This window comes from Crocodylus siamensis, chromosome 2 (assembly GCF_052110815.1).
Source record: "Crocodylus siamensis isolate JL-2025a chromosome 2, ASM5211081v1, whole genome shotgun sequence".
Lineage (NCBI taxonomy): Eukaryota > Metazoa > Chordata > Crocodylia > Crocodylidae > Crocodylus > Crocodylus siamensis.
The window spans coordinates 71,777,268-71,849,356 of record NC_143396.1 but is presented as its reverse complement, the minus strand read 5'-3'; positions in this window follow the sequence as shown (position 1 = coordinate 71,849,356).

The following is a 72,089-nucleotide window of genomic DNA, read 5'->3' as shown; positions in this document are numbered from 1 at the left end:
TGGCTCTTCCACTTTCTCGGGCCCACTGCTTGCTACTGCAACCCCACCAATTGCCAGGACCTGCAACGGTTCTGCTGCCCGCTGTGGCTCTGCTGCCTCCCAGGGCCCACTGCAGCCCTGCCACCCGCTGGGGCCCAGCTGCAGCTCTGCCATTCATCAGGGCCCACTGTGCTGCATACTGGGGCCTGCTGCAGCCCAGCTACCTGCCAGGGACCACCATGGCTCTGCTGCCTACTGTGGTTCCACTGCCTGTTGCACACCAAGTGGGTCCTGACACTCCCCACAGCTGCCACTTCCTGTACTGCTCCCCACGGGTACCCCTGTCACTTCGCTCCTCCATGCAGCCCCCACCACTTCCTGCAACTGCCACTTCCAGCCACTCCCTCCATCCAATCTTACCTTATTTTCCACTCAGACGGAGGGAGGGGGAACAGGTCCAGGGGCATGGGGCCGGAAGCCACAGAGGTTTCTGGTTGGGGGCTGAGGGCAGGAAGGGGGTGGGGGGCTGGGTGGAGCTGAGCTACACTTGTTGCTCAGCCACAGGCTCCCACTGGGTCCTGCTGCTGCTCGTTGCCTGTCATCTTTGACAGACGGCTACAGGCATATATAAATTAATTTTCTAAAATTTTTAAAGGCCCTGCAGGCCAGATAGAAGGGGCTGGTGGGCCAGATCTGGCCCGCAGGCCGTATTTTGCCCACCCTGGTATACAGGCCCAGGAGGTATTCTCATTGATTCTTATAGTCAAGTGTAAAGGTCCAGTGAGAGGCAGATATCTTAGAGATTAACACATGGTTGCATAGTTTGTGTCACCAACAGGACTTTGGCTTCTTTGACCATGAGGTGGTATTCCAGGAAATCAGATTTCTATGAAGAGATGGGATGTGTTAGACCCCAACTCCATGCAGTGCCCAATAACTAGGAAGACAACAGTCCAATTACTCATGGATCCTTGTACTCATTAGCCAGAGCAGAGCAGGGAGCAAACAGCAGCACACATTGCTCGCAACAGCTTTATCCAGAATTGAGACAGCTTCAGGTGAGCTCCCTCACCGACAGAATACAGGGAGTACAATACAGAATGTATATTCAGAATACAGGCTGAACAATAGTTTTTCCCATATTTATACACTTCGGTTTATACTCATTAACATTCACTTTACCCTTGCCCCTCCTGTGTTCTACCCATTTGTTCTCCCATCTCAAACTTCGCCTCTGTTTAGTGTTTGCTTCATTAACATGGCCTTGCCTATGCATTTCATTTATTTACATGCCTTTATACTATGAGTGCATGTCTAAGGCCTTGACTTCTGCTCTTTGGTCAATGGGCAGACTTTGACCAAAACCTAGAAGCTTCTGGAGGTTTCTTCACCAATCACCATTCACCTTTTTGCATATGTTCATCTCAGATTCTGTTACCAATTACGTGTTCTTTTCTACATTCCAGTCTGTTTTTCCATCTCATACTGTACCATCTTCCACCTTTTTTGGGTCCCTGTATCTTACCTCGTTCCTTGCAGTAGCTGGCTCACAGCACACAGACTCACACAGATTCACTTGCTGCTTTTTTCTCAGAAAATGGTTGACATAGTTAAGATGGTTACTTAGCATTAGCTGGCTTAGCTATCATTCTGCCTTGTGGTCAGCAGCTTTGCTAGGCCACAGCTCATGCTTTTGTATTCAGCTGCAAATCCAGTGCTCTCTAATAATCCAAATTATTGTCACCCTAACAGGATTTGCCTGATGAAGAGAAGGAAGAGTTTCTTTGTGTACAGGCTTGCTAACCTAGTGAGGAGAGCTTTAAACTAGGTTCACCATGGGGATGGAGACAAAAGACCAGAGGGTAGTCAAAGAGTCTGGAGACCTGGTTAAAAACTGAGCAATAATGGAAACCTTAGTGTTATTCTCAGGGAGTGGACAGAATGATCAGTTAGACACCTGAAATGTTTATACACTCATGTGAGAAGTATGGGGAAAAAATCGTAAGCATTAGCGGCCCTAGACAGTAACAGAATTATGATGTAATTGGGATTATGGGGATGTGATGGGATACTTCACATGACTGGAACATAGTCATAGATGAGTATAGCTTGTTCAGGATAGAGGCAGGGAAAAAAGGGGCAGGTGTTTCCCTAGTTTCATAGTTTCATAGTAGCTAGAGTCGGAAGGGACCTAGGTAGATCATCTAGTCCGACCCCCTGCCTTAGCAGGAAAGAGCACCGGGGTCAGATGACCCCGGCAAGGTGCTCATCTAACTTCCTTTTAAAAATCCCCAGGCTCGGAGCCTGCACCACTTCCCCTGGAAGCTGGTTCCAGGCCCTAGCCACCCTGACTGTGAAGTAGCGCCTCCTAATATCTAATCTAAACTTACCCTCCGCCAGTTTGTGACCGTTATTCCTGGTCACTCCTGGCAGCGCACGGGGGAACAGGGACTCCCCCAATACCTGCTGATCCCCCCTGACCAGTTTGTAGCAGGCCACAAGGTCCCCCCTTAGCCTTCTCTTGTGGAGGCTAAACAGGTTCAGGTCCCGTAGCCTCTCCTCATAAGGCCTGCCCTGCTGACCCCTGATCATACGAGTGGCCCTCCTCTGAACTCTTTCCATATTGTCCACGTCCCTCTTGAAGTGTGGCGCCCAGAACTGGACGCAGTACTCCAGCTGCGGCCTGACCAGTGCCGCATAGAGGGGGAGGATCACCTCCCTGGACCTGCTCGAGATGCATCTGTGGATGCATGATAGGGTACGATTGGCCTTCTTGACTGCCTCCCCACACTGCCGGCCCATGTTCATCGTGGAGTCAATGACGACTCCAAGATCCTTTTCCGTCTCCGTGCTGGCAAGAGGAGAGTTCCCCAACCTGTAAGTGTGGTGCCGGTTCTTCCTCCCCATGTGCAACACCTTGCACTTATCAGTGTTAAACCCCATCCTATTCTCATCCGCCCACCGTTGCAACCTGTCAAGGTCAGCTTGTAGCCTATTGCACCCTTCTAGTGCACCCACATCCCCCCACATCTTAGTGTCATCAGCAAACTTGAACAGGGTGCTTTCTACCCCCTCATCCAAGTCACTGATGAAGATGTTGAACAGTGCAGGCCCGAGGACCGAGCCCTGCGGAACCCCACTGCCCACATCCTTCCAGGTCGAGAAGAACCCATCCACTACCACCCTCTGGGTGCGGCCCTCCAACCAGTTGGCGACCCATTTGACCGTGTGGGCATCGACACCACAGTCTCCCAGCTTTTTGATGAGGACAGGGTGAGAGACAGTGTCGAAAGCCTTCCGGAAGTCCAAAAAGACTACATCCACAGCAACCCCTGCGTCTAATGATTTGGTGACCTGATCGTAAAAGGCCACCAGGTTGGTCTGACAAGACCTGCCACTGATAAACCCATGTTGGTTGCCCCTGAGCATGCATTTCCCCGCAAGGCCCTCCTGGATGTGTGCCAGGATAATTTTTTCAAAGAGCTTACCCGGGATTGAGGTCAGACTAACTGGCCTGTAATTTCCCGGGTCCTCTTTTTTTCCCTTTTTGAAGATAGGGACCACATTGGCCCTCTTCCAGTCCTCCGGCACCTCGCCAGAGCACCACGAGTGCTCATAGAGCCGTGCCAGGGGTCCCGCAATGACCTCAGCCAGTTCCTGTAGAACCCTAGGGTGAAGATCGTCCGGACCAGCGGACTTGAACACGTCCAGCTTCTCCAGAAGTACCCTAACTAACTCCTCGCTAACCCTTGGCCCAGGCGTGTCTCTCTCGGGGCCCGAGGGGGGCCCAGCAGGGAGGTGGCTGAACTGGTCCCTACTTAGGAAGACAGAGGCAAAGAAATCGTTAAATATGTTAGCTTTGTCATCTGGCGTGATGACTAAGTTGCCCATCGTGTCCTGCAGGGGCCCCACATTACCCGGGACCCTCTTTTTACCCCCTATGTATTTGAAGAAGGACTTCTTATTGTCCTTAATCCGGGAAGCTAGTCCTATCTCCAACTCTGCCTTGGCCCTCCTGACTGCCCCCCTACATCCTCGGGCGACTATAACATAGTCCTTCTTGGCGATGACCCCATCTCTCCATTGGGTATATGCCTCCCTTTTAGCAAGGAGACATTCCCGGATGCTCTTAGTGAGCCATGGGGGTTTATGTGCCCTCCTGCTCCCTTTGACCCTTGTTGGGATTACCTCCCTTTGGGCATGGAGGATCGTCTCCTTAAGGAGCAACCACTCACCTTCGACATCTGATTCCCTTCCCCTCTGGGTCCTCAGCGCTCCCCCAACTATCCTCCTTAGCTTGTTGAAGTCAGCCCTCCTAAAGTCTAGGGCTGTTGCCTTGCTGCAGCCCTTTGCCACCTTACGCTGGATGGTGAATTCCAGCAAGCGATGATCACTGTCTCCCAGGTGGCCCATCACCCGCAGCCCCCTCACCAGGTCATCACCCGTGGCCAGCACTAGGTCCAACAAGGCGTCTCCCCTGGTGGGGCTGTGCACCTCCTGGGTTAGATGGAGGTCCTGCAGTCTGGCTAAGAACCGACGTGAGCGATCAGACTTGGCTGACTGCTCCTCCCAGCAGATGTCTGGGAAGTTTAGGTCCCCCATGATGACCACATCCTTAGCCCTCACTGCCTCTGTAAGCTGACCTAAGAATTCCAGGTCGAGCTCTTCTCCCTGGTTGGGAGGTCTATAGTAGACTCCCACCGTTAAGTCTCTCTCCCCTGGACTGCCTTTTACTCTAACCCAGAGCACCTCAGAGTGCCCCCCCTCTACCCCCATGCTAATTAACGAGGAAGTATATTCCTCCTTGATGTAGAGTGCTACTCCTCCACCTTTCCTTCCTATCCTGTCCTTCCTGTATAGCCTATAGCCCTTGACACTCACCGCCCAGTCATGCGATGAGTCCCACCACGTTTCTGTGATCCCTACTATGTCAGGGCTGGTGACAGCTAGGAGGAGGGCGAGTTCCTCCTGCTTCTTCCCCATACTTCGAGCATTCGTGTAGAGGCATTTGAGGCCTTCAGCGGTTGTGCCCACTGACCCCCTAGTCTCAGCAATGCCCCGTCCCCTATCGCTTACCTGTTTCTCCGTTTTGACCATTGGTCTGGGCTCGCTGGCTGTTGCTGGGCCTGGTATGTCATCGTCTCCTCCGCCCTCATCTTCCCCCTCCCCCGACGAGCCTAGTTTAAAGCCCGCCGAAGGAGGTTCACCAACCTGGAAGAGAACACACGCTTACCTTTAGGGGAAAGGTGGAGCCCATCCCATCCCAGCATGTCTCTCATCACGATGTGCCGGTCATGGCTGAGGAAGCCAAAGCCCGCCTCGAAGCACCATTCCTGTAGCCTCCAGTTGGTCTCCGCAATGCACATCTCGTGACGTCTGCCGCGTCCGCTCACTGGCAGGATGGAAGAGAAGACCGCCTGTGCGCCCATCTCCCTCAGCACGCCTCCCAGAGCATGGTAGTCCTCCATCAGGCGATCAGGGGCTCTCCTGGCCGCATCGTTAGTACCCACATGGACAAGGACCATGGGGTAATAATCGGAGGGCTGGATGATGGACTGGAGCATCCCCTTCACATCCTGAATCTTCGCTCCGGGCAGGCAGTATACCTCACGTGCTGAGGGATCCTGGCGACAGATGGGGCCCTCCGTACCTCTCAGGATGGAGTCACCAATCACGATGACGCGACGCTTCCTCCTCTTAGGCCTCTTGACTCCCGCCGCCTGCACAGGACATTGTGTGCACAAAGTCTCCTCCCTGGAATCTTCCACTGCTCCCTCCTCCTCCAGGGCTGCCAGGACCTCATATCTGTTCTCCAGATGGACAGGAGGAACTGGTGCCGCAACATGGTTAATAGCTCTGGCGCGGGAGACTGTCTGCCACTCAGCGGTGGAGGGCTCATCCCGGTCTGCCCTCTCCTCTGTTGTATCACCCTGCAGAGAAAGAAAATACCTATCAATTTCCTCCTCTGCCTCACGGATTCCCCTCAGCCTGCTAACCTCCTCCAGGAGCTCCTGCACCCGCTCCTCCAGGGTCCTAAGGCGGATACCTACAGGACAGGTGCAGGAGTCCCCAGTCCCTGCCCCCCCAGACCTTGCCAGGCAGTTCCCGCAGGCCAGGGGGTTGGAGGACGGCAGCCCCCCCGAGGGCTCTGTCTGGGTGGAGGCCTCGGACAAGCCCCGGGAAGGCCGCGCCCCCCGGGCAGGGGCCCTGGCAGAACTCCGTGTCGACACCATCGCAGGAGTTGCTGCCCTTACTAGCAGAGCAGGGGTCAGCCTCTGGGCCCCGCCTGTTCGCCCGCCGGCGCGAACGCCGCCGCAAACGCCGGCGCGCTCTTACAGACCGCGCCTGTTTGCGCGCTCTGTTCGCGCGGCTCGGGAGCGCGGCTCCCTACCGGCTCAGCTAAGAGGGACCCGGGGGGCTTCCCCTCCGGATCCGGCTCAGCTGCGCCGGCCCCTCAGTCCCTCAGCCCCACTTACCTTAGGGGGATCAGCTGCTGCTGGCCCCTCAGCTGCTCCGCTCGCCGCCGCCGCTTCTACTACTGCACTCTCCTCCGCTCCGGGTCCAGAAAGGAGGCACACGTGTGGGAAGGACACACGTGCGCCTGAGTCCCTCTTCTCCCCGCTGCCCCTGACCTCCAAGTGGCGGAAGCTACGTCAAACCGCCGTTTATATATATATATAAAGGTGATGTATATGTGCTTGGAGGTGCAGTACAAATTGGAAAACAGGCCTCTTGAAAGCCTCTGGGTAAATGTAAGAGGGGAGAACAATAGAGGGTGTCATCAAAGAATCATAGAATTATAGACAATTAGGATCGGAAAGGACCTCAGGAGGTCATCTAGTCCAACCCCCTACTCAAGGCAGGTCCATCCCCAACTAGATCATCCCAGCCAAAGCTTTGTCTAGCTCGGTCTTGAAAACCTCCAAGGATGGATCTTCCACCACCTCTTTGGGTAAGCTATTGCAGTGTTTTACTACCCTTCTAGTAAAAAGATTCTTCCTCATATCTAACCTAAACCTCCCTTACTGCAACTTGAGACTGCTACTCCTTGTTCTATCATCTGCCACCACTGAAAGCAGTCTAGCTGCGTCCTATTTGGAAAACCCCTTCAGGTAGTTGAAGGCTGTTATCAAATTTCCTCTCAGTCTCATCTTCTCTATTCTAAATACGTCTGCACAGTAGCATCCCAACATGGTTGCCTAGTGGTGCTTACTGTACAGTAGCTTATTGCTACTGCACAGTAGCATCACATCATGGTTTGTGCCTGCTGACACTACTGTGCAGTAGTAATGAGTTCCTCTGAAGTAGGTGTCACATGTAGATGCAGCCAGTGACCATGAAATAATACAGTTGAAGATCCTAAAGGGAAGAAGGAAGGAGAGCACCAGGACAAGCACACTGGATTTCAGAAAAGAAAGCTTTAATAAATTCAGGGAATTTGGGAAAAGTCCCCTTGAGAGGTAAGTGTGAGGGAAAAGGGAATCCAAGAGAGCTGGCTGTATTTTAAGAAGGCTTTCTTAAGCGCACAGAAGTGAGCTATCCTGATAGAAGAATGGGAAATGCAACATAAGATCAACCTAGCTAGATAATGAGATAAACTCTTCAAGGAGTTTAAATTAAAAGAATCCTATAAAAAGTCAGAACTTGGTCAAAGTACTAAGCAAGAGTATATCTAGCTGAGTTCTCTCTAGTGAAAAAATGACAAAATAAGATAGAATATTCTTTCTCCCAATCACTTTCCATCTCTTTCCACTCTTCTTCCTACAATTCTGTCTTTTCCCTGGCACAAAATAGAGGTCTAATCTCCACTACTTGCCCTAATCCTATCCTAACCTCTGTTCTTTCCACCTATTCTCATTTCTCAACCCCTTTCTTACTCTACTTCCTAACCACTCGATCTCCAATGGGTTTTTTTTCTTCATAACACAGCCAGGTGTCTCTCATATTTTTAAAGAACCCTTGGGTCCACATACTTCTCAAAATATTGCCCCATATCTTTTTCCCCTTTCATCTCAAAATTCACTTAACACTCTGTGGACATGTCTACATGAGACACTTAATTTGAGCAGTAGTATACTTTGCTGTAAGTAAGCGTGTGCATCTACATGTGCACATGTTTACTATACAGTAAACCTTGCTAATCACAAGGAAATTTGGTACTGACAAATGCAAGTAGTGAATTTACTTTTGATTAGTAATGGCCCAGTAGTGCTTGGGAGATGCCTGTCTGGGACATAAGAGATAAGGGTCTCCCAGCACAGGCACCATGACTGCAAAGCTGGTGATGAGGATCTCCCCACAGTCATGGAGCTGGTATTGGAAGTTCCCTGTTGGTAGGAGCTGTGGAGCCTGTTCCCTACCCAGCTATGTGAGCAAGGAGTTAAGTGGGGAACAGGCCTGGGAGCTTGCTCCCTGCCCAGCTCTGTACTCACAGAGGTGTTCAGCTTCTAATGTACTTAAAGAAATGTTTATTATTACCTTTTGCATCTTTAGTAAGTTTCTCCTCAAATTTTTTCTTAGTTTGTCTTATTCCAGTTTTGCATTTCATTTGCAAGAGTTTATGCTCATTTTATTTTCCTCATAAGGAACTTACTTCCACTTTAAAAAGAAGGCTCTTTTCTGATTATTGCCTCTGCAACTCTGCCATTAAACCATGCTGGCTTTCTTTTAATCCACTTTCCCTTTTTTTGTGGTATGCATTTGCTTTGTATCTCAAAAATAGTGTTCTTAAGCAATTCCCATGCTGCTTGCAAGTTCTTCACCCCTTCAATTTCTAACTAGCTTCCTCATTTTGGTATAAGGAACTTTTTAAAATTAAAGGCTACTGTGATAAATTTTATTCTTGTCTCCCTCCTACATAGGTGTCAAACCCAATTGCATTCTGACAACTTTGTCAGAGCACCTCAGTAACTCTTGTCCTTTTCACCAAGTCCAAGAGTTCAAAAGGTTTGACTGAAACTCATTTTAGAGTCTTCGTTACTTCTTGACAAGTAAATGTAATGAAATCTAGTAATGCAGGTAATCTGTTTGTTAACTGGCAGAAGGGGATAACAGGCAGTTCAGGATGATCTTTGACAGTGTCAGTGAAAGTGATATCAAGGTTTGCAGGCTAATAATTTAACCTAACCAAACCTTTCATGAATTCTTTGCATTTCCTTGTGTTTGTATCAGCCTTCATTCTCTGCCATCTTGACTTTAACTATAATCTTGCTTTTCCCCAGATGGCAGGATGGGTTCTTGCACAGAAAGCTGCAGTATACAGAAAGCAGAATTGTAGCTCCATATACTGCTATCACTTCTTGAAGTTCAGCAACCTTGTAAAATTGGTCATTAATTATAGATTGCACAGTTTGTTGTTTTGCCCAGGGCTGGAGCTACCTCATTCAAGATGAGGCTCACTCTTTCTATTCCTGATTATCTTTGAAGGTATAGAAACATCCAGAAATGAACCAGAAAGACCAATGGTATTATGTTATTGTATAATACTGTGATTTTTATTACATACTGCACAAAGGAAGATACTACACAAAAGGGATAGAAAGTGAGTATGTGTGTCTTTGTGGTCAAAGTGTGTGTGTGTGTGTGTGTGTGTGTGTGTCAGAGAGTCAGAGAGAGAGAGAGAGAGAATATTGATGGATAAATTATAATACACCTGGAAAGATTTTTTTTTTCAATTTTCAATAACAAAAAGTAATACACATTCATTTAATATGAATTATACAGAACAACACACATCGGCTTAAGGAGGTTAGAATCATGTAATGAATTTATGTCTGGGATACAAAATGGATCAAAAGTGACATCTTGATACACTGTTAATGAGATTGTCTTATGTAAAACTATCTAGTAATTTGATGATCTCAAATGAGATTATATTTTAAAATAATCTCATTACAAATTAAATTAATGAATAATATATATTCATGCTTAATGGATATGGAACTAAAAGGCTGTGGACTTGGAGAAACAAATAATGGTCAATGGCACAAATGTGGCTGGCCCTTGAAGGAAAGGAATGATTCAGTCCTGCCTTTTGACTGGTTGTTTAAATCCCATGAACAAGAAACTAGTAAAAAGGGAGGTGGCAGGGGAAAGGAGGAGGAGGGAAGAGAATATAAAACCTCCCATAGAAAACAATGCAGAAGCTAATAGTTTTCTGGGAAATACCTGAAGTGGCTGGTATAGTTTACTCTTCCTGTACTGAACCTAGAACCAAAGGTAATACTGGGGTAGAATAGACCAAGACAGAATGGGTTGTCAGTCTGCAGACAGAGACACAGAATTGGGGAAAGAGTAAAAAATCGTGCACTGCAGCAAGAAATTTCTCCCCTAGCCAGAGGTGGAGGTAGGTAAACTGAATGAAAGTTAAAATTAAGGTGTAGATCAGGAGAAATAAGTTTTAACTTTTTATTCTGTATTCTGTGTGTCCTTGTATTGTATGACACACACACAAGGCACATCTACACATGCAATTAATGCGAAGCAGTACACTTTGCAGTTTATTACTCTGCAGTTTATTGCTTCTGGGAATGCTATTTGAATGGGACCCTGGGAACAATAAACTCTGGAGTTTATTACTCTTTGAACTTTCACCCAGGAGTACAGCATGCTGAGCCAGGTTGGAGCAGCTCCACCTGGCAGGGAGCCTGGAGGATTAGTCTGCCAGACCTGTTTCCCCCAGCTGAATGCTCTGTAGAAGCAATAGCTTGGGCACAAGGGTGCTCCAGCTTGGGGCTAGCTGGCAGGCAGCCCCCACATTGAAGCACCTTCATGCCCCAGTTAGCCAGGGAAGTGTCTATATATGTACTCCTGCAGAGGTTTTTACTCCAAAGCAGGATAGTACTTGTATTTAAGATCATACTTGAGGAGTAAATTAGTTTACTCCAGCCTAACAGGGGTGCACGTGTAGATGCTGAGACATTTACTGTGCAGCTAATTAGGCTACTGTACAGTAAATGTCTCATATAGATATGCCTAGAGTGCTGAAGCCTTGGTCTTTCTAACTTCCCAGCAAAGCATTCTAACTACCATGCCTTTTGAATCTGAGCCACTGCTATAGTCTATAGGGAAAATATGGATGGAGACTCATTTGGAACAAGGGTCTTATCTAGAACGGAGGACACGTTCACAGCCAAGCCAGCAGCCACCTTACTGTGCCACACACCCTTTGGCTTTTGTTTTACCTCCTGGCCTCACATGTCTCACAGTTTCAAAAGGGATGACAGAAGGAACTAGATGAAGCCTGATATATGGTGTGGTAGTAGAGATGTGTTGGAAAGTCAGAGAACCTATTTTCAAGCCCCCTTTGGTTATGGGAGTCTGTAGCACATTGAGGTCTGTGATGCCCTTTGGTGGCTCCATGCCCATGCCCATACCAACTGTAGGGCGCCCTCCCTTCTATCTTGCCTGCTACTCCCAGATGTTTCTTATGTTTCTAAAAGGGAGGCTGTCACTGGGCTTTCACATGTTCCCAGTTTGACCGAACTCCCACTAGGGTTCCCTACTGCTCCTCATGAATCCCCAGGCCCTTCACTGGGCCTCACTCATTCTGTTGGGACCCAGAAGCCTCTGGACCTTGGATTTTAACACTGGTGCTTAGCACAAAGCTGAATATATGTTGTGCTACAGATTTAACCTTGGCTGTAACCAGCTGCAACTTAGGAAAGAGATCTGGCATGCAGATCACCACCTTGACCATGATCCATTCTTGGTGAAGAGGAGGAGAAAGTCTGGAAATACCCTGTCTGGATGACCAAAGTCCAAACAAGAAGTAAGCATCCAGAATAAGGAATTTGGCTTGGGAAAGAGGGCAAGAGTAAGTAGCAAAACTAATTCCCACCTAAGAATGAGAAAAGGTACTAACAACTGGAAAATTCCAGTAATGAATAATCATATATGGCAAGCAGAAATAAGCTTATTAATATGCATTTTAAGGAAGGGTTTTTGATAATTATATGATGATAATGCAGTAATTATAAGATATATAAGAAAAGAATTGGAACTCCTCCATGGAATGCTTCTGAAGAAAGCCTGAAGAGATCCCATCATTGATCCAAGATCCTGCATCAACATCAGATATGGGAGCCAGGAGCCCCCAGACAAGACCTCATGCCCCCATCAATCACTGAAGTCGAGTTTGCAATATCTTGGGGTGATAAACATCTGCTTTGACTAGCTACAGTTCTAAAATTATAACTACTGAGAATGCTTTATTTTTAATTTAGAGTTGTATCTAATAGGGTTCAAAATAACTTTGCTTATAGTTAAGGACAACTGTGTCTTAATCTCCATACTTGGTACAAGACCCATAATGTTGTTACTAGATGCAATAGTCCTCAAGCCCATTGCTGGGCCTCACTGGTCCTCAGGCTATTCACTGGACCTCACTCTATAGCTGTGCCCCTGCAGGGCACCTCAAGCCTTAGGGGCTAATTGGATGGCTTCAATCCTCTCCTAGACCATGCCCCAAGTCTTCTGGGTGTTACTGTACTGTTGTACGCCTGTCAGAGCTTTGGCCTCTGCCCCTTACCCTAGCTAGATCTTCTAGCCCAAGCCCACTGTATTGTCCCCAGCTCTGAGGCACTACCTCTAGTCTAGCCTTTTTGGGCACCAGGCCATTGGCCCCTGTCTAGTTGTGCCCTTCTCAGGTGGTAGGCCTCTGGCACCTGTCTGGCTTTGTGGCCTCACACTCTGCTGACTCTGGGATCAACAGTTCCCCAAGCCTTAAGCCTTCCCTTGGCAGGGTTCAAGGCGATTGTGTGCTCCTTCGACACTAGTGGAACCGCCATATACCACCACTACAGTCCCAAACCAAACCACCGTATAACTGGAACATAAACATAAACCTTTGGGCTATAACATAAACAATGCCAGTGGAAGCAGCCCTCTGCCCTCTTAAGAGGATACACCTTCCCTCACCCCTTGTGCAAGCATACCTTCCAGCCTGGGCTCCTTGTGAGGTCCCTGAGCCTCACTGTTCCTGCACGCAGAAAAGCAGTCAGTCTAGCATCCCTGGGTAGCTCTCCTGGTTCGGATCTCCTAACCCTATAGCTAGCAGGGCTAGACAAGCTTGCCAGCTGAGGCTCTGGGCTTATATCTTCCCAGGACCCTGCCTGAAGGTGCCTACTAATTGGCCTCATTGGCCTGTTGCCCCAGCAACCTGCAGCTGCTGCACCCTGTCTAGCCTGCAGTGGTCCCTTGCTGGGCTGTTTCTTCTCTTAAAAGAACAGGGAGCCTCAGGCTGTCTGTTACGGAGTCCTAGATTCTAGGTCCCTTGGCTTTGCTAGTTTCTCTAACTACTGAGTTTTTGGGAGGGAGGGAGATTGGAGCTTGTCCTCTTTCTCTGTTGCTAGTGCACGTGCCCAGTCTTGGTGTGTACATCCACACTCACAGAACTATGCAGACAAGAAAATAATTCCAATTTGTAAGTGTCATTCTTAGTTCTTAGAAGGCCATGTAGAAACAAGGCTGTCCAGCTTCTAGGCAGTCTAGGCCGCAGTAGCAGGGGCCACATCAGTGGTGACCATTGGCCCTGCACTGCACTGGATGCCCAGGCACCCTGCATCATCCTATACTCTCCAGCCACAGGCTTCCATGCTACATTGTGCCTCTCAGGCACCCCAGGCCATAGACTCCCCCACATTGCTTTGGGCTTTACCACCCTGCTCTTAGGGAAGGGGAAAATGGAGAGAGAGAGAGCCTGGAGATCCCTGCTGCATCTCCAGCCAAAGTACCGGAAGAAGCAGGGACCAGGTGATAGCTGGTGACCTCAACTGAATCCCTTATGAGTCTCGTGAGTTCCATAGACTATGAGGACAGCCCTCATGTAGAAGACCAAATCTGCATCTAAATGACAGAGAGAATAAAATTCAACCATAAGTGATCACTGCCCCCCTACCTTACCCCACTTCCCAAGAACCAGGAGTAAGCAGAAATATTAAATATTTTCTGGATGTAAGAATGGAACAGTTGACAAAAGCAATCTCAGAGCTGGAGCTCTTTGAAACTATGAAAGGCCACAAGGTGAAATCCAAATTGTATTTCTCTCTGCATTGACAAGCAAAGGGTGCTAGTAAGAAGAAAGATATTTAAGAGGAAACATTTTGATAGTGGTAGCTTATATAGCACTTAATGCATTCAATAGTTTTCAGTTAACTGAGGCAGAAGCACTTAATTATAAAACTGCAGAATACTGAACTATACATAAAAATGAAATCTATGGAAAGAAAATACCTTTAAAATTAAAGTGTACAGAAGAAAGGTAAAGCTAAAGAAAAGTTTGCCTCATTTGGCGCTGAAGAGCCAACTTATGATACAAACCTAAAACAAAAGTAAGTAAACAAAAACCCTTCAAGGCTACTAGAGAATTCAAAACTAACCTTTGACAAAACATTTAAAATTTGCAAAGTAATATACATGCATTGCTCATAGAAGCTGATAGCAGGTAGACTCTGTAGAAATGACTGATGTTCCAAATATTACAAAGAAAAAAAGACCTGAGGCATACAAGCATGCAGAGGTTGAAAGTTAGAGGCACAACAAGATTTAATATGAACTTGGGTCTACTACTTCATGAAAAGGAAGCTATGTATATATATGACGGGAAAATAATGGTTGCAAATAGCACTGGTGTCACAGGAAGTTGTTCCATGGATGCCAATGGTTGTTACTCCAGATAAAAATATTCTAAGAAAAGAAAGAACAGGTAATGTCTTCTTCATTTCCCACATAGAAAGATGATAAGGACTCCTGAGTGTACTGTTTTACCCTTTATGGCAGCAAGCGAAGCATATAGTGAAGAGAGTCCTAGAACAACATCAACAAATGGACTTGCTGCCTCCTAACAGCAGAAGTGCTCAAAAGGAGACTTTGAGGTCCATATGACAATTCACAGTATCATGCAAAAATGACTTAAGTATATTTAGTAGTGATTATTTTTTTAAACTGATTATGAGTATCTGTAATTGTATGCTATTTAATATTGTTGGGGTTGAGTTTTAATAGGAAAGTGAAGTCATGCCTTTGGAAATGTCCTGTCTTCCTGAAAGGCCATTCTGGATGGGATTTTGTGAAGCTTTTGTTGTTATATACAGTCAGTTGGAATCAAATTAAAGTGACCAGCAAGCGTAAATTTCTTGGGCAAAAAATCCCAGTTTTGGAATAGGTTGAATAATGGGACTGTTTTCCCAGTTTTGAAAAATTATTCCCAAATTGGCCAACCCCTTTCCTAAGATTCCCTAAGCAGTAAGCAGGACACAGCCTGGTACCACATGAATGCTGCTATACAACTTCTGGTTTGGGAGGTAACAGCTATTCCCAAACCATAAGCAGTATACCTGCATTTCACACTGTGCTGTGCCCAGGCTAATTAATTCTATCTCTCAGAAGAATCATTAGTGTACTGTAGAGCCATGCTTAAGTGCCTACGATAATCAAAACCAGAACTGATGTTTTTAGTTGCTTTAAAAGTGGATATAGAAAAAACAGACCTTTGCAAGTTCTTTAAGCACTGACTGGTCAGTGAACCCACTGTGTGCTGAGTGAAAGAGCTTACTTTTGCCAAACCCAATTATTTCTGTTGTGTTTCTTAAAATCCCAATTTGCCCCACAGTAGTAACATTGTTTATGTGAATGAAAAATTATTACATGAGCAAACACAATGTAAAGGTAATACTAATACTTTTTCATACTTCCAAGATTGGATTGTAATCTTGAAGTAAGCATGATTTCCTTTGGAAACCGAGATAGACAGAGCACTGGAAAATACACTGTTCAAGAACTCCCCTCCACCTCTCACCCCTTTTTCTTTCATTTTTAATCCATTATTTTAAACCCAGTTTTTATTTTTAGGGCTATTTTGTGTCTGGAGACACAGCCTCCTTCTAGGAACAATGCAGATTTTTGCTAATTCACTGGGAATTCTGCACAAACAGCACTACAGGCCCTTCTAACGTTAACACATTAGTACAGAGAGAAAAGCCACAACCTGTCATCCTTTAAAGGCAAATCATGGATTCTGATCTCCAAAATAATTAGTGGCTTGCTTCCTGTTTGAACCGAGTTATGTCTAATTTTGCTCTAAAATCATTTTCAGTCCATTAAAGCAGACTGGTTGACAAATAGGTTGAAAAACATTTCCTGTAGGGAAATTAGAAATATTGTATTATTTTACTGAAAACATTGGACTGTAGAGCAGAAGGGTGAGCCAGATATCTTTGAGAGGGTTTGTAACAGGCAAACACCCCAAGAGTGGCCATGAAGCCCCCTAGTGGTCACCCTGCTCCTGTTGTGCTTCACTCCCTTAAAGCACTCTGTCCTTCTGCTTGCCTGCCACTTCTTGGTGTAACTAAGTACTCAGAAAGAAAGGCTGCCCTGAGCTTCAGTCTCATTACTCAGCTCCCTGAAGACTCTAATTGCCATCAATTATATCCCACATACTGGTTCTGTTGCACGTTGTTTCGGCAGTTTGAAGATTCACCTCCACTTTATCCTAGACAAGAAGCAACCAGAATTTTTGATTCCATAGCACGTAGTAGGAATTTACATGGTCTACCAAGTCATTTCCTCATTTAGCATATACTCTGTATGCAATGAAATACTCTATACAGTTATAGCAGGATCCAGGACATCGTATTAATCAAGGGCTTCTCTGTTTACAATACAACTTTCCTTTTAATAGTTAATTACCTTAGTTTAGTTTCAATATTGTAGTAAATGCATTTTTAAACTATAAAGCAATAAATATGGAAAAGTTCCAAATTATTATTTGAGAATCATGTTGTTGTCTAACTGACCATGGGGCTGTCTAAACTTCTGAGGGGTGACTGCATCTTATGAAGCACAAATCCAAGCTATGTTTATGCTAACTAGCTTGGGTATTGATAGCAGTGATAGACATGGCTACATTCTTATTTGTATCAAAATTAAATAATTTATATATTTATGTCGATATGTGCTGCAGTCAATTTTTTGCTGTGTAGACCACATCCCAAAGACTTCCATTTCAGATGATTTAGGTCAGCTCCTTGCATTGTTTAGAATAATAGGAAAATAATGAGTTTGGAGAGCTTTCCTTAAGCTTTTATCTTCTTAGCAGCTGATCTTTTAATTAAAGGATAGGTGATTGCACAAAGAGGAACAGCTTCCCCCTCACAGAAATAAATTTCCCCACTTCATTGCAAATACAGTAGAGCATGCAAATATAAACTCACATTCCCTCTACACTACAAACTTCATTCATTTCTGTGGACCTGATCCAAAGACAATTTAAATCAATGGGGCTCCTAATGATTTCATTGGGCTTTAATTGAATCTGATGTTGATATACAAAAGTGGAAAGGATCACACCTATGATGTCTACAAATTTCATTGTATCTGAATATCCCCACTTCAGCCAGAATGTGTAGCTTATTTTATTGTGATGCTTATCTAATCTGAAATTATGTTTTTCCAGGATACATTTGAATAGGAATTTCATATCTTACAAATACACACTCTTGCTAAATAATTATTCTCTACACTACCTCTTTCAACCAAAGTCTGTCTTACAAATATTGTTCTCTTACAGTGAAAATTTTAGCCAGTATGGAAAATATTTCTAGAAACATTTTTAGTCCAAGTTTTTACTTAAAGGAGGAAAAGCTTTACAAGCATACAGTAGTAGTATAGCTTTTGGATATTTGAGAACGATATTGTAATAAGGTAAAACACTATTCTATGGCATAGTGTGCTTTAGTCTATGTTAAATTATTCATTTTGTCTATGAGTTTTTGTGCATATTGCTATATATACGTTATCTCATTGTTTTAAAATAGCTGATTTATAAAATATCATCAGCTTAGACCAAATTAATGATTCCAGCAAAATACATTTGCAATACCTTCTGAATAAGGAAGGCAATTTTAAAAAGTTGTATTGATTTGTCTAAAGTGTTAAATGACATAATGGCCATACACTAAAGTATTGAATAATTTAAGTAAATCAATGTTTTCTGAATTTTGTAAGAGTACAAACTGTCTTGGGTGCTAAGGTAAATCAATATAATAAAATAAAAATGAAGCGGTTTATAATGATGAATGTATGGGCCGCTAATAACAAGAGGTAAAATCTCATTTTACCATTGTAACAAACAACTTCCAGTCATCTTTTCTATATTATTCCCATCAGAAAACACAGTATTATATAGCCAATTGATTTTAGCACTTAAATAGCTTTTCATTTGCAAGACACCTACCCAAAGTATAAGCTCAACCTTGCTTAAACTGTCATCACTTATAGCTTCATATGGAGTGATACTGCATATTTACTGCTATTAAAGTTATTTCACATCTTTTATGGTTTTAAAATTATAATATATTTATTATTGTATCAGAATAAAGGGACTATCACTTGTGATAGTCTGGCTTTGACTATAAATAAGGTTGTACTTTAAGAGTAAGGCATGGCATTTTTCCCACCTGCTATTTTACACATTTTTCTTTAATTCAGATCTCAGGAGAAGAAAACTGTATAGGCTGGCCATCCTATTTAAAAATAAATGTTTTCCCATTGATGGTAATTTACTTCTGCTTATCATTTCTCAGTATCAAATATTTCCAGGTAGTTTGAATCCTTTGAAAAGCTGAAAAAAAATGTGTGTTCTAAACTTGTCCATAGAGTTTAATATATAAAAATCCACTAATTCATTTCACAAGTTACCTGAGATTGTAAATCCTTTAAAAGATGGCTGACAATGCATCTTACAGTCATATTTATGAAAGCTATTAAATCCCCGCTCAATGCAATAAAGACTTAAAAGGAATTTTCCAATTACAAATTACACAATGCTGTACTTCATTCAGATATTTGCAGACCTAAAAATCTTGTGGAATATGGTTAACTTCAGAGACTTCTGAATAGAGCAAAATATGCACCCATAAAAAATAGCATACCTTGCCTTTCACACCAACCTCTGAAATACCGGCTAACAGTGATCACCTGCTACTATGACATAATTGCTAGCAGTGGCATTTTATGATTTTGATAAGAAAGAAAAAAAGGAAGCGAGCTCCAAATAGTAACTCAAGGTAAAAACAGTACAAAACTATAATTTATGAAGGTATATATGAATCTCAAAATCACTTACTACTACAATTCCATGAGAGGAATGGGCTTATGCATAAATCACATTTGAATTTTAAATGGATTCTCTGAAAGAGAATGATTCAGAAAAAGATTACTATTGTTATGAAACCAAAATTACTCATTTGTAGGCAAAGGCCTACTTCGACCACACTTTTAGTATTTGATAATAGCCAGTCTGAATACTGAGACTATTTAATCTCAACAAACAAATGCAGTGTATCAAAGGAAGCTTTCCTTTGATTTTCACTCTAATTCCAAGGTCATTGCTTCATACAAGCAGTTCCAAGTGCATCAACTTAGACCAGCAGCAGGCAAAGTTTTTGGCCAGAGTGGCAAAAAACCACAATATCTACCTTGTAAGGTGCCAGAGTGCTAGAAAAACAAAACTGTGGCCGGGGGGCACATAACAGAATGCACTGTATATTAATATAGTTAATAATAAAAAATTGGGGGGAGGGGGTTACAGTAAATACCCGGTTTCCCAAAAATTCTAAACCTGGTGACAATAAATAAAACTTCATTTGCTACCATTGTTGTTGTGCATTCTTTTTTTTGTTAAGCATGTTGTAATGAGAAAGAGATAAAAAGAGGAGAGAAAGAAGAGAAAATAGGAGAGAGAGAGAAAAGAGGAGAGGAGTGACAGACAAAAGAAAGAAAAAAAGAAAGAAGTAAGAGAGAAAAAAGGGAAGGGGAGGGAAGGAGGAAAAGAAAAAAGGAAAGAAAAAAGAAAAGGGAAAAAGATATGAGAAAGAAGTGGGGAGAGAGAAAAAAGAGAGAAAAGAGTGAAAGGAAAAAGAAGAGAAAAAAGAGAAAAAGAAGAAAGAGAGAGAAAGAAAGAGAAGGGAAAAAGAAAGGAAAAAGAGAAAGAGAGGGCAGGGAAAGAGGAGGAAGAACCTATGAGGACCAGCTGCCAGAATCCCCCCCAGCAGTGCAGGTGTGATGGCAAGCTGCTGCTGGTTTCCCTTCCCCACCCTTCCCCCCAACAATGCAGCCAGGTGGGTGGGGACACAGGCAGCACTGGAAGCGATGCCAGGGGAGGCTTGCTATGCAGTATGGTGCCTGGACTTAGGCCACTTGCTACAGCCCCAGCCCCAGCTCCAGACCTGGCCAGCAGCATGACACAAGCTGCTTGGGCCCCTGCTGACAGCCTTGGTGGAAATTATTGGGGCACGTGCCCCACCATGCACCCCTATGAGTCACCTGTGATTAGGGACAGGGATAGCAGCAGCCTCTTCCCAGTGGCGCTGCACTGCAGGCAGAAGTGGGGTGGGATCAGCTGTATAGGGTGGATGGCAGTGGCCTGGGGGAAGGAGGGAGGGGAGGGGCAGCTGTGAGAGGGGTGGCTATGGGGGGGGCTAAGGCAAATTCTGGGGTGCTATAGCCACCCCAAGCCCCACCCCCCAACACCATCCCAGATTAGGTACGTACCAAATTAACAGTGGGAGTAGGCTGTGCTGTACAGCACACAAAGTTCCCCTATGTTCCAGAAGATCCACACTGACTGGTGGAGGGGCTCTGCTACTTACCATTCACTCCTGATTGGCAGGGTGGCAAAAACTGCAGCTTTAAATATGGCACTGTTTTTGCCACTTGCTACTGATTGGCTGAGGGGTCCTGGCAGCCCTGTTATACGTTGCTGACTGGCCAGGAGGCAAAAACTACAACGTATTTAAAACCACAGTTTTCTCCTCCCCACTGATCAGGAGTGAGCAGCCAGTGGTGGGGGATATGTGGGGGAACCTGCAAAATCAGTGCATGCGGGGTTCACGGTGGCTCCTTTGATTTTGATTTTGCAGGTTTCCCTGCATACCATCACAGACATGTGTTCTCCTGCCCCTACCCCAGTGCCTGCCATAGTGCTGGGAGCTGTGACTGCTCTGGAGAACCCAGAGCAGCAATTTAAAAAGAAAAAAAAATACATTTTTCTTGGCATGCCACAGAAAATGTCTCCATGTGCCACTAATTAGCATGTGTTCTTGGGGTTGCCTATCCCTGATTTAGACAATATTTAGGAGACTGTGGGCACATCTAAATGTGTGCTTTAATGTGCAGTAACCTATTTTATTTCACATTAAAATGCTGTGTAAAAAAAGTGCTATTATGCTAATGCACCCTAAAATTGGCTAATGCGCATTAAGCATCACCTTAAAAGCCTGCATTTTCACTACTGCACATTAGGGCAGCCTAATGCACATTAATTTAGTACCTCAGATTGGAGGTACTAAATTTAACATGCATTAGGAAAAGCACATTAATATACAAAAAGATGCACCCTGTATCATTCATAATTTTAATGTGTATTATTTTTTCAATTGTTCTAGGTATGTGATATGATGATATCGAGCTATGCTGGACTAAAATGAAAACATGAGTAAAGACTTCTTATTCTACAAGATAAAAATACCTTTAACCTACAGTTTACTTCTGCAAGTTATTGCTTAATATTTGTATATTCTATTCAGCAAGAACTTGTGCAATGGCAGAGAAATTAAGGTGCCTCATTACAGATATACAAGCACAGGTATGAATCTCTCTCTGGACTTGAAGCAAATCCCCCCCCTTCACTTGATTCAGCTGTAAATGACTACTAGCTCATTTGGGCTTGGGAGTTAAGGAGGCCACATATTCCATTTTAACCAGGGCAGTCCCAGATTTCAGAGGCTTGTCTCAGCCAGCTATTGGGAATTACAGTGGGCATCCTGGAAACTCAAGGGCATGGGGCACAATCTGGCTGGGAGTTGGAGCAATGCAGAACACCTTGCAGAGAAGTACGCAGGCACCACTGCCTGCCTGGCACACAGACCTACCCCCATCAGCTTGTGAGAGTGCCATGGGGATAGGAAGCACAGTATCCCAGATTTCCTGGCTGATGTCCTGGATTTCCAGAATTTCTATATGGTTAGCCTAGTTATGCTAGCTCTGTATGCTATTATGTTTTAACCACACCAACCCAATGGGTCAGGCCATTTTAAACTCAGGAAAGAAGTGACTCTCCCTTTAGTCTTGGCTAAAAAGCCTCATGTATAAAGCTACCATTGAAATAGATGGACTAAGCATTATGTCACTGAGTACCTTATGTTAGGATAGAAATCTTGCAGATGCTCGAAACATTAAACTATGTGTAATTGGGAAAGGTAGGACAGTCTTTTTCTATAAATGTATAATTGCACAGTTCCTGCTGGATGATCCTATTCTTTCTTTCCCTTGGCTTTGAATGTCATGATATTCACTTGCTTCTTTATGATATGTTAAATTCTGCAATGCATTTTTTCAAATTTATATTAGAATTGGATTCTTGCCAATGTTCTACTATTTTTCCATTTTCTTAACGACTTCTGTACCCAGGGTTCATGCAATTACATGATACATTTCATCTACTTATCTCCCAGAGATTTTATATATGTATGCAAATGTAAACCTTTGTTTAAAACAAAGGGAAAATGTGTCAGTGCAGCCCAACAACCATGCAGAAACACTACGACTTCCCCACCAAAGCTCTATATTTTTGAAAATCTCTATATTATTGACATGAGGATGCCTGGAAATGAAAAATTAATTGATCAGTTTAGCCCTCGCTATCATACACTTCATCATTCACTCTCATGGAAACAAACTTACATTGTCCATCCAAACTTTATTTTCCTCCCTAAAATATACTAGAATATAGGCAAAAATCAAAATAATAATTTGAATGAGTGAAGGATATTTCTCTTTTGAATATGAAATTGGATTTTATAATTGTATCATTCAACCCTTTGCATAATGCTGTTGCTTAAATTTGTATGTAGTGAAAGTGTAAATGAGACGGTGAATATTCGTGTGACAAAAGGTAAGATACTGGAAAACAAGGCTGGATTCCTTGTTCATTGCCAGACATTCTAACATCTATATTTTTGTAAGTTGTATATTTTTTCTAGAGGATACAATATTTATTTTGTGAGTTAGCACTGACACATGACTTCAAACTTAATTGTGTTTGTCCTTATGAATTGCCCAGCTTTAAATGTACACAAATAACGGGAGAGTTTGACCAAATCTTCAATATGGAAAAGAAAGGAGGGATCTATGAGAAAGGACGCTACCTTAAATTAATTTATTGGGCTATCCCCTGTCCAATTAAAAATATTCTGCTTCTTGTAGTATATCACCTTTATATGTAAATTGTTCTGTAAAACATTATGTAAAATGTGTACATAACATGCACAACTATGATATCCATTTGAAATATGTTCAGTTATGTTGAAAAGAGTTAACTTTTCAAATAGTTGTAATCAACAAAACACATTTAGCAGCAATGGGGTAGTTTTCAACCGTTAGAACAATTATGTGTAGATTTACTCCATTCATCAGGATTTTGTTGTTCTGAATTCAATCCTATCCCATAAACAAAAATTTACAGCTTCTACTTTTATTCAATATTCACTTTGTCTCTCAGCAGATCCTCTTTGTTTTTATAGTCCAGGCTTTTCTGCACTTACGTTGCTAAAAATACATAATATATATTGGCCAAAAGAATAGAAAAACACTCTGGCAAAGCTCTACTTCCTGAGAATCTCAGCTTCCTCCTTTACTCTAAACTAGAATAAAATTACCATCATGTCTTTCTCCCTTCCCAATATACCTACAGATTTTACGAGATACAAGCCTATTCTGTCAAATACTTTTCATAAAAATGGAACAGAAATTAAAACAGACTGAATTATTTTAAAACTCAGCAAATCCTCTGGATTTAGAAAGTAAAATTCTCATTGCCCTTAATAATAGAAGAGCCACATGAATTGCATAGGCACCTTAAAGTAAGAAAACGTCCTCATTACTGTGCATAAATCCAGTACCTGTATATACAAAGTAGTGTTTAGGTGGCCATATAATCAGTTGTGGTCATATAACTGCCTCTTTTCATGAACAAGCATAACTGTTTGCCCATATAACAGGTTAGCTAGTCCACTGCTCTGCAGATAATCTGTTGTGCAGGGACTGCAAATTAGTGTACAAAGTACTTATTCCCACTTCTTTACTATGCATGTACAGCAATTGGCTAGTGCTACAGTTCAACCTGATGATAACGTATAACACTCCCAGGGTAGTTCTAATCAGTCTTAGACTCCATCTATGAAAAGGATAAAATGTCTAGGACAAAATTAGCAGATTCTAAAGGCTTAACTTAAAAATGTCTAGAAGTATACAACGAACTTCTAATTAAGGGCACACATAAAAGTTTTACAATAGGAGTTAAATTTTATAAAAATTCTGGTAGGAATTTATCAGCATATCCAGGTAGTGGCCCATAATCTAATTTTCACCAAAAGCCAATGTAGGTTTTGCTCCAAAGTGTCTGTGTGCTTTGGAAGAGGGGACGTTAGTGCTTATGGAAAATTGTAGCCCTCGTCAAATTTTTACTTGTTTAGCTTCAGTGCAAACACTGAAAATTTAAGTCTTCTGCCCTTAATAACAACATATTTTTGTTACTGACAAAATAAGGTACACCTTCTCTGATACTAAAAGGATGAAAATGAATTGGTCCATTTGCAACACTATTCATTCGAAGATGGAAATTTTCTTCTTGATGATGATATTTTGGACAACAATTTGACTTCCTTATGCCAGGTAATATCTCAGAGTCCTGAAGAATTCAAAAAAAACTTCCCAGGTATAAAATGTGCAGATGCTACATAGCTTATGAAGATAATTAATTAAGTAATCTTTACTGCTAAGTATGAAAAGGATTTTTTTTCTCAAATTCCTGTTTTGTTTTGAGATTTGATATAAAGGCCCTATAATGAGTGTGTATTTTGGTCTTGCCATGTCACAGCCAAGAACTATCTGTGGAAGAATCCTTCTTATGTAGTACACATTATATATAGTGTGCCTGACAGAGCTTGTCTCTAAACCAGTGTTCAGATATCTGGGCCCTGATACAGGAAAAAAATTGGTGGACTTGTCAGAATTTTAGTTAAATAGTGAAGTAAATGGTTCTTAAAAATTATCAAGCTGGAGAGGAGATTTTTGGATACTAACCAAATTTAATCTATATATAAATCCATTAAAAATGCTGCAATGATGCAGTTTGGCTCTCATCATACTCTCATCATAATATTATTGATGAAAATCAATCTGATTAGAAGGGATCCTGGTTTTCTCTGTGTAAAAATTGCAAATTCTCTTGAAAAAAAAAAAATAGCAAATTTTTTTATTTAAAAACCCAAATCTGTGATTACAATGAAATGTCACCATATACAAAGGTATTAATTGAACAACTTTTATTATTGACATATTTACAATTTTAAAGCAATTTGAAAGCCTACCAGAGCCTCAATCAGTATAGTACAATAAATTCTAAGTGCCTATAAAGTTGTTATTTCATTGTGGGTTATTTTTCATGGAAAATCAGAGCTCCCCCCGACTCCTTAGCTCACCAGGATGCAGGGCCAGGCCCTTCATTCCTCACCCATAGGCCCCTGGCCCCCCGCCGGCCCCTCACCCTCACTCACAGCCCCGCCATCCCTGCTGGTGCCCCTCACTTCCTACCCACAGCCCCCTGGGCCCTGCTGGTGCCACTCGCTCCTCAGCCACAACCCCCAGCCCTGCTGGAGGAGGACCGCAGCTCCTAGGGCTACAGAACCTGGGTCTGCAGACCCCTGCCCCCTGCAGCAGTGCCTGAGCCCCAGCTGCTGCCCTCAGAAGGCAATGGCTGCTGCAGTCCCCACCGGGTGGAGTGAGGAGCCCAGCTTCCCCTCTCCTGTAGGCAGCATGGCCAGAATGGAGCTCATGGAGGGGGAGAGTACAGTTTTCCAGCTGCAGGCTCAGGGCTCCCAGCCCTGCTGCCCTCCCCCAGGGTCTCCACAGTCCAGCAGGCAGGACTTGGTGCAGCAGGGCAGAGCAGGGCAGGGTTGGGAAGCTCCTTGTCCCTGCAAACCCCACACCACCCTGGGTGAGGTGCCCCCTGCCCACCTGGCAGCAATGGGGGCAGTGGTGTGGAGCTGTGCTCCTTGCTGCTGCTAGGTGGGCAGGGGGAACTCCACCAGGGCAGCGCAGGGCTTGCAGCAGCAAAGAGCTTCCCTGCTCAGCCCTATTCTGCCCTGCCATGCCAGGTCCCACTCACTGCACTGTGTAGGCCCTGGGGGAGGGCAGCAGGGCCTGAGCCTGCAGCTGGCAGCCCTCCCCCACCTCCACCCCCACCCATGAGCTCCACACTGGCCATGCTGCCTGCAAGGGAGGTGGAGCTAGGCTCCGCGCTCCACTCCCTACTGGGGCCGCAGCACCTGCCCCCACCCCCCCCCCACAAATCTGGGAGGCATGTGCCCCCCAACCCTCCCAAGAGTGCATGCAGTGGTGGGAAGCCAGCCCCCACCCCCCCGGATGAGTTACCTGTGGCCATGTCCCACTCTGTGCCAGGGCCTGTGGCCACATATTATGACCCCAAGCCCCATGCATCACCCCAGCTAAGCAGCCGCTCCAGCCCTGAGTCAGCCTTGCCCAACTCCCTCCCTCCCTCCCTCTGGGGGTCTCAATCCCCCCTCCATTCCTGCCAGACTGACCTATTTTCCAGGCTGCAAGACAACTATGTGAATGTGTACTGTGTGCACATGGAGCCCCCTGTCAAACTGCCCTCCTCTCACTCCCCACAGCCCCTTGCAGGCTGAAACTCTGCCAGCCTGCAGAGAGCTCTTCGGAAAAGCGTAAAATACACGTATTTCTTCATGAAAATGAAAAATCCACATTTTTCTCAGTTAAAAGGGAAAATCTGTGTTTTTTCCCTTTTTTCTGTGGGAGACAGAAAACCCCAAACCCTGCTGATTAGGCTCTCACAAGAACCTTTATTGACCAAGTACTCAGATGAAACAAACTTGGCAGAGTACAAAGTTTTTAGTATTTGTAGTTTTCTCTTTGCTTTGCAACTCAGATTAACTATGTTTTGAGTTGGGTGAGAGGGGTAGAGGGTGACATTTTGAATCAATTCACTCATCCAAGCTCTCACAAATTACACGTTGGAAATTAAGCCTCATGTTGTAAGAAGGTGATGAAAATAATGGTATTAATGTGTATTAATTTGTCTTCAGGCTGTAGGAGAAGCTATTTAGGATTCAGCCTAAAATGAACTAACTTTCAAAAGGCAGAGCACACAAGCACTGAAGTAAAACTGTAATGAAATATTTGCAATGACAAGTGTCTAACTCAGGCACTGACCATTTGCATTTGCAAATTAATTCCCTTTTTTAAGACCTGAATGTAGTTCTGATGGTGGTTGCAAGTCACACACAATATTTGAAAAATCTGGTCCCTGAATTTGGAGAGATAAAAAGAATTTATGGGATGATATGGTTAAAGAGGTGGCATGAGAATGGGATATTAATACATATGGTATTTTAAATATTTTTGTTGAAATGCTTAAAAGAAGAATGATAAAGGGGAAAAGGTGGATATTAAATCACCCTGGAAAAGACACATGATTAAATTTAAGGAGAACTGTAATGAGTCCACAATGCATATAGAGGGAAATGAATACTTGCATCACTATATTTCTATGAATAAAATTTTCCTTGTCCCTGCCTTTTACAGGAAATGCATTCTTCAATTAAATATTAGAACTATAATGTAAAAAACTGAATGATCCATTCAAAGGGAAAGTTTATTGTTTACCGTGGCTTGCTTGGATGGCCTTTATGAGTTAATGTCAAATCCTTTTAATGTATGTTATTTAATCCCTTTGTAATAAAATGTGGAAAATGGCAGTAAGACATTATCTCTCATTAAGATATTTTCTGAGGACAGTCTCAGAAAAATCTCAATCTCATTTTATAGCCCCCATAATTTTCAGTTACTAAAACAAAAGGTCTTCTTAGTTATTTTCCTTTGATTATAAAGGTCACAAATTATAACAAAGCTACAGAATGTTCAGACAAATTTCTTAACAATATCAAAAGCTGGTAAAAAAGTTAAAACAGTAAAAATTAGGTAAATGCAAATTATCTGAATTACCTGAGGATCATTGAACTGTGTTCAATATGTTCTACAGTTCTTATACAGAAAGAATAATTCAAATTTTGAGCCAAAACGTGGTGTTGCAGTTTTAAGATTTGCTAGAAATAATGTACCTGGTTGTCTATGCTCAGCTTTTACATTCTATTTATATGACAGTGGAAGAGAGAAACGGTTGTCTAGGAATCAGTTATGACTTCCTGATTTTCTTTCTATTTTGAGTTTTGAGTGTAGATTGCAGTAGCCTATGGCAATGGTTCTCAAACTTTTTAGATTCAAGGCTACCCTAAGACTCAAGGCACACCTTGGATATGCCAGATATTAGCTTTTCCTCATTTTTGACTATGAAAAATTGCAAAGAATGTAAGAAAACTACAACAAGTCAATGCTTATGACCTTGTGGATTCCTATATGACATCTGTGGGTTTATCTTGTATATCATATGTAGGTGTTTACACTCGTAACAATGCTAATGTTGAGCAGCACCACATACTTAGTAAAGAATTTCATGAGAACCCAGGATGCTGCATCACCCTGGTTGAGAATCCCTGGCCTAAATACTGCTCTTCATAGATATGACAAAGTGGGGTCTAATTTTATATATCTGTGAGATTCTTGTCCCAAAAAGATCACAGATGAAAAACCAGGGGAACCATCTTTATTAACAACTAACTTTCTAATAGTATTTTGGTAAAGCAGAACAACATGAGTATTAGGGATGTGCAAAATTTTGCAGGCAGTTTCATTTTGACACTTTTTCAACTCATTTTAAGTGCAAACCAGTGAAATTGAAACAGAGATCTTCGAAACAGCCTCGAAATGAAATGAGGCAAGTCGAAATGTTTTGAAATGTTCAAAACGTTTCAAGTTTTGAAGCTCAAGCTGGGCTTGCCTGCAGGGAAACAGAAACTAAAGTAAGGAAAGAGAGGGGGAAGAGGGGGGAAGGGAGGGGGGAAGGAGTGCTCTCATTATTGGCTGTGTAGCTGTGACTGTCATCCTTTCATGAGGTCTCTTCCAATCCCAGTGCTCTGGGGGAGGGATGGAAAAGTGCATAAAAGGCAGCATTGTTTGACTGCCCTGCTTTCTGCCTTGGTGTCAGTTGAGTGAGGGCGTACCTTAACATACACACAGTGTCACCCACCCATGTCATGAGTTTTGCTTGTCAGCAGCTAGAGGTGCAGGGCCCCAGAACCCAGACTCCCCCTGCACCTATGTCCTTTACAGCTGGTAGACTTCGAGGCCACAGCAGGGCCTAGCAGGCCTGCAGTCTTCAACCTGCTGCACCTTAACACACACAGTGTCACCCATGTCACGAGTTCTGCTTGTCCCCAGCTTCAGGGGTGGTTTCCCCCAAACTCCTACACCTATCTCCTTGAACCTGGTAGGATTTGTTGCCTCAGTAGGGGCTAGCATGCCTGCAGTTGTGACCCCACTGTGGCTTAACACATACATATGACATATGAACTTCTTCACTGTCTGAGCCCCCAAGGTTTGGAATAGACTGCCGCCAGGGGTGGTTCAAGCACCTACTTTGAACACCTTCAAGAGCCATTTGGATGTTTGTCTTCCTGGCATCCTATGACTTCTTCTGACTTCCTGCCCCTGAGGCGGGGGGCTGGACTCGAACTTCCAAGGTCCCTTCCAGCCCTGATGTCTATAACATCTATGAAATAATAGTTTAGTAAGCTGTCAGATGACAATAATTGCTTCACATCAATATGAGTGGCTCGTGTCAGATTTAAATTTGTTTCTAAAACACCTTGTTCCACAAGTCAGTCAATTTCTACATTAATTTTTGGGTGAAGGTTAAAGGCAACATGAAGAGGCTTTTTTTGAATCCTCAGTTGTATGCAACATAAATGACACAGGATGGCCCTTATTGGAACTAATCTGTCCATTGAAGACCCTGCAGAAATCCCTTAGGACATCTTGGGTTCATCCAGATGAGTACAGTCATGTGGTATATGGTGCTGCAAACACATTTGCAGTATGACATGCCACACAGTTTTCCGCACTGATAGGGCATGCTGCCCAAGTGTGTGCTGCTCCATTTTTTTTCTGTGTTTTTTCTGCCTTGATGTCAGTTGAGTGAGGGCGTACCTTAACATACACACAGTGTCACCCACCCATGTGGAAAAAAACTTGAAGCAGTGCACACTTGGGCAGCATGCACTGCTAAAGAGCAGAGCTGGGCCACTCAGAGCCATGCTGCAGCTGCCAGCCAGGCTTTGCCCAGCATGATCACCATGGCTGCAGCTCTCAGAAGGCACCAGGTAAGGCTTCTGAGGCCAGCACAGGGCTGGCCCCAGCCTCCCCTATCCCACCTGGCAGAACTTGCTGCACACAAAGGCACTAGTGGCACGGGCATTCCCCAGGGACAAGAAACAACTATGCAACGTGTGTCACCACAACTTGTCCCCAGGGAACCAAATGTCCATGTACATCTGGACATGCCCCTTGTATGGTGTCCATTGTGAGGCTGTACACTCCTGTTAATTTGATATCCAATGGCTTGAACCATTCTCCTCCTTGTAAGCTTGCTCTCTGACCCTTGGCAATTATGAGGTAGAGGAAGCCTAGGTTCTGTCCATAGTGGACATTGCCAAAACATGCAACCTTCAAGCCTACTGTTTGCTTGTTATACTCTACAAGCTTGGCTTTGAATTTCTAGTCTAGTGGATTTCTAGTGAGTTGTATGACTCTTCTGAAATTAAGGTAAACTTGGATCCTGAATCTACCGCCAGAGCTCAGGAAGCATGTCAGAGAATCACTGTTGTGTATATTTTTTCTATGGGGTTGTTTTTTCTATATTACTAACATGTGGTAGCATCAAAGGACCACTTAAGTGCTGAAATTGTATTAAAAAAGGCAACAGTACTAGTGATGACTGGAGGTGCACTTCCCTTGGTTTCCTTGTTGCTGGATGTTTTGAACTTCTGATGATGCAAGCATTCAATGTGATCTTTGCACTAGTAATGCTGGCAGTAAGCGTTACAAAAACAGCATATATCACAGAGCTATAGCAGCTTATTTGGGAAGAAGGAATTGTATTCTTGTTCACAGGTTGTGACTTCTAGGGCTGTGCAAAGCACCATTGTTTTGTTTAGACGTCCTTTTCACCATTTCAAAGGGACAGTGTTTTATTTCATTGTTTTGTTTTGTTTCAAAGCACTGTTCTGCTTCATTTTGTTGAAACTGTTTGGTGTTTCAATGCGTTTTGATGTTTTGCCCATAGGCTATAATGGGAAATCATAAAAATGCCTAAAACTTTGTCATGTCATACCTGGTTTGGATGAAAATTGCAGGGATGCTAGCCCCTTCTTAGGTCATGAATCTTGCCCAGTTTCAAGGAGATAGGTGCAGAGGTTTCTGGTAAACTCCACCTCAGACAGTTCAACGGAAAATTCCTTACACTTGCTAGAAGCAACAGCCTCAACTCATTCAGGATGCCAGGGGTTCACTACCTAGGAGGGCTTCAGGGCTGTTCTGGACTCCTCCCAGGGGTACTAGGCCTCAGGTCTGTATGCTAGATGATGAGAGGCTGCCCTGCCGTCTACGGCCAGGGCTAAACACAGCCTGCACCCAGTGCTGGGGAAGATTCATGCTGCTGGCGGTCCTACGTGGCAGAGACAGTTTTGTCTCATCTGGTGGCAGATCCAGTGGCTCACACCCGTGGGAGCACTGCCTGGAAGTGCCAGACTCCTTCTGGGGGTGCGGGACCCCAGATCTGTGTGCCAGATGACAGGAGGCTGCCCCGCCACCTGGGACTGGTGTTGAGCACAGCCCATACCCAGCACGGGGGCAAATTCATGCTGTAAGGGCTGTGCTCTGCCTCCTACCACCAGGCTGAGCTCTATGGGCTCTGCAGCCCCATGGAGCTCAGCCGGCAGTGGGAGGCAGGCAGAAGCAGGACTGCACTCCAATTGACTCCACCAGCCTCATGGAGTACAGCCCAGTGGCAGGAGGTGGGCAGAGCAAGGGCTGTGCTCCACCTCCCACCACAGGGTGAGCTCTATGGGGCTGTGGAGTTCCTCAGAGTGCAGCCTTGGCTATCCCCTGCTTCCTGCCACTGGGCTGCTTCAAAGCTCAAATCTGTTTGAGTGCCCTCATTTCATTTTGTAGCTGCTTCAAAGCTTTTTTTTTTCATTTTGATTTCACTGTTTCAAGCTCAAAACTGAAACACTGAGCACAATTTTTCACAGCTTTAGTGACTTCCTTGGATAGTTCTCCCTTAACTGCACTTGGTAAGTCTCAGCTGATGTCAGTTTTTCTCAGAATGCTAGGATTTCCCTTGAGTGGAGTGAGGCAGCTTCATATGCAAGGTCAACTTGGTAAGGCATGGCAAATGTTATATTTTGCTTTGCAAAAGGTCTGTATGATAGGGCTCCATCTCAAAATCTACACACAAGACAATACCTAAGAAGAGATTCAAAACTGGTCCTGAAATTACAGTTCTCAGAGAATTGATACAAGTCTGCTAAATATGAAGTAATTCCTTTCTCTGATTGTTGATTGAAATGGAACTGGTGAATGATTTCAGATGGGACAGGCAAAAAGTGATTGCAGTTCAAGGATCTTGTGGTCTGACTTGCTACAGGGTTTGGCCAAGGATACAAATGAGCAAATTATCTCAAAAGTCTTTTAGACTTACTAGCACTATATGTTTCTTATTATTATCAATTGTTATCATCAACTGATGTAGATCAAGTGAGGGAACACCTCAAGAGGCTAGACATCCATAAGTCCATGGGACCGGATGGAATGCACCCGGGAGTCTTGAAGGAACTGGCAGACATCATTATACACCTTGTGGCAAAGATATTTGAGAATTCATGGTGCTTGGTTGAGGTACCGGAAGACTGGAAAAGAGCCAAAATTGTCCCAATCTTCAAGAAAGGAAGGAAGATCCAGGGAATTACAGGCCTGTAAGTTTGACGTCCACCCCTGGAAAGATCTTGAAGAAAATCATCAAGGGATCCATCAGCAACAGACTAATGAAAGGCAACCCTCTGAATGGCAGCCAACAAGGCTTTGTTACTGTAAGGTGTTGCCTGAACAACCTTGTCTCCTTCTAAGGTTGGATTCATTGCCTGGATAAGGGAGATGAGGTTGATGTCATATACTTGGATTTCAAGAAAGCCTTAGATTTGGTCTCCCATGATGTCCTCATGGTTAAGCTGGGGAATTGTGGCCTCAACCATCTCATGGTCCAATGGCTGGGGAACTGACTTTGGGGTCAGACCCAAAGAGTACTAGTTGATGGGAGCAAGTCAGCATGGTGCAAGGTGACCAGTGGAGTCCCTCAGGGCTCAGTACTCAGGCCAGTACTATTTAACATCTTCATTTATGGTTTGGATTCAGGTGTCAGATGTGAACTGGCAAAGTTTGCAGACAACACTAAACTATGGGGGAAGGCAGCCACAGTGGAAGACAGGCTGGAGATACAGGCCAACCTGGACATGCTCACAAGATGGTTGGACCAAAACCTGATGGCATTCAACATAGAGAAGCACAGGGTACTCCACCTCGAGATAAAAAAACCCAGCATCATACTTACAGGCTCAGTAGTGCTATGCTTGACCAAGAGAGACGTGGGGGTCTTGACTGATTGCAGGATCAACATGAGCCACCAATGCAATGCCACGGCCAGCAAAGAAAATGAAACTCTGGTATGCATTCGCTGATGCATCACAACCAAAACCAGGGACATCATCCACCCACTTTACTCAACCTGAACAAGGCTGAAGTTGGAGTACTGCATCCAGTTTTGGTCGTGTCGTCCCCCCCCCGCACTTCAAGAGGGACATGGATAAGCTTGAGAGAGTCCAAAGGAGAGCCACCCATATGATCAAAGGCCAAGAGAGCAAGCCTTATGAGAAGAGGCTGAGGGACATGGGACTTTTCAGCTTGGAGATGAGAAGGCTCAGGGGTGAATTGGTGGCAGCCTATTCTAAGATTACAAAAGCCACCATAATGGCTGGGACACAGGGGATGGAGTGGGAGAGGGGTGAGGCCAGCTTAGCTTAGCTGGCCTCACCTCCCCCTGCCCTGTCCCCTGGATGTGGTGATGGAGTGGAGGTGACGGTGGCAACGGCAGTGCAGGGGATGATTGGGGTTCGAATGCCTTCTGTTGTCACTGCTGGCAGGGCAAACGCAGCAGTGGTAGGGTGAGGAACAGGCCTGACATTTGGTCAGGGGAGGAGCAGGCACACCGTGGCAGTGGTGGCAGTAGTGGCATTGGGGATGGAAGGAGTGGGCCCAGGCCTGATTTGCAGGGGGAGGAGGAGTGAGCCTGAGCTGGGGGAGAAACTGGCTTGCCATAGCTGTGGGGGGTGGAGTAGTGGGCCCAGCCTGGCCTGGCCGAATACAGCAGCAGTGGGGGGAGGGGAGGAGTGAGCATCCTCCCCGCCTCAGGCCTGGGCCCACTCCTCCCATTCCCCCATTGCTGCTGGGTTGGCTTGGGCTCACTGCTCCCCCACTCCCACCGTGGCATCCTGGCTTCTTCCCACCTTCAGGCCCAATTCTGTCCCCTATCAAGCCCAGGCCTGCTCCTCCCCTCCCCACACCACTGCAGTGGGGAGTGGTGGAGAAGGCCCAGACTCCAAGCAGCAGAACAGAAGCAGGGAGTGGTTCCAAAGATGATAGAGCTAGACTGTTCTTAGTGGTAGCAGTTGACAAAACAAGGAGCAATGGTCTCAAGTTGCAGCACAGAAAGTTTAGGTTAGATATTAGGAAAAACTTTCTCACTAGGAGTGTAGTAAAGCAGTGGAACAGATTACCCAGAGACATTGTGGAATCTCAGTCCTTGCAGGTTTTTAAGACCCAGATAGACAAAGCTTTGTCTGGGATGATATTGTTGGGATGGTCCTGCTTTGAGCAGAGGGTTGGATTAGATGACCTCCTGAGGTCTCTTCCAACCCTAATTTTCTATGATTCTATGAACAACAGCTAATTTAATAATGTTTGGGTAAAATAGAACAACATGATAAAAATGCAATTTGGGTACCACACCCTGCTGATAGAGTGCAGAAAATACAAATAGAGGCTCAATGCACAACGATCTCCAAGAAATCTTCTTCAGATGGATTTGCTGGGGTATAATATGCCTCACTCACTGCCACTACTATCTCCTTCTCACCTTCCACAAGCACTGATATACTATATGCACTCCCTCACTTCTTATACAGCTTTACAAAGGAAAGTGCAGTCTCCAGCTACACTTGTTCACACAACTTGGATTTTCCCATATTGGTTGATATTTCACCAACAAGGAAGTTACAAGGAATTTCTTCTCTCTTTGTGCTACCTGTCTGCACCAAGATACTTGAATGGTACAGATTCATCACCTGAACTGTACCACCTCAAAAAATAAACAAAGGTTTCTTTTAGATTCACTTAAAGACACCGCTTTAGATGGATAGTGGGATGTGTTCTGATGGTTTCTTTTTTATTTGTAGAATATATACTTCTTGCAGCCCAACTTTTCTTTTTGCTGTGCCTATCAGAACTGCTTATTGTTCACTGCAAAGTTCCTATAGTGTTTCCATTAGTGCTTCTGCACATGCTCAGAAGTGAACCAGTGGACAGCACAGGCTCTCAAGACCCATCAATATCCATGGTATAGGATTTTCTTGAATTGAAAAATTACTAATAACAGGCACTCTACCAAATACAACTCCTTTGTAAGCTCTGGTGGAATTCAAAATCTTGTTGGACAGCATGGAAAATAAGCTCTCAAACTATAGGTGGATAAAAACCATGACTAACTCTTATTAACAGTATTAAGTTCAACTATTACCCTTACTACCTCCTCCAGTTATTCTCAGTTGGTCTAGTGAGCAAGACAAAGTATTTCAAAGCGCCTCTTTTAGAAATCTATTATGTGGCTACCTAAGAAGTAGGATTAGATGGTGAGAAACATGAACAGAGATGCCCAGTGGATAGCTTGACTCATGCCCCTAAACTTGTAAAAGGGGCGTGAGTTCAACCACACCAATTTACATTAAGAATTCTCATTGGTTACCTCAGGGTTCCTCTAGGATTTCTGAATCGCCCTTTGGAGATGTCAACCTTTCCCCATTTTGTTCTCTGGATAAGGTGCCTAGGGACCTAGCTCAGAATTACTCTTGGATATTTCTTAAGTCTCTCCGTTGACTGCACAGGAGACTTAGGCACTTAATCGTGTCGTTGGAATTGCATCCCCAAGCAAACACTCGGAAGTTAACAAAAGTAAAACCTAAATCCAGATCCATACTCAGAAAAACTGAATCCTGGCCACAATCTGTTTCTTTGAAAGTTAGCAATCATTTTTTCAAGAAACGCCAAGAATTTAGTTTCTTCCATGATCAGAAACAACAAAATCAGCTTAAAGGTCTTAGTCTTGATTTAATTTTTAAGACTCTCTGCTACTCCGAGCAAAAATTCCACAATGAGTACAGTCTGAGGAACTTAGCCTACCCTCTACTGTTCATTTGGGATGAGTTGTTTGGATTTTAATATTTATTCATCTGGGATGGGTTATTTGGGATTATTTTCTATTCAATAATATTTAAAATATGAGCTCTTTTGCCCTGGCATGGCTAAAATTGGCAAATTCTCTCTCTCTCTCTCTCTCTCTCTCTCTCTATATATATATATATATATATATATATATATATATATATCTCCTATATTCAGTTAACACATTAATAGTTCTGCCAAAATGCTCATAGGCGTAAATCAAATTTTTTTGGTGACTTCTACATGTGATTTGTGAATGTTGATGCATCTTGTTGTTTTGAAGTGTGAAAGGACAGAGAATAACTATGTAGAGCAATCACAAAAATAGCATGAGTGTAACCAAAGCAATTTCACTTATAAAGTCAAGTTAATAGTTAGAAATATTTTTGCCACATAAATCGATCTTTATCTTCTACTTTTAATAGTACTTCAGTAGTATATTTTCCTTAAAAAGTTTAACAGAAGTTTTCTTATTGATTTAGCTCCCAACATTACAAAATAGCTGCATTAATGGTTTTTCAAGGACTCAAGCAGTGTACACTTAGGCACCTAAGTTTATTTACAAACCTAATAGGTGCAATGGGATTTGGCCCACACTGATTTGGTTTCTATTATTATTCTATTCTATTAGTCTATCTAAACTACATCTATAATATAAATATTACTTCATCTGAGGTTAAAAGTTTAAGTAAACTTTTCCTAAGGATTAATTACATCCTCTCGTTCTTGTCTGAATTTTTCTGCAGGTAAATGTGGTGACTTCAAGGCCCCACTTTTTCTATATAAAGTATTCTTCTGGCTCACTTGATGTTCCTTGACATTCCTCCAAAGAATATTTTTATCAGTTAACCTTTTCAGCACCAAATATTTACTAATAGCAGCTGTTTAGCTCTCTTCATTAGAGCATGGTACTAATAACACTATGGCTGCAGGTCCAATCCGTGATTGGACTGGATGATCTCCTGAGGTCCCTATCAGCCTTACTTCTCTGATGACAGTGAAGCTGTGTAACAATATTTGATTTATAAAAATGGTATTAGAGGAGTTATTAAAAGCAGGTCCTTCTCTCTCCCCAAACCTGTTATTATCAAGGCAGCAAAACAGGAAATTATAATTTAGTTACCTACGTGATTATAAATTCCTATTTTGGTGTAGCTAAATGATCATGATGTTAATCTTATTTTTCCTCTTTCAGAAAAGCCTCAATTCATCTAATATATATATAGTATTTCATATTTGTAAAGAAAAGGATGAACCCAAATTAGTATAAGAAAAGTTTTCAGCTAATTAAATCACCATTTGATTCAATTACTGTTTTTTCCAACTCTGATGGTACCATTACCATTACTTCCTGCAAACTGAACTGTCAGATAATGTTGGGGATGAAGATACTATATTTTATGTATACAAGATAAGCTTGACAAATGTAAGGTAGGAATCAAAAATGGCAACTCCCTAACTGGAGAGCTTGCTCCACCACTGTATGGGATACAAATACATGAGAAGCCAGAGCAATCATAAAGTAGCTAGGGTTCAACTTGTACATTAACAGTATTCCTAAGCTTGAAAAACTCTTATTCCACCTTCATAGAGTAAAAGGCAACAGCTATTTAGAAAGAAAACATAAAGCAAAATTTAAAAAAAATATTAAAAATATTAAAAATTCTAAATGAATGATGAAAGAAAAAAAAGCAGTTGTTAAACCCATAAAGTGAGTCTCCAAGAGGGCATACACATCTAGGAATCCAGTTTCCCATTATTTCTCTGAAGCTTGACAAGTGAAACTTCCAATAATGATAACAATGTATATATTTATAAACTCTCCTTCCAAGAATAAATTCCCTCTGTTAAGACTTCAGAGGGGAAAACTTAGGTAAAATCCAAGTATGTACTTTTAAGAATTTGTTTTTCAAATCATTGAGTCAATCCCCTTGCAAGCCAGCAGCTGTAGGGTGGTTACAACTGATGCTTATACATTTCAGCTGTGGCTGCCGGTTGAGAACTGAGATCATGTAGTCAGTTTTTGTTTGCATTATATGCCCATCTGTTCCTCCGTCTGGCAAAAAACATAGAAGTGCTTTATAAACTCTTTTCACCAATACACCAGTTGTTAGCTTCCTGCTGATAGCCCTGGTATAGGCTTCATTGGGTAATTATTTCAAGCAGAAAACAACCAACCCACATGTTCAAAAGTAATTACTAGTTCAATTAACTAACCAGAAGCAGGTGATTTTTTAGTATCCGGAAACAGATAGTATTGTAATATCTGTGTATCTGAAATGTAAGTATTTAGATAACATCTGTGCAGTTTTATACCTGGACAGATTTTGTAAATGAGACCAAAATGTAATAGTAACAGGAATTTTAGAAATTAGATAATAAACAATAGAAGGCTATCTGAACTTTCCTAAATACTAGTTGGTATTGGCTCAGTATCAAAATCTGTTCTTATTCAGCATCTTCGTTAATGATTTATAAGATAAGTAAATAGCAGTGGTAAAATATGAAAATAGTATTAAATAGGGAAGAACTGCAACCCCGGGGAGGGCAATAATAACAGGGACCTGAGAAAGCTAAGAAACACAGGCAGGAAACAACAAAGTATCAGTTGTGGTATAATACAAATGAATACATTGGAGGTACAATGAACCAAAATTGGCACAGTCTATAAGAGTGTAACATTGAAAACAGAAATATTAAAGGAGATTTAGGGGTAACAGTGGACAGCAATTCAGACATGAAAATATACCTAGCCAGAAAGCAGGAAGTAAGAAAGATCACCTTATCAAAGGCAGCAATAATTCATTTTCCTCCTTGGAGCAATGCTTTTCTAGGACACCTCCAATTTCTTCCTTACCTGCCTGCTCTTACAGTTTCTCTCACATGAAGCAGCTGGTATTGCTGTCAGAAACAGAATATTGGACTAGATCTATCATGTTCCCATGACATAGCTGGACACCTAAAACTGGACTGGACAGTTTGATTAGTGTGGTGATGGACTGCAGTCCTAATGGGCATTTTTCATCTCCAATACCCATCATTCATCAAATAATTTTCCAACTTAGGAACTCAAAAATGTCAATTAAAAATATGAGTATCTTTCCCAGCTAATATTTTATTGTGTTGTGTAAAGGTAATCAAAAAGGCAATCCTCAACATTTTAATATAAAAAATACTTTTTTTCAAACAAACCTGTCATTTTCCATATGTTTTCCCATCAAGTCACTATAAAACCAAATCAGTAAAATTTAACCTTCCCTTAGAAGGCTAAGTTCAGAATTTAGTTATCACTTCCTTCAAAATACTCTCAAAATTTGCTTCTTAAAAGTCATCATACTGTCAGTGCTTTAAAGCATGTTTTTAGATAGTTATATCATACTTTTGATCATTTAATTTTTGTGGAATGTACAACATATTTCACTTTTCTTGCCTACTGAGCAAACAAATGGCAGAAACCAGACTCCCAAAGTATTTAAAGTATTTATTTTCAGCCTGGGTATTTATAAGTTTAATTGATATGATCATGAAACAAATGAAATATTCATTTCCTGCTCAAGATATGAGCTGCCAGTAACATAAACTGATTTATTAATAGATTAGTACTATAAAAAATGTGTGAGGATACTAGGAACATTATCTTATGTATTAGATGACTTGATTGGTTGTGAAATACCTGGCATAATTTTGATATATCTTGTGCTGGTGGATTGTAGAAAAGGCCCTCTTTCTACCATCATGAAAGTGTTGTGTAAGATCGATGGAGCACACAGAACTAATGACATACAGCATTTATATCACCAAAGCACTATACAGACATTCATTAAAGAAGCTCATACACATTCCTTTGAGGTAGAGAAGTGTGTTACTATTCGAGTTATGACAACTGAGGCAGAAAGATAAATTGATTTACCAAAGGCCATGAGTGGGCTGGAGCCATCGTTGGCACTCAGATTTTCCTGCATCCCATAAAAACATAAAAAAAACCAAGTGTCATACTGGATCAGACCAATAGTCTGGTATTCTGTCTTTGACAATGGCAGAAATTGATGCTAAAGATAGAGACCACAGAACTGGATTTCTCTAGAGTGATCCATCCCTTATTCAATATCCTTCCTGTCATCTACCATTATTGGTTTAGAGGTGCCAGAGGAAGCATCTCCAACTATTTTGTTCAAAAGCCATTAATAGATCTATTATCCAAGAATTTATCAAGTCTCTTTTTGAACCTGGCTATGCTACAAGCATCCACCACCTTTTACGGCAAAGAATTCCACAGGTAAGCTATGCATTGCATAAAAAAGTACTTTATCTTTTTAGTTTTAAACCTGCCACCTACTAATTTAAGAGGGTGCCCTCTAGTTCTAGTATTCTAGGACTTTGTGAACAACAGTTCCATTAACTTGGTCCATGCCCTTCATGATTTTACAGACCCCAGGCTTTTCAGTTTCAAACCAAAGATTCCTAGCCTTTTTGAATCTTTCATGGTATGGCAACTACTCTGGTCACCTGATCATTTCAGTTGCCTTTCTCTGTACCTTCTCTAATTCCACTACATCTTTTCTGGAGATGTGGAGGGAAGAACTGCACACATTACTCAAGATGTGGACACACCATGGATTTGTATAACAACAATGATGTTCTGTGTTTTGTTTTCAGTTCCTTTCTTAGGGTGCCTCTCCATGAGTGGGAACATGCATTACCCTAGGGACAAAGAGCAGTGGCACGATGTGTGCCACTGCAACTTATCCCAGGGGAACCCCTGTACACTCTGGCATGAAGCATGTTGCCCCAGGTGGTACAGGCAGGCTGAAGCTGGGGCCAGAACCTGGGCTGGTCCAGCAGCCTTACCTGGCATTAGAGGGCCTCCAGGGGATGCAGCTGCAGCCATCCTGCAGCAGGGAGCCTGGCCAGCAGCCAGGGCATATCTCTGCCTAGCTAGGCTCCAGTTTTGGGCATCATGCACTGATGCCATGTGCACTACCCTGATTTTTTTAGGCATAGGGTTTTTTTACGTTAGGATCTCCTGATGTCAATCTCTACCTCCCCATGCTGCAAATTAGAAGCATGATGGATGCCTGCATGCATGGAACATGCAGTGTGCAGCACAACAGACAGGTCTGTGGTGCTGCATACCACATGTACAAACTCATCTGGATGCTCCTGTAATAATTTCCAACATGTTATTGGATTTTTTGGACACTGCTGCACATGGAAATGAGTTTTTTAAAGAACTACCTACAATGGCTCCAAGGTCTCTTTCCTGACTCACAACAGCTAGTTCAAAACCCAGTATTGTGTACATATAGTTGAGGTAATTTTTTTCCTAGAGGCATTATCTTATACTTGTTGACAAAGAAGCCCATCTGTCTTTTCTTTTGCCCACTCACTCTCCTGGGTGAGGAATTTCTGAAGCTCCTCTCAGTTAGCTTGGGACTGTTAGCATGGCTACCTGGAATAGTTTGCATGACTACCTAGAATAGTTTGGTATCTCCTGCAAACTTGCACTCCAATTTTCAGGTCATTTATGAAAATGTTGAACAAGATAAGGCCCAGCATAGATTCCTGTGGAACTTTATTTTTGACCTGCCTCCATCCTGAAAGCAATGATTTCAGATAGTGATGTCTAGTGATATCCTTTAACTAGCTCTCAATCTACAGATGAATCTTCCCTCCAATCCCATGGCAACACAACTTTTTTTTAAAGCCTTTGTGGAGGGACATTGTCAAACACTTTTTAAAAATCCAAAAATCTTATGTCACCAAACATATTAAGTCACCCATAATTACTGGCATCTCTCTCTTTCCTGTACCTCTTCCCCCTCCCCTGAAAGGACTGATTCTGAAAAAAGGCTGTCTTAACTTTTGGCCCTATAACTCAGTGATTAAGGCACTAACTTCTATGTCCCACTCAGCCAAGGAAGTGTAAACCTACATCTTCCATTTCCTCATAGAGTACTCAAAGTACACAAAGTACCCATAACCCAGAGTAAAGAGCATCCTTGACCTCTCCAGCTGAAGTTAGCCCAGTGGCATCCAAGGGAGGAAGATGTATAGGGCCAGACAGAAAGTCTCTGTGCCTCAGTAAGATAAGGAAATGGTGCAGGACACTGCTTCCATCTATCCACTTCTTTTCAATGACTGCACAATGCAGAGGCACCAGTGGGGGCAGGAGCAACCTGCTTTCCAGGTTGATAGCTAGAAAATGATATTTAGAGATTTGCTTTTAGAAACTGGCTTGTAGGTAGAATAAATATTGCATTAGAACAATGGTCCAGGGAATGGCAAGGGTTAATAGATTTCTAAAAGTCTGTTTGTGACAAAGTTTCACATTCTCAGCTACTGTGTCTGAAGCAAACAGGCTGGGAAACAAACAAAAAGGCTGGGAAATTGAAGACATGCAACACACTGTTCCCTGAAAACCCTTAACAAAGGTTAGGTAGCATTAGATCAGAGTGACCAGCTGCAAAGCCCCTGGGATTTCTGGTTTTGGTGGACAGACCAAATTAGGAATCCAGACATGCCCAAATTAAGACAATGATAAATGACCAAATTAAGATGCATGCATGTGATGAGTTTGTGGAAACAAAGAACTAAGTAACAGAATAGAATGGGGACAGTATGAGGACCACAAAGAGAGCAATCAATGATATCTGGAAATGTAGAGTCATAGAATCATAGAAGTCGGGTTGAAAGGGACCTTGTAGATCTTCAAGTCCGACCCCCCGCCTGGGCGGGAGAAAAGACTAGACTCAAATGAGTCCAGCCAGGTAGGCATCAAGCCTCTTCTTAAAGATCCCCAGGGTCCCTAGGAAGTTGGTTCCAGCTGCCCTAACTGTGAAGTAGTTCTTGCGGATGTCTAATCTAAATCTACTCTCTAATAACTTGTGTCCATTGTTCCTTGTCATGCCAGGGGGCGCTAGGGGAAACAGTGTCTCCCCTAAACCCTTCTGGTCCCCTCTAGTGAGTTTATAGACAGGCACCAGGTCCCCCCTCAGCCTTCTCTTGTGAAGGCTGGTTTATGTCCTGCAGTCTTTCAGTGTAGGGTCTGCCCTGTAGTCCCAGGATCATGCGGGTGGCCCTCCTCTGGACCCTTTCAATGTTGTCCACATCCCTCCTGAAATGGGGAGCACAGAACTGGATGCAGTACTCCAGCTGTGGCCTGACCAGCATCGCAAAGAGGGGGAGGATCACCTCCCTGGCTCTACTTGAGATGCACCTGTGGATGCATGACAAGGTCTGGTTAGCCTTGCCAACTGTGACCTCGCATTGTTGGCCCATGTTCATCTCGGAGTCAGTAATGAGTCCAAGATCCCTTTCCGCCTCTGTGCTCTCAAGAAGGGAGTTTTCCATTCTATAAGTGTGCTGCTGGTTTCTACTGCCTAAGTGCAGCACCCTGCACTTGTCAGTATTGAAACGCATCCTGTTTGTCAGCCCACTCCTGTAACCTATCCAGGTCTTGTTGCAGTCTTTCCCTCCCTACTAGCGTGCTCACCTCACCCCAAAATTTGGTATCATCAACTAATTTAAACAGGTTGCAATTCACCCCATCGTCCAAATCGCTGATGAAGAAATTGAACAGCGCAGGCCCCAGGACCGAGCCCTGGGGGACTCCGCTGCCCACTTCCCCCAGGTTGAATATGATCCGTCCACCACCACCCTCTGAGTACGACCCTTGAGCCAATCTGCAATCCATCTGACTGTGTAGGCATCAATGCCACAGTCGCCTAGTTTTTTAATGAGGATGGGGTAGGAGACGGTGTCAAAGGCCTTACTGAAGTCTAGAAAGACTACGTCCACGGCAACACCTGCATTCATTGCCTTTGTGACCTGATCATAAAAGGCAATCAGGTTGGTCTGACGTGACCTGTCCCTAATGAAACTGTTCTGGTTGCCCTTGAGCATCATCCCTGAAGCTGGCCCATCACAGATGTGCTCCTTGAGAATTTTCTCAAAGAGTTTCCCAAGGATAGACATAAGACTGACGGGCCTATAGTTGCCCAGGTCCTCTCTCTTCCTTTTTTTGAAAATGGGGACCACGTTAGCTATCTTCCAGTCATCTGGCACATGGCCCGAGCACCATGAGCGCTCATAAAGCCGTGCCAAGGGCCCTGCAATAACCCCAGCTAGCTCCCTCAACACCCTGGGGTGGAAAGCATCTGGAACCACTGATTTCAAATCGTCCAGCCCCGCCAGAAGCTCTCTAACCCAGTCCTCCCCAACCTGAGGTCTGGAGGCGTTCCCCTTGAGTCCATCTGGCATCCCAGCGGGGAAGTCCCGGTCCCTGCACAAGAAAACAGACATGAAGAATTGGTTAAAGAGTTCCGCTTTCTCCTCTGGCACAACCACCAGATTGTCCAGCGTCATCAGAGGAGAAAGAATACAACAGGAGGACCCCCAAGAAGGGGAATCCTGAGGCCACCATGGGAGGAGGGCACAACACTGGCCCATCTCACCCACCCCATTGCAGGAGGTGGGCCTCTGCCCTAGACCTCTGTGGCTGCTGACATCTGACATTCAAGAAGGAACCACAAAGTGGCCAGGTGTACTGGCAAATCACATACTGGCTGGGCGTACTTCACTTCTGTGAACCCTGAAACTGGTATATAAGTAGAAATGGGGGAGGGGAGGTATTTTGTTTGCTTGCCTGAATGACTGCTATCTGTTATCACTGTGTATCAAAAAAATTGCCTATTATTGAATGGAAGAAGTCATACTCAGTATGAGGGTTTGGGCCCACCCAGAATAAGGTATCTGGGTCATAAATCCAGTGCCAATGCAAGACAGTATCTATCATAGGCAACGCACCTATCCATCATAGGCACATGCCCCCCCAACAGATTGGTCACTGCTGAAGCTGCCACTGGATTCTGCAGGCGATCACAGCCCCACCCTCCTTCATTGCCAGTGTAGCCACCAGTGGCTGCCGGCAGTCCCCACTCGCCACCACTGACAGTGCAGATGGCAGCTGCCTGTGGATGATCCCCACTTACCACCTCCATGCCTCCACTGCTGATGCTGCCATCACTGCCTGCAGGCAGTCACCATCCCCCCCTCAAGCCTCCAGGGGCATGCATCATTCATGGTATCCATGTCACTGAGCCAAGCTCCCTCTGGCTTTCTGTTTTTTTCATCCTACACAATTTTCTCTGTTGGCTTCCCCATTACCCAGCCTCAGCAAGAATGGTGGAGAGTGCCCTTTGTTCTACTTAGCCCATAGTCTGGTGGTTAGGACACTTTGCTGGAAGGTAAAAGATATGGGTTTAAACTTATCCTGGTTAAGGGGGCCTAGAATCTGGATTCCCTTCTCCCTAAGCAGGTGCCCTAACTACTAGGTTACTTGGGCTAGTGATTTGTGGTATGTACAAGCATTACATTTCAACCAGTGGAATTGCAGCATTCAGAGTACAAGCATTCACAAGTATTCAGCTGGACAAAATGGCCAACATGGTGGAAATCTCCACCACATCAGGTGAGGATGAATTTTTCTCCAGCTGAGGTTTACCATTTGAAGGACCTCTTCAATTACTTGGAGCTACTTTAGTGCTTTCCAACACCCTAGCATGTCTTGCTCTCACCACCACCCCTCCAGAGAAAAATCTCTGACTTGAGCTGAGCTCTGTACACTCCCTTGTATAGACACTGGCCAATCCAGATGTTCCATGAAAATACTGAAGGCTCCCAACATGCATCCTTCTGTATGGATGTGGCTTGCTCTCCCTTGCTACCCCTACCTATCCCCCACAAGACATTTCCTTAAAGTATGGGGCCATGAAAGGATAGGTTATTGGTCATGGATACCAGAAGGGACAGGATCCACACTTCTTAGGTATGGGAAGGGGCAAGTTTTGGTGGACTTAGATCCATCATGCTCAACCCCCTCTTATATCTAAACTTCATGGATCCCACCCTTATTAAGACTCCTTAACTGCAACCTCCTGCTACTCAGATGCAGCCCAACCTGACACAGCACCCCCTACCTTCTCAGCCTCCAGTCCCAGACCCACCCCACCATTCAGATATTACCTGAAGGGCTGGAGAGCTGATGCAGGAATATTTTTTACTGACCTGCACTAGATTGCATTGGGGTACAAGAGGGGTGAGGATCCATTGGGCTGCTGGAGAGAAAACTGACAAGTTTGAGAGAACAGAAGGCCTACTGTTTGTCTGCTGTCTGACAGCCTGACAATTTTAAGGAAGGGAGGAAATAGTGTAGGGAGGGAAAGCATAATCCCACTTTCTACAGCCTGACCTGTGCCCTAGGCTGCTGCCATCTGTCTCCAGGGAGACAGAGGGGCATACAAAGTATGCTGGGATGGATGTGCACTCTGTGTTTCCCTGGCTGGTGCTTTCATCATTGCAGGATATCTGCAGAGCATGCAGATAGCTTTTTGAACACATGTACAGGCTTAACCCTGTTGAGTTTCATACAGCTTAAGGGCTTTGGTATGCATTAATTTTAGGCACCTCAGGGAGCTCTTAACTCCTGTACTGTTCACACATTAGGATGTAAAAAGTAGTTTTAAGTGCCCTTTAGGTATCTTAAATTTACCCCATTCCAGAGCAGGGTTACCTTTATCCATGTTATCCAGCTAATGTTCCATGAATAAGTCACCCCCCCCCCACAGATAAGTTGCCAAAGTCAGGTACTCCACGATCCCAGGATGCAGTATTCCCACCACCATCCTGTTCTGTGTGGACAAGCTTTCCCCTTGGACTAGCACCAAGACAACTCCCCCTCCCACCTCGAGCAGGAGGGGGTGAGGGCAGAGGTGAACTGGCTAGGAAGCTCACAGGGGAAGACTGGTTTGGGAGGGAGGGCTAGGGGGGTAAATTGGGGAGCAAGGTAGGTGGCCAAATGAGGATCCCCATGAGCTGGGGCTACCAAATCCCAATCCCAATTTATTAAAATATAAGACTTTCTTTAATTTACCCGCTCCTTATATTTTTTTTAATTATTTATTTTTTAACTTATTTTTATTTTATCCTTTAGTGCAGTGGTTCCCAATCTTGGGTCATGACCCAAATGAGGGTTGTGGGGTCATTGTTCATGGCATCACACACAAAGGATGAGCCATGCTGTGTACCAGGAGCTCCCCTGCCTCCAGGCCACCACTGCAGCCACTGCCGCACTCTTGCTCCCAGGAGAAGGTCAGCACAAAAAAAGAAGTTGGGAAACACTGCTTTAGTGACTTCAGTGACTGACTTCCTTAATTTAACTACCCAGCCTCCAACCACCATTCCCACCCACTGCCTCTCCACCTTCCATTCCACTACCCAGTCCCCATCATTAAAACTCTCCTCCTTACAACTTCATGCTCCCATCCCCACCAACCCATCTCCCCAACCCACCCACATTTAAAGCAAAGAGAGAAGCCTATTCTGGCTCATCAGTTGCAACTCACAGCTGTAGCTCCTAGTCAGATCCCTGCTAACAAGATGTAGCAGGTTATCACTTTTCACTGCACAGTTTATATTTTCCTTAGGACAAAAATGTCCCCACCAGAAAACAAGCAAGTACTTAAACAATAAACAAATAAACCAAACCTTGAGGTCTTTTCCCAAACCCTGAGAGAGTAATCCCAGTTCTGTGCAGCTTCCTCAGCCTTCCCTCTCTCCTTCAGGGCCCTTTCTTCGGAGCTTTTAATTTCTTCTGGGCCATCCAATCATCTCTATCAACTGGCCCAGTGCTCCTAGGCAGGCAGGCAGGCAGTCCCCTTCCAACACCCTGAGCCATTCACTCTGCTATACCAGCCCTCTAGTAGCAAGTCATAGCTGTGCAGGTTGGGGACATTCAGAGAAGATTTTTAGTCTAAATGTGTGACTTTAAACTTTAAATACAAGTTAACACTAAAACCAATCAACATTTGAGAAGCTTAAAGTATAATATGTAACAAAGCTAATGATAAACTGCCAAACTTCAAGTGGTTGATTCCAATGCTTGTTTGTACACTAAGGTGGTGCCTTCTTTTTTTTTCAAACTTACATGGGGTTGCATGTCCTCTTGTGGGGATGTAGGGAAATTGAATACAAAAAATCTATGTAAATGGTTAAAAATGCCACTTACCAATGTAAAGTGAAGTTAGATTTGAGCTCACAAGTCCAGTACCCATTTAGGAGATTGAACTATTTGCAACAATGGAATTAGATTCAGTTACATATTAAAAAGAAAAGCTAACATCTCATTTTCCATAAAGTATGAGGTATGTATGAAATTTTTCAATATGTTTAGGTATTGATTTAAATGGGTATGCATAAGTCATGGATGAGTTGTACCACACCATGCATCTGGATTTTCACATAAAGGATAACCTACAAAAAGCAACTTTTTTTTTTCCTTTGGAAATGTACCCATTATAAATCCAGACATCTCAGTCACAGCTTGCTTTAAAATTCTAGCCATTTGCTCTCACTATTGACGTCTATCTCTTTATCAATATTTTTTTTTCTACTCTTCTTTAAAATAAGTTTCTATTCTCTAAAAATGTTTTTGTTACACCTTTAGTTCCTAATCTGTATGCAAGACTTTCATGCTGGCCTTCTCTTTTTTGATAGAAAAAAAAGTCTTCCATAAACTTTCTGTCTCACAACCCATGCTATAATGGTGCTGCATTTTAGCTGACAAAGCTAAATGTAGACCTAAGTTACTACTTGATGCTTCTCAATAGTTTTTAACAATCTGTAACTCCATTTTTTGCCTTGTTTACTGTGCATTTGTAGTTTTCCTTGATTACCGGTATTTTCAAATGAGCATAGAAATAATTTCTTCTTCCATTGTCATTCTTAGTTTCTTCTCAATTTTTATTCAGCATTTTAGCTCGTTAGAATAGCAACTTTGTACAAATGATGGAAAAGACATGATACAGTAGCAACACTTTACAGCAATGTTCTTTGAAACATATTAGGGAAAGGAGATCTTCAGTGATGCATGATTGTGATTGTACCTGCTAATCCATTCAGACAGATTAAATTAAAATTATTGAAGTAAAAAAGCTTTCCTAGTTTTTTTCAGATATATTGCAAAAACAGGCTTCTTGAATATTTCTTGCTCTTTGTTTTTATTATTGATTACTTTTTAAGTCATGACAGAGCTCTGAGTGCTGTATTGAACAAAGTCCCCTTTCCTTTGGCCTAGTCAAATTGTGGAAAGAAATAGCTCTCCGTGTATCTGAAGACAGATGGTAGCCAGTGCTGTTCCTTAAAGAAAGTCTAATTTATGACTCCCTACATTATCCCCCAAAGGGACCTTAGAACAGCTGGTAACTGCAGCAGCATTCTGTAAACATACTAGGTGAGTTTTCAACCCTTTTGCATAGCTGAGTCAGCATAAATACTAAGACCCCCAAATATGTGCCCAAAGGACCTCACATTCTGAAAATAAGAGAATTACCTGGTGATGCTATAGGTGGCAAAGAAAGTATTGATTTTAAAAAATTGCTGGGCAACGGGTTAATGGTCAGATGTGGGGTAGGTCATATTTCTAGTACCCTATAGGAAGTGTCCAGAGGACTCCAAATCTAATCATCCTAGCAGAGTCTGAATGGAACCTTTGTGAGCAGCCCCCTCAGAAAATCCAAAGAGCAAACGGCATGGAAAATAGCCTGTTACCTATACTGATTTCCTCCAGCTCAGATCTGAGATACATGGAGAAGGCAGGGGAGGAATGGGTCTGAGGCTTGCCTATCATTAGACTCCTAGGTAAAATAAATATACATCTACTTTAAATTTTTGGGACCCTTGCAAAGTCCTGCTACAACAAAGGATTCAAATTATGATGAAGTTTAAAATATAGAAAGCTAACATGAGGAAAGACAAAGCTTTGTTCTCATTTTTCAGACTTCACAAGGAATCGTGAATTCTCAATTTCTTTGAAAATCAGGTTGCATAGTTTTGCTTTAAGAAATTATTGTTAAAAATATGCAACAGACTTAAAACAAGGAAATGAGACTGGCATTTACTTCTTATTACTAAAATATTTACTTATTTTATTCACAGTTTTAACTTACTTATCATTTGGTTTGCCAACTGTTAGACATTAGACAATCCAAGCCAGTAAGCCTGGCATTATACTTCAGAGTAAAATTACAGCTTTATTCATACAGTATTTTTTAGCTATTATAAAACCTGCAGCTTTTGTGATTTTTTTAAAAAGAATTTTAATTTGTGAGTTTCACTGAGGGAATCTTTTTCCTGCTGAATTTGAAAGTGAAAGTAATAAAATGTAATTATCTTTTAAATGGCATATTATAAGTAAATTAGTAATATATATAATCAGCTGTTATTATATATGCTCCTTTGAGGTGTCAATCACATTAAGGATTTCAATACGAAGACCAGCATATTCAAGAAGGTTTTCTGAGATGATTCTAACTACTTCTTAGAATTAAAGAATTAAACAAAATCCAAGTTTAGATACATTACTAGAATAAATTGCTACCTTGAAATTATATATTTCATTTCTAATTTTACAAACTCACAAGCTTACAAATGTATTATGATGCTTTGAACTAGTATATTTCCTGTGCAGAGAGACTGGTACTTACTATTATTTTGTAAATCTTTTTACTTTAAACACACTGCTTATTTCTGTAAACGACATAGGGCTATATCCCAATTCTTTTTCTAAGTGTCTAGGAGCAATGTCTATGCAGAAAATTTACCATGCTAAGCAGTGCTATCCTGAAAGTCATACACCTATATATACACAGCATAGCTGTGCCTGTAAAAAGCTGAGAGTGAGCTAAATAACACTGCTGAGAGATGGTGTTCTTTAGCCTGCCTATGTGTTAACAAGCCCACCTGCCATGTAAATGAAGCTACACTGCTTCCATTTCAAGAGACAACCTACAAACACCATCCTGTGTCTGAGGGTATTGCTGCCTAGCATACTAAGTCTGCAGAATAGACCTTCGCTGGCTCAGAAAAATGCAGATCAACCCCACTTCGGAGGCCACAAACTGCTCAGGTGCCTGAAATTACCAGGTACCTCCATTTTGGCTTAAAAATAGATCTCTAGGCATTTCAACATTGCTCTTTTGCCAACAAAACCAGTTGGTCACATAAGCATCTTGCTGTAGGCTTTAGTTTATGCACAGAAGAGATCCAAATAAAAATATGAGTGCCTCTCCTGTCTTAGCTCCATTGTAATCCTGATCCAAGCTCGAAAATGCCCCAGCTTATTCTAAGTCCTTAATATGCTAGGCCCTCCAAACACCTAATTGATACTGGTGGCACTGATTTAAATACAAAATTCAGTAATCTGCCTACCCATTTATTCTCAAAGGGCATGTCTATATGAAGCACTTTACTGCACAACAGACTAATTTGCAGTAAAGCATCACCATGTACAAGTGTGCAGCAATTAGATGCAGTAGACTACTATACTGTGCTGCCAGATAGTCCCATCAGATACAAGTGTTATCCAGCACTGCAGTAAATTACCATGCATAAACATTTATGTGGTCATGTCATGATTAGTTTACCCCAGCACAGTTAGAGCCAGAATATATTCAGTTGTATTAATTGCATGTGTAGACATACCCAAAGTCTAGTCATCTTTTGCTTAACAGCCTAGTGCTTAGATCTGTGGTTCTAAAACTTGTTTAGACTCATCAAGGTCCCCCTTGTTAGACTCAAGATATCCCTCCATTAATGCCAACATTTTTGTCACTCATTTTGACCAGAAAAATAGGAGATCAATTTTTCTGTTTAAAGAACTCAGGAACACAACAACAGGCCATAATACATTTGACACTGTATTTCTATTTGAAATCTCTGTGTTTATCTTGTCAATCATGTTTGCACACTTAACAGTGCTAGCATTCCATGGTACCTATGGGACCCTTGAAAAGATATTGAGACACTCCAGGGAGCTGGAGAAGTGTTGTTTTGACCATCTGCCAAGGAATTGGGAGGCCTGGTTTCTAAGCCCTGCTTAACTTTGGTGACTGAAGCACACATTTTTCATTTTCAAGGTGAGACTCCTATCCACCAGGTTATAAAGCTGGATGAAGTATACTTTCCTATTGAAGCTGGGCCAGAGAGCAGTCAAAAGCACAACAGTCATGAGACCAGAAGGGAAAAATAAAGGAAGTCAGGCTCTTTCCCTAAGAGGGAAAAGACATGTGCTTTACTCTTTGCTGTCAAGGTAATTTTTTTTTCTTTGTCTGTCTAATATGAAATGTATCTATGGTGCTGACTGCTAGGATCAGAACCCAAGGGACCCCTCCCCTCAATCCTGGGGCTACACTCAGCTATAGAGTTAGACTCCCTCTTCCTTACTCTCTATCTGATCCATGAACCTTGCATGTGGAGAGCTCACACATAATATCTATGTCTCTCCCTGTGTTAGGGGCTGCTTGGTGATAGCTACCACTTTCAGTGGATTTACACTGTTTGGTGTTGTTGTAGTGTGAATGAAATGAGCCAGTGTGGATGAGTAGATATGGTGATAGTCTGAGGGTCAAAATAGTCAAGTCAGTTCCAAGGCCACTGCAACTCTGGAGGCACCTTAGACACTATAACAGCATTACTCCACTCAAGTCCTATCCAGTCCTTGTTATTGGTTCCCCAGCTCTTCTTGGGTCTACCTGTTTTTCTCTTTACCTCCAAAATGCCCCGCATTATGGTGTTGGCAAGGCTATCCAGTCTTCTCATGACGTGTCCAAATCATTGTAACTTCCTTCATCACATGACCTCCAACAACAATTTGTAGGTTTCAGTTTTGTGACTGATTTGTTGCTTGACAGACTCATTGGTCCAGTGTTCAGTGTACAAGACAAGCAGAAGTTGGAATAGTATTTATTAAATCACAATTCAGATAATTTTTTTTATCAGAAATGGTTACATTTTTGCTTAATATAATGCAAAGCCATTTACAACAAAATGCATATGAAGTCAGAAACTAATCACTGTAGTGTTATTGTCTCTTGACAATATTTTAGGGGATTAAAAAAAGTATTTTTTTAAACCTCTTGACTGCAAGGATAAGTTTTGAGTATTAAGAGATGTTGTGCCTTTCTGACTGTTCAGAAGGGCACACTGAAACAATAATGGAGATCATAAGAATAATTCCAAAGGGATGATAACCCTATTTCTCTAATTTCTTGCACATAGTCATACTAAACTGAACCTGACTCTATTGATTTCCATGAAAGCAAAGGGAAAGTCTTATGTGTCTGTCACAGGAATGCTAAACTCCAGTACTATCTGTCCAGTCTGGAGTATCATCCCTTTTCTTTCTGTTTTGCTTTATGGGTGTATGGACTATTGCTGGGATGGGTTTGTTTTTTTTTAGTTTTTAGTCAACTGTATACATGAGCAGATCTAGGATTTTGAAAAGTGGGGTACAGATACTAGGATACATCATCACATATAACATAATACCTGTTTTTCTCCAGTTAAGGAGTTCCATTTAAAGAGAAACTAGAAGCTCTACTAATATGGTAGGGAAGCAGCAAAAACAAATATAACTTTTTAAGAATGTTCACTGATTTGCTAGACTAAATATAAAGTTAAAAAACAGCAAACTAGGTAGAAATATTCAAAAGAAATAGTTTTATGAGCCCTTTGGCCTTTATTGTTTAAATATGTCAAATTTGTATAAGAAAATCTAGACTATTTGAGCATCTTGACCAAAGGTGGGCAAAATACAGCCTGCAGGGCAGATCTGGCCTGTGGGGCTTCTAAAAATTTTATTAAATTAATTTTTATCCACTCCTGGCTGCCTGTCAAAGATGACAGGCAGCTAGCAGCAGCAGCACCCAGTGGGAGCCTGTGGCTGAGCAGCAAGGCCAGCCCAGCTCCACCCCACCCCCAGCCCTCCAGCACCCTCCCTATCTCAGCCCCCAGCTGGAAGCTTCTGGCCTCATGACTCTGGAGCTGTTTCCCCTTCTCCCTCCATCCGAGTGGAACGTAAGATAAGATTGGAGGGGGGGCAGTACCTGCTGCTCCCCATGCCCTGCCCCCACTACAGCTGCTTCCCTCTGACCCCCTGCCTGCTTCTTCCTACTCTGATTCCATCCTGGTCTGGGAAACAACACAGGGCTCCCAGCTGCTGGGCTGTTCACAGCAGTTCCCCCCCTCCCTCTGGACAAGTGGAAAGTAAGGTAAGATCGGATGAAGCGGGGGAAACACTATGAACAGCCCAGTAGCCAGGAGCCCCGTGGTGCTTCCCAGCCCAGGATGGAGCCAGAGTGGGAAGCAGTGGGGGGTGTGGTGGAGGGAAGTGTCTGCAGTGGAGGGTCTGCAGGGAGTGGCACAGGAAGCAGCAAGGGCTGCAGGGAGCAGTACAGGAAGTGATGGGGGCCATGGGGAGTTACTGCAGGAAGCAGTGGGGGCTGTGGAGAGCAGTGTGGTGAGCAGTGGGGCCTACAGGAAGTGGCAGGGACCATGGGGAGTGGCAGGGTCCACAGTGAGTGTCATGGTGAGCAACAGGGAGCAGTGAGTAAGTGTGCAGGAGGGAATTTAGGGATATGGCGGGGCAGGGGGGCACAGAACCTGTGCAGGTGCCCTGGCTAGGGCTAACAGGAACCCAGAGTGGGTCAGCAGGAGTGTAGAGCCTAGGCTTGGAGTCTGCCTGACTGTATCACATGAGGCTGGTGTACAGTTTCCTAGAGCTGAATGTGATGGAGCTGGCAGCCTGGCCCCATCTTCCTGTCTCTCCCACTCCACCCACCATAACCTCACACCCTCCTACAGCCCCCACCTCAACCACATACCCCACACCCATCAATCATACCCACACCCCACCACACACATAAACACACTCCCCAACCACACCGCATGACATACACACCCTTACTGTCCACATATAAATACTGTAGGACTGGATTTTGAGCTATTATGCAGTCACCCCTAGATATACTATGTAAACACATCAATCAGTGCAAAATGTTTTTAAATAAAATTAAAATAAGTTATATTTATGTTTTAAATTTTTTTGGTTTTTTTATATAATTTGGGGCTTTTTTTCCATTTTCAAGATTGCAGCACCATTCTTCCCAAAAGGAGTACATCCAGGGCAAAGGGAAAGACTTCCAGTGGCAAAGGTCAGGGATTATGGACAGGACTTCCAATCCAATTATGGCAACTAGGGGCAGGGCAACTCTCAAGGGGTGAGGATACCCATGCGGCCCTTGACAGCTACCCAAAATTCAGTAAGCAGCCCTCCACCCAAAATAATTGCCCGCCCCTGCTCTTGACAGTGTATCCAACACATCCACACCTGAGTTAAGGTATTTAGCTAAAGTTAAAAATATTTTTCAGGACTATTAAATAAAAGAGTGACAGTATCAGGAATGTTTTTTGAAACAAAATTTCAGAAGAAAAGATAGCTTGATTAATGAAAAATCAAGGCCTTAGGGCCCTGGAGGCGCGGGTGACGGAGCTCCAGGAGGAGATTAGCAGGCTGAGGGGAATCAGGGAGGCAGAGGAAGAAATTGACAGCTATTTTCTTTCCTGCAGGGTTGTACGACCAAGGAGGATGCACCTCAAGATGAGCCCTCCACTGCTAAGTGGCAGACGGTCACCTCCCATGCCAGAGCTGCTCGAGACACAGCAGCACCAGTTCCTACAGTCCAGCTGGAGAACAGGTACGAAGCTCTGGCAGCCCTGGAGGAGGAGGATGGAGAGGACGAAACTGGGGAGGAGGCAACTCCACGCACACTGCGTCCTGTGCAAGCTGAAGGAGGCAAGAAGGCCAGGAGGAAGAAGCGTCACGTGATCGTCATTGGTGACTCCATCCTGAGAGGTACAGAGGGCCCCATCTGTCGCTGGGACCCCTCGGCACGTGAAGTATACTGCCTACCTGGAGCGAGAATTCAGGACGTGAAAGGGATGCTCCAGACCGTAATCCAGCCCACTGATTATTACCGCATGGTCCTAGTCCATGTGGGCACTAACGATGCAGCCAGGAGGAGCCCTGATCACCTGATGGCCTGATCACCTGATCGCCTGATCGCCTGATCACCTGATGCTTTGGGGTGCGTGCTGAAGGAGATGGGCGCACAGGTGGTTTTCTCTTCTATCCTGCCAGTGAGTGGATGAGGCAGATGGCATGAAACATGCATCGTGGAGACCAACTAGTGGCTACAGGAATGGTGCTTTGAGGAGGGCTTTGGCTTCCTCAGCCACGACCGGCACATCACGACAAGAGACATGCTGGGATGGGATGGGCTCCACCTTTCCCCTAAAGGTAAGCGTGTGTTCTCTTCTAGGTTGGCGGACCTCCTCCGGCGGGCTTTAAACTAGGCTCATCGGGGGAAGGGGAAGATGAGGGCGGAGGAAACATCAGACTGCCAGACCAAACAGCACCCACAACTACAGCCCAGCCCAGACCAATGAGCAAAGCGAACAAACAGGTAAGAGAGAGGGGCCAGGGTAACGCTGGGACTAGGGGGTCAGTACACACACCCACAGGAGGCCTCAAATGCCTCTACACAAATGCTTGTAGTATGGGCAACAAGCAGGAGGAACTCACCCTCCTACTGGCTGACACCAGCCCGGACATAGTGGGGATTACGGAAATGTGGTGGGATGCAACGCATGATTGGGTGGTGAATGTCAAGGGCTATAGGCTGTACAGGAGGGACAGGATAGGAAAGAGAGGTGGGGGCGTGGCGCTCTATATTAAGGAGGAATACACATCCTCATTAATTAGTAAGGAGTCAGGGGAGGGGCTCTCTGAAGTGCTTTGGGTTAGAGTACAAGGCAGTCGAGGGGAAAGGGACTTAATGGTGGGAGTCTACTACAGACCTCCCAACCAGGGAGAAGAGCTTGACCAGGAATTCTTGGGTCAGCTCACAGAGGTAGTGAAGGCTAAGGATGTGGTAGTCATGGGGGACCTGAACTTCCCGGACATCTGCTGGGAAGAACAGTCAGCCAGGTCTGAACGCTCACATAGGTTCTTGGCCAGAGTGCAGGACCTCCATCTAACCCAGGAGGTGCACAGCCCCACCAGGGGGGACACCTTGTTGGACCTAGTGCTGGCCATGGGTGATGACCTGGTGAGGGGGCTGCGGGTGCTCGACCACCTGGGCGACAGCGATCATCACCTGCTGGAATTCACCATCCAGTGCAAGGTGGCAAAGGCATGCAGTAAGGCAGCGGCCCTAGATTTTAGGAGGGCAGACTTCAATGAGCTAAGTAGGATAGTTGGAGAAGCGCTGAGGTCCCAGAGGGGAGCCAGGTGTCCAAGGAGAGTGGTCGCTCCTTAAGGAGACGATACTCCAAGCCCAAAGGAAGGTAATCCCAATGAGGATCAAAGGAAGCAGGAGAGCACACAAGCCTCCGTGGCTCACCAGAAGCATCCGGGAATGTCTCCTTGCTGAAAAGGAGGCTTACACCCAATGGAAAGAAGGGGTCATCACCAGGGAGGGCTATTCTGTAGTTGCTCGGGGATGCAGGGGGTTAGTTAGGAAGGCCAAGGCAGAGATGGAACTGGGGCTAGCTTCCCACATTAAGGACAATAAGAAGTCCTTTTTTAAATACATAGGGGGTAAAAAGAAGGTCCCGGGTAATGTGGGGCCCTTGCAGAATGCCATGGGAAACTTGGTTGTCACACCAGATGGCAAAGCTAACATGTTTAACGATTTCTTTGCCTCCATCTTCCTAAGTAGGAACCAGAACAGCCACCTCCCTGCTGGGCCCCCCTTGGGCCCCGGGGGAGGCACACCTGGGCCCCGGGTTAGCTAGGATTTAGTTAGGGAGCTTCTGGAGGGGTTAGACGTATTCAGCCGGCCCGGATGATCTCCACCCTAGAGTTCTAAAGGAACTGGCCGAGGTCATTGCAAGTCCCCTGGCACAACTTTACGAGCACTCGTGGTGCTCTGGCGAGGTACCGGAGGACTGGAAGAGGGCCAACGTGGTCCCCATCTTGAAAAAAGGCAGGAAGGAGGACCCGGGAAACTATAGGCCGGTTAGTCTTACCTCGATCCTAGGCAAACTGTTCGAGAAAATTATGCTGGCACACATCCAGGAGGGGCCAGCAGGGGACTGCATGCTTAGGGGCAACCAACATGGGTTCATCAGTGGCAGGTCCTGTCAGACCAACCTGGTGGCCTTTTACGATCAGATCACCAGATCATTAGATGCAGGGGTAGCAGTGGACATAGTCTTCCTGGACTTCCAGAAGGCTTTTGACACTGTCTCTTACCCCGTTCTCATTAAGAAACTGGGGGGCTGTGGTGTAGACACCCACACAGTCAAATGGGTCGCCAACTGGCTGGTGGGCTGCACCCAGAGGGTGGTAGTGGATGGGTCCTTCTCAACCTGGAAGGACGTGGGCAGTGGGGTTCCACAGAGCTGGGTCCTCGGGCCCGCACTGTTCAACATCTTCATCAGTGATTTGGATGAGGGGGTAAAAAGCACCCTGTTCAAATTTGCTGATGACACAAAGATGTGGGGGGATGTGGGCACACTGGAAGGATGCAACAGGCTACAGTCAGACCTTGACAAGTTACAAGGGTGGGCGGATGAGAATAGGATGGGTTTCAACACAGACAACTGCAAGGTGATGCACCTCGGGAGGAACAACCGGCACCATACCTACAGGTTAGGGAACTCCCCTCTTGTCAGCACAGAGGTGGAAAAGGATCTTGGGGTCATCATTGACTCCAAGATGAACATGGGCCGGCAGTGTGGAGAGGCAGTCAGGAAGGCCAACCGCACCTTGGCATGCATCCACAGATGCATCTCGAGCAGGTCTAAAGAGGTGATCCTCCCCCTCTATGCAGCACTGGTCAGGCCGCAGTTAGAGTACTGCGTCCAGTTCTGGGCACCACACTTCAAGAGGGATGTCGACAGCATGGAGAGGGTCCAGAGGAGGGCCACTTGTATGATATGGGGACAATAGGGCAGGCCCTATGAGGAGAGGCTACAGGACCTGAACCTGTTCAGCCTCCAAAAGAGAAGGCTGAGGGGGGATCTTGTGGCCTGTTATAAACTAGTCAGGGGACATCAGCAGGCATTGGGTGAGTCACTGTTCCCCCGAGCACTGCCAGGAGTGACCAGGAATAATGGTCACAAGCTGGCAGAGGGTAGGTTTAGGTTAGATATCAGGAGGCACTACTTCACAGTCAGGGCGGCTAGGGTCTGGAACCGGCTTCCAAGAGAAGTGGTGCAGGCTCCTACCCTGGGGGTGTTTAAGAGGAGGTTAGATGAACATCTTGCTGGGGTCATTTGACCCCAGTAATCTTTCCTGCCATGGCAGGGGGTTGGACTAGATGATCTGCTCAGGTCCCTTCCGACCCTAGAAACTATGAAACTATGAAAATGAGAAAAGGTCATTAATAGCTGTGGAATGAAGACAGTTTAGCAGTGATCAGGTAGATTATAATGGGCCATAAAGTCAGTGGACTGCCTCGATGCTGCCTGATTAGAAATGTTACTTCCCTTCCCAGGAGTTTGGTTTGAAAATTTTGTTATCTTAATCAAGAGGAGTCATAGGGTGCCTATACACATGCTCTGGTGTGTTCTAATTAGAACTCATTGGAGCTGGAGCATTGTAATTAGAAGACTCCATTGTGCCTCACCATCATGTGTGTTAAATATTCCACCTTACAAAATGGCCATAAGGATGCTTTAACTTTAGCTCATCAAATGAGCTTTAGCTAAAGCACCCCTGAGACCATTTTGAAATGCAGCATGCTTACTACATGTGGCGTTATGGTATTTTAATTAAAGCAGCTTTCTGGGAACAACTCTAATTAAAATGCCCCCCTCCACCTTGGAGTATGTATATAGACACCCAAAGGGAGGTGCAACTGCACAAAGCACCCCCCTGCCCCCCGCATCTGCCTCTGATTTATAGCCTTTAGTTCACATTTCCTTGAAGATAAAGAAATATGGCAGTCTGTTTCTAAATGGGACCTTTTCTACCAGGACTCCTTAAAATATAACATTCTCTTACTTTCATCGTAGGGAATTATCTCTTTTTTCTTCCAATTTTGTGTCCTAAAAACCATTAATGGATGAATTTGGGTACAATGTGAAGAACTTACTAGGTATACAACACTAAGTACCTAAGTACAGCTTAAGATATTTTGAGGTCGTATAAAGCCTTTTGTTAGCCGGCCAACTGGGAAAATCATGCACTACAAACTAAATTTTTGCATCTAATTGCCTGGATTTAATACATAAATTTGACTGTGGTGCTCAGATGCTCAAATACGTGAGCAGTTAGGTACGTGATCTACTGAATGTGTTAAGAAAAATAGCTTTAATTAAAAATGCTGTCAAAAATCTTCCTAATAACTTGTCAGTTGCTTTTTATTATTCAACTGTAATATGCCAAAGAAACATGCTTTTCTTTATAATTCTAATGAGGTATTATTTCAAATTAGTATATTATTTAAATGTATAAATTGCAAATTGACATCTGGTACTTAAATGCAGGATGATATGACACTGATTATAAGATCAAGGTTATAGAATTTGACACAAATTCTTTATAGTGCTTAAAAATATCTGTGATTAATCCAAGACTGAAATTGACTAAAATTGGATTCCCTTTGAACTTTAAAATAAGAAGGCTCATAGTATATTCTTAATTGGCACAGAGTGGTGACTGGAATGAATTAAGACAGCAAAATTTACCACAAATTATCACTCATTATAGCATTTCATAATCCCCCATGTAATATTATACCTTTTCTTAAATATAAATTCAAGATAGGCTGTTTAAAAAGAAAAAAAACTGTAGGCAGGTTCATTAGGATTCATAAAATGACTTGCTACTAAATTAAATGTATTATGAAGTAATTATATAAGCATTTTGCATAAATTCATGTACTTAATAAATAACATTATCGTATTCAGTAAGGAAAGATCAGTAATTTATTCTTAGATCCAAACAGATTTTTCTTGCTATACAACAATTTATATTTGATTTATTATGATGATATTGAAAAACACAGTTTTATGATAGCTTCACCCACCGTTATATAACTGTATCTAACTGGTCAAATTTTAGCATTGAATGAATGGGAGGAAACAAATACTCCATTTTATCCATCTACTGGTACTGATACTTAGCTAAGGAAAGGAAACCCCATAGTTATAGCCAAGAAAAAAATCTTCTCATTTTCTGAGGCTATTTTATTTTTAAAGGTTAATTTACAAGGGAAAAAAAGCATTAACTAGAAATATATTTAACTGTGCTCATTAGGGTTCTATAGTCAATTGGTATTCAAACTGCTCAATAGGAAGCAGTTTTTTCCACAGATTATAAACATGAGTACATTTTGTTAGCATAAGGTTAAAAAATACTTAACCTTTTTAGCTACTTCAAGTAAATGTAAACATTAACTATAATGCTAAAGGCTAAAAAGAAAACAAATCAGTGTGCTTACAATAGATATCTAGTAAGCAGTACCATTTTGTTATTATATATTAATCCATATATTATAGAATTTCAAGAATTATGAAGTATGCCTCCAATGAACTTTCTCTTATGAACAATAATAAAGTTTGAGATATATAAACAATATAGTAAAGAGGTTTAAGAGACTTATAAAGTCCTATAAATACTATTACTAATTGTTTCCTATGCCAAATATTTGAACCCAACTAGCCAAATTAACCATTGGCATATCTCCAGTGAATACAGTGATATTACAGCAGGAAGTAATTTATCTCATAATATTTTACAGGGCTTCAAACCTTGGTAAAATATTTTCTCCCAACTTTGCTGTTTAAAAAAGCAAGGTGGAAAAAATATAAAATTAAAAGTATCTAAAATGGAAAATAGGAATGAACAAAAATATTTTTGATCATATTAAAAGAAAAAGACAGAAGTAGAAGTTTTTTTTTAAAAAAAATGTTTTATAAAGTATTCTAAAATTTAGCAAGTACAAAGAAAACAAAATTGGAAAAAGTTTCCAGGAACAATTAAGAAGGTGCTTCATTAAAGAAACCTAAAACCTAGGACTTAAGTCTTTGGTCATCTGTTAATCAGGAACAACTCTGTTGTAGTTATCTAATAAAAACAGAGTAAGGAGGAATGGGCCAATAACTCAAAAGCAAAGAGACTATAAATCTCTCAAGCAAAAATCTTGTGGCTACAGACTAAACTACTGCCAGAATGTTTCCGTATTCCAGATCATTCCAATATACCCATGAGGGGGGCAGATAGAAGTGACAATTCTCAACCAATCTGGCCACAGAAAGCAGTTTATAGCCGTAACCAAACATAAGTGCATAGCTGCAGACAGCTTCAAAAATGGCCGATCATGTAAAAATTGCAGGAGGGGTCAGATGAAGATGTTTTAAAACACAGCGTCTTCTGTAACTTCTGTCTAGGCTACGGAGGAGAAAATTACTAACATGCTTTGATCTCGTTGAGCCCCTTTAACAATTTCTCATTTTGACAAAGTTAGTTTACAAGCTTTTTGTGGCAGGAATCATGTCTTGTCTGTGTCTCTGTTTGCATGGGGTTTAGTAGAACAGGCTTCATGCCTGCTGAATGTCCCTGAATATTAATTTTCTTTGCTCTGCTTTTAGTTGGTATTGGGGCTATGTGTAGAAGCTCAGTCACTGTGTAACAGGCACTGGGCAAACACAGAGCAGAGAGAGCAACAATCAACAATCTTAGGGTATGAACAGTGTGCTCACAGTCTCGGAAGCCCAGGGGGCAGTGACAGCTCAGCTCCTCCAAGATCAGGAGGAGTACAGCTGCTGTGTAATCCCCTCAATTTCCCCAGGTCTCCTGATCATGGAGGAGTCAAGCTGAAGCACACAAGTGCTCATTTTAACCAGTGCGACTCTCTCAAAGAGATCTTTCAGATATGTTTTCTCTGGGAGAAATTGAATGAATACTTTTAGACTCCTAGATCCTACCTGGAAAACACTGATTATCCTGGTAAAAATGTAAGGTCAAAGTATAAAATGGAATACAATGGGGAATTCCAAAAAAAAAGAAAGGACCAGAAAGTAACCATGTGAATATCCTGATCATCCTGAAAAGAAGTGATCATAGCACACCATCTGCTTAACCACAATACTGTATAAGAAATTAAAAGGAACCCTAATTCTTGTAGCAAATTTAGCTTACACACACTCAATATTATAGTAGCAGCTAAGAAACTATGACAGATCCCAATCCCTCTCAATTCCAGTCTGGTGCCACACACATAAGATAATATTTCTCTTCTTAGTAGTACTTCTTTAGTATTTCCTAGTACTTTAAAAAATACAATCTGAAAAAAACAGAAATTCTTTTACATGAAACCACATGAGTAAACTTTTGAATAGGTCATCAGCAGGATTCAATCAGTATAACTGAGTCCATATATTTAAAGAAGGTGATCCACTGGACAGAAAGCTAACAGGACTAAGGAAAATGAAGTTAATTTCCTGATCTGCCCAGTACTCCCTGTGTGACCTCAGTGTCTCAGGATAATAGTAAAGATAATAGCATTTCCCTTTTTTACAGTTGTATTGTGAGGATAAATAAGTATTTGGACACTATTGTAATGCTCTCTGTCATGAACCCCACTATGGTCTAGGGGATTTGTAAGGTGTCATGCTTGTTTTCTTGAATTTGTTTTATTGATATGGTAGGTGTAATCTCTAGAGATAGGTAGTGTCAAGTTGTATTTAACCTTATTGTCCTTACGTTTGTATGAATTCTGGTATTTGACACAAAAATATTTTTATTTATCTTTATATCTGAGCCAATAAAGTTTTAGTAGGGCAGTGATTAACTTAAGTATTCCACATCTATTCACACATGGAAGAGGCAGTCACTGAGATTTAGGACATGGAATGAATTGTTTATTCATCAGACAGGCTCTTCTAGACAATGACAAATTTACATTTGAAGAATGTCTACAATAGTACCTCCTGGAAAGATATCTTTCAGAGTGGGGAAACTTAGAAGAAGAACTATTAGGATATTGGATTACAACACGGTTTATAAACTACGCTAAAATTTAAGTACAAAAAACACAGGATAGGAAAAATTAACAAGGAACAATAACAAGAAATAAATAGTAGGGCTGTGCAAAGCTTCAGTCCCTGATTTGATTCGGCAGAGATTCAGCTTGATTCTGTGGCCAAATCAAAGAATCTGAATTGAATCAGAGGACGTTTTAATCTCTCTGAATCAAACTGGAGCCCTCCGAATTGATTTGGAGAGATCTGGAAAGATTTGGAGTTTCAGACACTAAGACAGCTTTAAATGTTTTTTTTACATACCTCTAGGTAGCAGGGGCTTGTGAGTGCTGTAATGCTGGGGTGCATGGAGTGTCTCACAGAAGCAAAGGGTGCTCCCTAGTGCACTCATCTGGTCCACTTCTGGGTCTGCCAGTGAATGCGCAGAGGGCCTCCCCACACCCCCGAATTCAGTGACAGATGCCTCTGGGTCTGGGGGGGGCACTTGGGGTCCCCCTGTGGCCAATTGCTGAGCCAGGGAGGCACGGGGGGTGGGGAGGGCAGGCAGGGTCAGCATGCTCCTCAGAAGACCCAGAAGTAGACCAGAAGTACTTTCAGGCCACTTCTGGGTTCACTGCTGAGCACATGGAGGGCCCCTCACACTCCTGTGGGATGTTTCATGTGCCCCAGCATCGCAGCATGCACAAGCCACACCTGGTACCTCAAGTATGTAGAAAAAACGTTTAAAGCTGTGTCTATGTATGAATCACTGATTCTCTGAATCAGCATTGAATCTTTGGATTTGGATTTGGCCGAATCAAATCAGGGACAGTGATCCGAATCAATTAATTGAATCACTGTCCCTGATTCAGCCCGAATCTGAATCGCATAGGGCCCCCTTCGCACACCCCTAATAAACAGCAGTGTAAAACAACATCTATCAGAAGAAACAAGGAACAATAACAAGGGAAAAAGAGCTCATCACCTGTTGGACTAATGCTCACAGACTTGACTCCTCCCTGCTTTTCCCATGCATCTCAATTGTCCTGAGAGACCTAGCACTCCCCAGGATGCCTCGCAAAAAAGGAGACATGTCTACAGCACCACACAGTGCCTCAGGAAATGCACTGGCTGCTACTGGACATAGTGAAAGAATTGTCAGGAGTTGTGGATCTTGTTCCTCCCAGCCCCAAACATCAATAGTATCACCAACACTGCCCATGTCAAGACCTGCATGGAGAGTTTCCTGAAGGATGCCATGCAGGCAGCTACACTGGTGAGATGAAGGAAAAATCTGACCAGGGCAAAGTATTTGAGACCACCTCAAGGTGAAATGTCAGCAACTACTTCATGTCTCAGAGGAACTTCATGTCCTTCACAAACTGGTGCTTCATCCATCAGACCCATCTCAGCTGCCTTCTGCTAAACAGCACTGTCTGCTATGGAAACCAAGACAACAGATGCAAGAGTTACAACTTCAAAAGCAAAACTATAAGCTCCACATGACGGCCTGACAACTCTACCACAATGGCATACAGGACCAGCTCATGAAAGCCATCTCAGCATCACTGGGGGGAAAGTAGCTGTGAAACATGTCATTGTAGCCTGCAACAGGTAGCTGCATCTGGACACTGATGACAGTAAAAAACTTTTGATGATTGAAGTAACCATCCCATTCAAAAAGCCAGTGGCGGGCTTTCACTGAAGGCTGGGAGTGAAAGCTATACTCGTACAAGCTGCTGGTTTATACCCTGAGGGAGAAGGGACAAGATGATGCAGGTGTTGATTTTTGGAGCATTTGGAACATGGAACCCAAGCACCAGGAGCACTGACTGCCCTGGCACTATTTGACACTGATGAAGTGCCTCATGGTGTCCAGTACCATCCAAAAGTTGAGAGACATCTAGGTTGAGCACATCATGAATAATCTCTAATATGAAGACTGATGGCCAAGATCACCTACCAGAAGTAAAACCGAGGTGATACACCACAGACTCACAAAGTCTGAACATTCCCTTGAACATGCCCCATCCCAACAATTGTACACCACTAAAATCACTGTCTGAGAATGTCTTACAGCTCTGCTGGGAAAGTTGCAAGGAAAGAGGAGGCTATTGTTCTGATACTTTCTTTTTTTATTATTCTGATATCTCTGATATCTCAGCATAAGTTTACTGATTTCTTGTGCTTGTTCTTGTTTTTATAATAAATCCTTCTGTTATCTTTGTACCTACTCTTTGTCAGTGATAATTGATTCCAAAGCACTTGACAATACAGGCAAGCCTTTTTTTGGACTGGAGGATCCATCTTTTTTGAGCATATGAGCAAGCAAGGATGAGATTTTTCCAGGTGTGAGAATCCCCTCTGTTAAGTCTTTAAGACCTTAAAGCCTGGGTGAGGCAGGTATAACAGAGATGCTATACATCAGGGTGGTAGCCTTTGGAGCATCTTGGTCTGTTCTTAGTGGTCAAGCAGCATGTGGCTGGGAGGGGTTTGAAGCTGAAAAAAGACACCCCTGAAAGTGTGATAGCACCCAAGACTGTATCTCAGAGGTACGCTCAACTGCATCTATGGTCAGGGCTTGTCACACTAAAAATAAATATATATTTAATAGATCTGGCCTATGCATTCTAAAAGACAGTATTACTAAATGAATGGGTCTTGAATCAAGATATTCTACATTCAAGGATAAATTCTAAACCTCACTCCAATGACATTTAGAGAAAGGCAAGAGCTGCATATTATTTAAAGTGGCCTTTGGCTTACACACGCTTTACTGTGCTTCTTGAGAAATGCAGCAGAGCATCTTTCCTCTGGGTTTTGTCCCCGGCTCTACCAAGAGCAGTTAGTCTGTAAAATGATGTTTTTTCTGGTTCATATAGAGAGCTCTAATATCAACCACTGGAGGAGTTAAGACTTGAATGTTTAGTTTGTTCCTTATTGTCAACACATTACCTCCTCCTGGTTAAATTTCCAAGCTTTTTTTTCACCCTTGCCTTACCTGATAGCAAAGCAGCAGAAGCAGCTACTGCTAAACCTACTTAGTTTTTCTGCCTTGTTCTCTAGCAGTGCCTGATTTTTAGGGTTGCTATCTTATAATTGCAGTTACATGTTATTATTAGCATTTGTTAACTCTAAGGAATGTTAGGCTGTGTTAAAAGTTAGCATAAGCTGTGAAGAATAATATGTTAAGGATTAATAATCTCTTTAATGGGGACAACAGTGATTACCTTCTCATGGTCCATCCCATGAGTAGCTGTACAGTGAAACTAAAAGTCACTACCAAGGCAATCGGACTTTCAGTTTTTCCAATTTTGATACACTGTACTTTTCAATTTGGATATACTAACTACAGGATGAGCAAGAGCAAACTTTCCTATTTATGGCCACTTCCAGACAAGCATAGCCATGTGGTGCGTGGTGGTGCAGACAGATCTGCAGCATCACATACCACGTATTCCATTGTTCTCCATGCTGCAAGGGTGTTTTTGACCCCTGGATATCCAGGAGTCAAAAAAAACATGGAGAAAAAAGGTGGAGTGGTGCACATGGTGGCAGCATTTGCAGCCCAAAGCCAGAATCTAGCTCCACTGCCAGCCAGGCTCTGCACGGTAGGATCACAGCTGCTGCAGCCCCAGGAGGGCCTCAGGACCCCAAATAAGGCTGCTGGAGTCAGCCCAGTGCTGGCCCCAGTCTCCCTTATCCTACCCAGGGTAACGTGCATGCACCACCACATGAATGGCACAGGTGTTCCCCAAGGAAAAGTAGCAGTGGTGCAAGGTGCACCACCACTAGTTGTCCCCAGGGAGCCAAATGTCCATGCACATCTGGACGCGTCCTATGAGGGGAAAGCTTGACTGCTCGCCAACTGAATTTTGAAGGCTATACTTCACTCAAGCAATCAATGCTAGAACGCATCACGAAGGAAATTAAACCACCATGCAGTCAGTCCTATGAGAAATGCACAAAGAGCACCTGTGGAAGATGAAGCTTTCAGGCCGGAGCCTTGCAAACTCTGTAGCCAGCAGGATCCATGGCCTTGCTACTTTCACCAGAAATTACCTGCCATACATTACCTAAGGACATACTGGATCCCAGAGTGCAATGGAACAAAGTGCCACTCAGGACAATAATATAATCATTGCCAACATATGCAGGCCACCTTCTGCTGTGTTGTTATTCGTATTCCTGCTTATTTATGACTAAACAATCTTATATGTAGGTGACCTCAACTGTCAACATCAAGTTTGGGGATACTCCATTAACAGTAGAAACAGCAAAAATCTTGTCTCTGGGCAAGCCTGAATGATATAATCCTCATATATGACCCAAAGAAGCCATGTCTCTTTCACTCTGGATGCTGGAACATTCAGACAAGCCCAGATTTTGCCTGTTGGAAGGGTGAGTAAAGTAAAACAATGATAAGAAAAGTACTTGACAAGTTTCTATCATCTCAGCACAGATCCTCACTCATTAACATTGACTATATGACTTTTCAGTCCATATCATCCAGACCAGCTCCAAGATGGAACTTTTGAAAGGCGGATTTGCAGAAATATCAAAAGCTGACCAACAATAGAGTAAATCAATTAGAAGATCCATCAGAAACCAAAACTTATCAAGGCTACAATACATTTACAAACAGCCTAATTGAAATAGCCAAACTCTGCATACTTAGAGGCTATAGAAGCCATTATGTGCCATGTTGGGATGAGCAGTGTGAACAGATCTTTAATGTCATCAAGCAATTCAATGACCCTACAATTGTAAAAAGAACTACAGTCAGTATCGTCACTCTTCCACCTGGACAACTGTCAAGCCAAGATCGCTCTGAATATCAAAGTATGTAACAATATCCTTTTCCATGAACATACCCCAACTTACCTAGAAGTCACACTAGTCCATTCCCTCACCTGTACACATCACATTCAGAAGGTTAGCATTAAAGTCTCTGCGGGGATAGCTGCCTTAAGATGTTTATCCAGCCTAACGTGGGACACCAACTTCAAAGTGCTAAGAGCCACCACACTTGCAATGGTATATATCCCAGCAGAATATTGTGCTCCTGTATGGTTCAGAAGTTATCACACTAAAAGCTTGACACTGTACTTAATGCATTAAGCACATCTACATGAGATGCTCTACTGTGCAGTAGCATAGTTTACTGCACAGTAAGGACATGCATCTATATGTGATCATGCTTACTGCAAAGTAGATGATGCTACTTGTGAGTAAATTTGCTACCTGCAAATACAAGTAGCAAATTTACTTGTGATTAGTTACTGAGCAGTAATGCACATGTAGATGACAACTGAAAGCAAATTTGCTTCTGGGCAGCCCTGCCACTCGGGGGCCATCCTGAGGCCAGCCCCAGGGCTCTGGGCCTGGGAGCTTCTCCTGCCCCAGGACTGGACCAGCTTTATGGCAACCCTAGCTTCAGGCCCTTATGAGCTTGAAAGCATTTTAAGCCTTGGGGAACATGTGCAGGGAGTCTGAAGCCACTCCAGGCTCCTGTGCCCACCTGGGCAGGCCATAGGCCAGCTACACTACCCTGCCTGCAGCCCAGCGCTACTGCCTAGCACTGTAGTGCCATGCACCTGCCAGGCCTGTATCATCCAGGGTGCTACAGGATCCTGCCAGGCCTCCCAGCACCCAGCCCAGCTGCAGGCAGCTCTTAGCCACCAGGGATAGCTCCAGCTGCCTGCAGGCCACCCCCAGCAGCATGCCCACAGACTGAAGGTGCTGTAGGGCATTGCCTCGCTACTTGCCAGTCTTGCACTGTGCACCTGCACTGGGTGCTGCAGGCAGCTGCCCAGGCCTAGTAGCACAGAGACAGCCATGGGGGTGGGGGGCAGTCCTAAGAGCTGGCATGGGAGCCCTATGGCCTCATCATTGCCCACACCCCGACCACCAAGGACCCCAGATGGTTCATGGAGGAGACCAGCAATCTTGTTGTGCTGCAGGGTGAGGTACAGGTGCAGTGCCAGTTTGCACAGGGTGGGAGCTTTAGTGCTCCAATGCCCATGTGTATGGGGGGCTTTCAGGCCAGATGCAGAAGCATAGGCACACCTAGTCATCATGGCAGCACTGCATAAAGGCCAAGTTCTCACAGGTAAAGTGGGTGACCATTACTGACCAAAATCATCAGTCGGGGAGTGCCCACAAGTACATACCCTTTGTGTGGCATCTGTTAGAGATCCTCACACCCCAGAATCCAGGCTGCAGCTGTGCTGTGTACAGCACAGGGGTGGCCTGCCTGAGTCCCTGCACCAGCCTGTTACCTGTTGTGATGTGTCACTGGGTGAGGGCCCCTTGGGGCACCAGCAGCCTATCCTACCAGGCTCCCTGCCTGCAGCCTCCACCAGCAGCTCAGGGGTCTCAGGCCAGTGCCTGCCATGACAGCTCTGCAGCCTCCCTGAGGAACAGCCAGCCATGTCACTGCTGGGTGCCAGCAGTGCTAGCTGTTCCCCGGGGGGGTGCCCTGGCCAGGCACTGCCACACTGTGCCTCACCACCTGAAGACATTGCCAGGAGCTGCATGCTGTCACTGCCAGCCAGAAATGAATGGAACCACTGGCTATGCCTGCCCCAACTATATGGTAAGCCCCACACTGTGGGGGACAGAGCTGCCCTCCCCCCCCACCATAACATTCAGGGATGCAGGAAATAGTGCAAAACTATATTGAGCAGCCCAGGCCCCACAGCTAGGTAGGCATGGGTCTCTAACACACCAAGGAACACGTTGATGTCAGCAATGGTGTCCCCCTCAGCTGCGGAGAGCAAGGGTGTGTAGCACAGTCGCAGGGAGCCATTCAGGCAGTAGGGCTGTATGAGGCTTTGGACCGTGCTTCGGATCCAGAGAAGCTTTGGATGCTTTAGCATCTGGAGCAGCATGCCCAGATTGAAGTGCTGCCTTCTTTAGGCTTTCCAAAGGGGTTCAGAGCTTCCAAACCGCTTTGGAAAAGCTTCGGAGCCACCTCAGAGATCCTGCCATAGGGTATAATGGGGAATCAATGAAATATCTATAACTTTGTTGTTTTTTGTCTGATTTGGATGAACCTTGCAGAGGTGGTAGCCTCTGTTGTTATCATGAAGTCTGCCAAGCTTCAAGAAGATCGGTACATGGGTTTGGGAGGAACTGCACCCCAAATTCTTGAAAGCAAACCTCATGTCACGTGTATGTGTTACACCACAGGGGATGAAAACTGCAGAAATGGTGGCCCCTGGTGAGGCAACAGTTTCAAGAAGATAGATGCAGGGGTTTGGGGGGACTATACCTCAAGCTGCTGACAGGAAAAACTCGTGACATGGGTGACACTGTGTGTGTCAAGGCACAGCAGGGTGAAAGCTGCAGGGATGGTATCCCCTGCTGAGGCCACAAAGCCTGTCAGCTCTCAAGGAGATAGGTGCCGGGGGGCTGTGGGACCCTGCACCTCTAGCTGGTGACTGGCAAAACTTGTGACATTGTATAAACCACAAACCAACAAAAAGACTGGAGACCTGCAGTGGCAATAGCTGCACAGCATCCTAGCCACTGGCATGGTTGCATCCCACTTTGACCCAGCCACCATGATGGCCTTCCCCCTCTGCCCCGGGGACATTGAGGAGAGCCTCTTTCACGCCTTCCTCAACTCTCTCCACCTG